This window comes from Stegostoma tigrinum, chromosome 13 (genome assembly GCF_030684315.1).
Source record: "Stegostoma tigrinum isolate sSteTig4 chromosome 13, sSteTig4.hap1, whole genome shotgun sequence".
NCBI classification, from domain to species: domain Eukaryota; kingdom Metazoa; phylum Chordata; class Chondrichthyes; order Orectolobiformes; family Stegostomatidae; genus Stegostoma; species Stegostoma tigrinum.
This window is the reverse complement of record NC_081366.1, coordinates 34,475,735-34,540,092: the sequence shown is the minus strand read 5'-3', so window position 1 is coordinate 34,540,092 and position 64,358 is coordinate 34,475,735. Positions and strand designations below refer to the sequence as shown.

The window sequence follows — 64,358 nt, the reverse complement described above, 5'->3', positions numbered from 1 at the left end:
TTCATTGTGGTATCGAAACATGAGAATTGGTAAAAGCACCCTGCGAGCTATGGCAAAACTTGTGAAACAATTGGGCACGCTACCAAATGATAATCATTTCAGAAATCATAGCCCAAATGAAGATTCAATCCCGGAACTTGTGGAGATTCATGTTCCTCCAATGGAGGTTCCTCAATCATCAGGTAATAGAAATCTTCAGAATATTAACAACTGCACGGAATTGTCTAATGGTAGAGAGCATATTCCACAAATTCAAACTCAACCCGGTCAGAATTTCAGCCTAAAAAATACAGTAAAGCCTAATGTGTCTTATTACGATAATGGTGGACATGTGACTGCAAATTCATGTGTAACCAACTTACAACACATTCTGAGTTCCAGCAGCATGTGTAAACAAGTCAAGGAAGAGTTGCAGAGCAATAATTTGCCTACTAAGCTGCAAGTGAGAAACCTTACAATGAAATCACAGATCCATAAAGGAGCAGATGGGCTTAATGCATACAACACATCTGGAATTATGTCATGTACAATCCAGAGTATCCTCGAGCTTCATAAATCACATGGTGACATTCATGTTCATATTCATGACAGTCCACCACAGAAGCGTTTTAAGTGTATCATGATCAGGTCTGAATGTGATGATGACTAAGATTTCTTCCACCAAAAATCTAAATCTTCCTAATGTAAATACAATAATATGTAACATCACATTTATAAATTGGAATTTAAATAATTCAGTTTGATATCTGTTATGTCATTCTATTTATTATGTTTTACTTTGTTGAGAGATTTAATCTCTACCATATTGCCAAATTGTATACTGTTTTGTACATGATAATGAATGAGATACTATGTTAGGTATTTAAACATTAGTTTGACTTGCTCTTGGCTAGATAAGACTCCTTTTAATTATTTAGACTGATGTGAAATCACAAAAGATAAGATCTTCACGGATCATTTGTACTATTCAATGTAGATTATTATTCTTGATTGTAAATGCTACCATGGAAAATTGCTGGTGGACACATCATGTAAACTGATGTAAATCATGCAAAATATTAAATACTGACTTAGTGTACAGTGCATGTATGCTGTTTCTGTTGTGAAGTTAAAGTTGTTCAATACATTTAGTTACAAAAACTGAATAGAGCCCACAGATTTAAAATTAATTGACTGACATTTAATCCTGATTTGAAATGACCTTATTGATTGAATGTAAGAGGGAAACATTTATATTAGAATGCAAGATTTAATGTATAACAGGATTGAAGCTTAAATTCATGGTAGCTTTAATATACTAATCAGTGCACTCAGCATTTTGAACTCAAATTTATTCAAGGTAAGATTGCAACTTATTTAATGGAAAAAAAAACAGATTATTTTACTTTTAGAACTTGGGTTTAGGTCCAGCCCTGAATTAAACTGCAAACTAATTGTCTTTTTGTAGTCATGAGTAAAAGGCTTGGATATTCTGAATATTCTGTTACAGCATCAGGAGTTCAGAACAAAAAAACTTTGTATTTTGACATCTTTCAGTTGTTTCACACCTACACCAAACATTATGCCAAAAGTATCAAAGATGATCAGATGTAGTCTTTAAGAGACCAAATCCACATCACTAATGCTATAAGATTTCATAAGAACTTTTTGGAATACATGTGTCTCAAACATATGTGATTAGTCATTAGACGAGGGAGTAGGAACTCCTCCCATGAGGAGCTTGAACTGTTCATGAACTTTACTAACACCTTTCACCCCAACCTCAAATTCACCTGGATCATCACCGACACCTCCCTCCTCTTCCTGGACCTCTCCATTGCCATCTCAGCACCGACATCTGTTTCAAACTCACCGACTCCCGCTGTTACCGTGACTACACCTCCTCTCACCCACCCTCCTGCAAGAATGCAATCTCATACTCCCAACTCCTCTGCCACCACTGCATCTACTCCCAAGATGGAGTGTTCCACTTTCGGACATCTCAGTTGTCCTCCTACTTCAAAGACAACATCCCCCCTCTGGTGATTGACAAAGCCATCAACCACATCTCTGGCATTTCACACACTTCTGCCCTCAAACCCCCTCCCCCAACATAAATAAGGTCACAGTTCCACCAGTTCTCACATACCACCCCACCAACCTCTGCATCCAGCACATCATCCTCTGCCACTTCTACCACCTGTAATCTGACCCCACAATCAAAGAGATATTTCTCTCCCATCCCTATCTGCCTTTTGTAGGGTCCACTCCACATACTCCACCACATCGGGCAGCTTTCCCTGAAACTGCAGGTGGTGCTACACCTGCCCCTATACCTCCCCCTGCACCTTGGTCCAAGATCCCAAACAATCTTTCCAAATCTGACAGGTATGGCCTCCAACCTGGTCTACCGTATCCATTGTTCCCAATGCAGTCTCCTCTACATTGGTGAGACTACACGCAGACTCAGTGACCGATTCGCAGAGCGCCTCCACTCTGTATGATATAATCAACAGTACCTTCTGGTTGCCAACCATTTTAACTCCCCCACCCACTCCCATGATATGTCCATCCTGGGCCTCCTTCAATGGCACAATGACGCCATACGTAAACTGGAAGAACAACACTTCACATTCCACCTTGGGAGCCTACAGCCCAATGGCCTCAATATACAATTCACCAGTTTCAAAATCTTCCCAATCCCAGCCTCATTCCATGTCCAACCCTCCCTCTCATCCCCACCTCCTTGACCTGAAACAACCTATGTATCATCTTTCTCCACTACCCCCTACCTGTATCCAACTATCACTAACCCACCTACCTTCCACCAAGCCCACCCACTCCTATTTATTTCCAAGCTCCCCCCTCCCCACTTCTGTTGAAGGGTTTAAACATAAAACATTGACTTTCCTGCTCCTCTGAAGCTGCCAGACCTGCTGTGTTTCTCCAGTTCTGCACTGTGTTGACTATTACTAGTCATTGTTGAATGCAAAATATTTTTAGATCACTAGCATGAACTGCTATCAATTGCTCAGCCATTGCAGCTACTTCATTATGATTGGCTTAACCAGAATTTCCTGTTTTTATTAAGTTTCTAATTTTAAATTGCAGGATCTAGTTAGTAAACATGACATTTGTCAGTCTGCCAACTGTGTCCCAGCACTTACTGTTAATAAACCTTTTGACTTATTTCTTTTAACTCATTCACTGCCATTTTGTTTATTGATTTTTTTTATTTCTAAACAATTTGGCAGGGTTGGACTTGGTACAGAAGATTAATGCACAATACGATCTGTTGACATAATTCATGATGTTTTGTTCCTGATTTACAGCATCCACAGATTTTTAAGAATTCATCATGTATTCTGTTCAGAATGGGATTCACTTTATATTAATTTTCAGCAGAAAGCTAATGATCAATAACGTTAAATAAAATGACCAGATGAATAACTTTGTTTCCCAGCTTCTGGTTGTATAAAAAATGTTGTCCAGTCACTTACACCACATGGAATGTGAAATGAGCATAGCTGAGGAGTTGAATTTGATTGGGGTATCACTTCCTTTGATGTCAAATGATTTGTAGGTTCAAGACCCATTCTGGAGAGCAGCGTAAAATCCAGACCGACACTGAAACTAAGGGAGAACTGCGATGTCAGCTTCTCGTATTTAAGGCAAGACATTAAACCAAGACTCTGTCCGCCTCTCAGGTGAACATAAATGAACACAGGAAACGTGAAGGGGAGCAGATGAGTCTTCCTTGATGCACTTAAAAATATTCATGCCTCGCCCCAATAACTGGAACAACAGCTTTTATTTAAATAGCACCTTTAACATAATAAAATGTCCTAAAGCACTTCACAAGAATATTTCTTAACTGCATAAGAAATATCAGGGTCCATACAAAAGTTCTTGGTCATATAGCAGCAACATTTTGGATTATTTAAAGTTCACATAGGGTAATATGTTAGAAACTAGCCAGAATTGCATTGATAAACTAAAGTCTAGATGTAACAGAGGGCTTCCATTGAAAATTAGCATAGGCAGGGAAAGTGGAGTCATAGTACTGAGGTGGAAACTGGTTGTCTTAGTAATGTTTTGCATATATGATCAAAAACCCATATTAGAATTAAATATATCAAAATTGTGAATGACCTGGTTCACTGTCAGGTAGTTTCCAGAGAGAGTTATAATGGCTACATAACATAGTTCATAGTAGGACCAAAGACCACAGTTTTGAGCCTTCCAACACTTAATTACTGTTCATCCAGTACTTGAAGTTGGCCATGCAGTCTAATCATTTAGACAACTGAGTAGTCAAAGGAGATGATGGCGAGGTGCAGCTGCATAATGTCAGCATTTGAATGGAAACACATGCTATTCTGTTGATGTCACCAAGGCAGATCATATCTTTGAGAAAGGGGAGGCAGTCAAGGATAGATCTTTTTTTTAAACCAGTGGCAACTAGGTAGAAGAAGGAAGAGAAGTAATTACAGGTGATCTATGGCTATAATTAAATAGATGTGCATAGAATCTACTGAGGACAGTTCCACATGATGGAGGAGACTCTTTGAAAGAACATGGTGTTGTCATTATTGGCCTTTATCACATAGGTTGTATTTGTGACCTTGATAAGAACATAAATAGTGTACTGGAAATTAAATAAGATTTTATAAAAAGGAATTACAACAACAGTAAGGCAACACCTTGCAAGAAAGGCACATTTTAGCAGGCATGAACTTTGAACACTCTAAGGGTCGACATCAGCAGAAATGACTGCAGACGAACCTTGTACACCCTAAGATCTGTATCAACCTTGACAGCAAACTAGAATATAAACAGATTCCTGTAGACAGTCCAAAAATGTGCAGGTTAGGCGATACTAAATCGTCCATAGTGTTCAGGGATGGGTAGATTAGGTGGCTGGGTCAGTGTCGGACTTGTTGGGCTGAAGGGCAATGAGAAATAGTTTGTTTTTTGTCCTTACTTTTTTTGAAGGTAGACTTAAAGAAAGCATTTTTGATACTTTTTTGATGGCAAAAAAGGTTTTTAAAATAAAAAGTTGTTTGAAATTATCAGACGTTTGAGAGTTTTTTTAAAAAAGCAGAGTACATGAAAGTATAACATTACATCACCTTGGTGACTTGGACCCTGCCCCTTCTCAGAACAGCAAAGAGTAAACTCTTCCCGCTAGCAGCTTTGAAATCTTATCACACACCTGTGTAGCAAGGTGAGAGATTTAGACACATCTGTAAGTTTAGAAATTCAAAATTTAGTCATGTCTCTGCATCAGTAATCCATTTGGTTTCTTCCAGAGCCACAGTGGATTTCATTTCCATGTTTCATACAGGTTTCAAGAACATAAAAGAGAACTGTGAACTGACTGTGATCACTTACGGGTTGAATAAAAAAAGCACTGGTTAAAACCACCAAGCCTGGACATAAATTGTTTCTGAAAAGGAGGCTGATAAAATTACTTGATACAATTTACAAGTGCATTTACACAATGGGAAATTTAATTAAGTTGGGATAAATGTAAATGAATTTAAATTTTTAAATTTTAAACAAGCGCAAAAGGAAACAGTCTAAGTGGTTTTAATTTCTATCAAAAATGAAAAAGATTGGTTAGAAAGAAAATTAATTGAAAGCTTAACAAAACCCATCAGCCCAACAACACTGCAGAGGCTATATACAAAAGAAACCCTCAAGTCTGTTGTCATATTTGATCTTGGATAATTTTAAAAGTTGAGTATAATTGAGCAAATTACTTTCGAGAATAAAGGTGCTCGTAAACAAACCAGCAGAATTTTGAAATGCTCGAACCCTCAGTGTATTTGATTTCTATTTTAAAGATAGTTTTTTAAAAAAACTGGATAATAAGGGTTTTCAAGGGTCTGAGATTGAGATATAACGCTAATTAGTGGGAATCCCCACTTTAGAGTAAAAGAATACTGACAGGGGAAAAAAATGGCAATATCAAATGGGAATGGGAATTACTCATCTGAGGTTTAGATGAATGTAACAGACTGAAAGTAAAAAGTGTAGATGAAATAAAATAATTCACACCTTTCTCCGAGATTCCGCTCTGACATTTTGTTTTTGAACACCACTGAATTGAATAATTTGACCACCAGCCACAGCACTGGGACCTTGTGGGGAGGATTCGCATGCCATGCACCACTTCTGACCTTTCCAACTTTTGGTTTTACAAAAAGATCACCTGAAAGTCAATAATGCATGACACGATCTTCAGATGCAGATGTAAGTATGATGTCTGAAGTAAGTAACGTGAGGGAACGCATGGTGAATATGTACTGAAAAGTGTCTCAGACATGTATACCTGTTTGCAAAATGGTTATTGTAACCTGAAGAGTGAGAAATCATTTTTAAAGATAACTGTTTAACATCTTTTGCAAAATAGCCTTGTGTAGTTGCCTTAAAGAGCAACAGCCTTCTGTGGTTATCTTTAGTAACGATCCACCATGGTAATCAACTGCAAACATTAAATTTGATCCATCAAGCCACATCTCATCCTGGGATTTGACTAGCTCAGTATTACCATCAGAATCATAACAGAACACAATATACAAATTTAAAATACTGAATAACTACACTTATGTAGTTTTGTTGAATTCCACTCTGGCTCCTCTTTTCAAATAAATACATCACCTTGTTTTGATTTTTTCCAAAGTCATCAGGTTATCTTTGTTACATGTATGTTTAAGTTGGTAGCTGACATTAACCGCTCAATTTACTCCACTTACAACCAGTACACAACTGATTTATTCCCTTATCCTCGATTATATGATAAATTCTACAACCAGTGACTTATTTTTGAGCCATGATGTGGAGGTGCCGGTGTTTGACTGGGGCAGACAAAGTCAGAAGTCACACGACACCAGGTTTAGTCCAACATGTTTGTTTGAAATCACAAGCTTTTGGAGCGCTGTTCCTTCATCTTACTTCACCTGACAAAGGTACAATGCTCTGAAAGCTTGTGACTTCAAATAAACCTATTGGACTATAACCTGGTGTCATGTGACTTCTGACATTATTTCTGAGCATTACTACTGCATATATGTTTAAAACTAATGATTTATGATTTATCAAATTTATCCTTTCCAACTACCAAAATTCTTTTAGTGACGTAAAAATATCCATTTAATAAGTTGAATATAAATAGGTAGATATTTTGACGTGAGTATTTTTTAAATTATGAAGAATGGATTCCCAAAATCATGAGAAAGTGGATAACATCCAATAAGTTATAATGTTTCCATTTTTTTCATAAATGAAACCACAAAGATATACATTACTAGGTATTACAGATTCTACATTAAAATGCAGAATATTCATAATAAAATGGATTAATTTCCCTACATTCATTGGTGACCAGCAACTTCCCGATATTAAAAGTAAGATTTGGTAAATACTATTTTCTCCAGGCACTGATGGACTCCGCAAAAGGAAGCAGCTGCTTTAATCTGTAACAGCTAATGAATGGGAACCCAAAGAACTAAGAATAATATACTCTCTGGTTGCTGGATGTATATATATTGCTGCTACTGCAGTTGAACAATTAAACTCAATTTAAGTAAATGTATTAAAAAGCAATGTATAACTAGGTATGTCAGCACAGGGGAAAAAAGAGAGAGAGTCAGGCTTTAAAACTTAAAAGCCTCTTTATTCCTTCACGGAAGACAAGCAAATGCCACAACTTGTGGCAGCTACAAATATACTTTACCCATAACTATGAGCTGAATCAACACAGATTATCGAGTTATCTTGACTGACAAAGAAACAGTTACAAAAAAAAAAGCATATTTTATCAAAAGGTCAATGGACCATTGCGTTTCACATGTATTGAATTACTTTGAACTGCATCTGCTTTAACACAAGACGAGGGACTGTGTTTTTTTTAAAGTTATGGTTGAAGTATGGATCAGATATGACACTGAGAGTTCCCCGCTGTTCACTGAATGGTGCCAGAATAACAAACTATGGAATTATACAGACTAGACCCCAGTAATGACACATCAACAATGCTCCCCTGGATCTCACACAGTATGAATTTTGGTCTATTTAGGGGTCAATTCCTAGTGTACTTCAAAATAATTCACTGAATTATTTCAAAAGTTTGAGGTACAAAATAAGAATGTCTAAATGCATCTAAAACTGCATTTAGTTGAATGATCATACTGGCACACAACATTAAAACGATAGTGAAATACTGCCACTAGTTTAATCACTTCTGTGCATTCTCCATTACCGTATTTACTTTTATAAAAGCTGATTTCATGTAAACTTGACTTCAAAATTTGTGGCCCAAAAATAGGAATTTTTCAGTTTTCTAAAAGTCACCCTAGATTTTGAAGGTTCAATGGTCAAAAATTTCAGAACAAAAATATAATGCTGGAGACATTAATGACTTGAGTTTATTGTAAATATATAAATACGAATGAAAATAAGAATCTGTAAATAAAACAGATTTCATTTTTACTTTTACACACGTGTGTAATATTATAAAAAATAGTTAGCTAATCAATATGAATTCTTTAGTGTTGTTTTTTGTTTTTTCTTACTCTATTCCATTGATAAATTTACTTTCATATTTCACTTGGGGCCCATTCAAGTATATACGTCCACACCTCATAAAAGATTACCAGTGTTAAAAGTTGATGCCATGATTTTAGGCCTGAAAGGTCGATCTCAAATTTGATTTTTACATAATTCCTTCATAATTGTATATAACAATATACTTACAAATAACATTTTGTATAAATGTAAGTAATAACTGAAAAATATGTACTATTTTATACTGGACACAGAAATTATTATTTGGAGGTGATTAATTACAATAAGCATGAAGCATTCTGTCACTTAAAGACAAAAACTTTAATTTCAAGAAGTCTGAGCTAACTCTCATCCTGACTTTAATATCAGAGTCCAATGATACACTCTTGCATAAATCAGACCAAAAAGAGAGAAAAAATGTTTCTTTTTTAAAAACAAACAAACTTATCAAATGTCTAGGTTTTATTCTGAGCAGGCATTTTTCTTTTTGCTTCACTCTGTTCAACTCCACCTCCCATCAGAATCTATGTCTAAAACAGCCTCCACTGCTCTTAAAATGCAACTTTAAATAACCTGCATTTGTTGATGAAGTTTTGGCAGAGAACTTGCATAAATATGTCATATATCAGGTAAAAAAAAATAAGTCAGTGTACAGCGATGTCCGAGCGAAACTCGATTTCAGAAATTTGGAGAACTGGAAGCAGGAGCTGAAAGGCATCTTGAATGTAGGTTGCACTATTGGAAGCCTGAAAGAGAAGTTTAAATAAAGTTACAAAGACTGCTGGTGAGATTTGATTTTGGACAAAAAAAATACTTACAGATATTCACTAGCATGACTGAAAAAGGATAAACTGCTGAGTTTTGCAGGTTTGCCTCTTCACTTCAATTAACGTATGACTCTTACAGGCATAATGCTGGTATCTCAAAATCTAAATGCTTCCAACCTTGATTTTCTTTCCCCCTGAGTTTTGTTTTATAATCAATTCGGGGTGAAAATTAATACTAATGATCAGACATCATAAACATTAAAGGAAATTGACTGAATACCAGATAAATTAGAAAATTATGTTCAAGCAAGATCAAGTTGAGATTTTAAAATGTTTTAGCTCATCACGGATGGCAAACACCAAACGAATGTGTACTCTAGGGATAGCATTTCATATGGCCTGCTCTGTTTTCAATATTTGGTCCTCTGATCAATTTGATGTTTTCTTTTATGCTCTTAATGGCCACCATACATAAAACACTTGTATAAATTAGTAGTTTTCTTTTGTGGTGGTCACAGAATCACAAAAATGATATGCATTGCAAAATTTTATAAGGTGAAATATTAAAAGTTAAATGCATATAAGCACAACATTTATTAATTGGAAAATGGTTACACTGGAAGAACAATGGGCCACTGGCAAACAACATGTGATAATTTTGATTAAGTAGCATTTCTGCACCATATTGCCAAAGGAAATTCTCTCCAACAGCAAATTGCTTAATTTCCCAATATACTTTATGGTAACCTATTCACATTGGCTCTTTACACTACACTTTCTATAGTCCAATATATTTATAGAGTTCTGCAAAATGTACTAATAATATTTGTGTGTGATGATGTGTTATGGCAACTTAAGTAAAACAAAAACTTGCCTATACACTACATACCTAGGGTGTTCTAAACCATTGCTGATGCAATGAGCTTTTGAAGTGTCACCGCTATTATTCAAGTAAGTTGAGCAACCATCTGGATAAATTCAATCGCTCAAACAATAATGTGAAATGACTGATCATGTTCTTTGTGATACTGTAAATAGAGATGTTGAGCTAAATTTGCTATTGAAGTGAGTTAGTTTATCTATTTTAAGGAAAACAGATCTTCAACAGTAGAAAAATAATTACATTGACTTTTAAATCGATGCTTTGGATTTCAACTAAATGATGCCACAGAAAACAAGAATCTTGCACTTAGCATGTGACAGATCCTGAGGTCTTTCCAAAATGTGTCACATTTAACTATTTTTGAAGTATAATTACTGTTATTATGCAAACATTGAACTTACATACATCAAGGACACATATCGTAATGAGATAAAAGTGATGAGTTACTTTAGTTCATTTTTGGTGCAGTTGGTTACACTAGGCCTCCTCTGTTTCAAGTAATGCTCTGGAATAATTTAACTCCACCTATGTGTGCCTTAATGTAAGATCTTTCCTCAAAGATGGTATCTCCAAGAATGCATCATTCCTCCAGTTCTACATTGATGTGTCACTCTTTAGTGTATGTCCAGATGCTGGAACTGAAAGTGTCATCATCACTGAGCCCATCTGATGTGTATGTCATGGAACTTTGGTTAATGTAGTGAATTCAACCAGATGCAGTGCATACATTGATCTCAATATAAATTACCTCCAAAAATACTCCAGTAATTAATGGATTAAGAACCTCTACCTTCTCTTTAGCCTGTGAAGAAAAGACAAGGTGAGTTGTGAGCATCAAAATTAAATATTGGAAGGAAAGCTGGGAAACACACATTTTTAATACGACAATGGAGAAAACCAAGTTATGGCCAAGAAACATTTACTTTTCAGTTGAATGAAAAACAGAGTGCAATCTTGATTACAGGCTTTGTTACTGCTGCTGAGGAGCAAATCAGAACGCTTGCAGCAGCAGGCAACTGTTTCTTCATCTCTTCAAGTTACAAGGCCCAATAACAAAGTTCATATTAAAACAAAAAACTTAGGATAAGCTGAATGAATTCTACTGGATGTAACCTACAGGCATTTATTTGACAGCATTGCAAGTTCTACACCACATCTCCACCCACTTCAAGAGATATTATAATTTGATTTTCAATTCTGTACGAGGGGAAAACAAAACTCAATTCCTTACCCCTATTGTTGTCAAACAGGTGGTAAATTGTTTAGAAAGAGCAGCCACTTCCTTACATAAGGCAATTGTCACTCTGTAAATGGAAACCAGAATTAGGAAAAAAAATGTTCAAGAATTCAAAAGACAATAAAATGCTCATTAAGACAGATGCAAGAATACCAAATTTCAAAGAAAAATAACAACTTATACTCCAATGAAAAAAGGGTTCTGACTGGATAGCAAATAGATTGTGATTGGTTGAATGCACCAGGAAACAGTTGTATCCCAAGTTTAATTGAAAAAAATCAATGCTTGGCCATGTTGTGTTTGCAAAGCACAAGGTCCAGCCTATGTACAGATGTAGCTTCTAGCAAGTGTGCATGAGCCACATTGTGAGACTGAACAATAGCCTTAAAAAGGTTGTTAGTGTAATTCTTAGCATAATTAATATTGTATGACTGCTGTTCAAGATGAAATATGCACATCATGCTCTGAATACATGAGCATCACCAGGTTGAGTAGAGTCACTATTCTAAATCGGTAGAACATCTTCTTAGCTTGATGGCAGCACATTGATACCAGAGTAAACCATTTGTGTAGCTATTTCATAACAGAATTAAATGATTGAGCAACAATTGAAACCAGATTTTCAGCAGTCTTTTCTTTATTTCCTGCAACTATCAAGTTCTCTGCTCCCAAAGCTCTGGTCTGCTTACAGACCAGTCAGTCTTACGTCAGTGGTCAGCAAGGTTTTGGAAAGAATTCTGAGGGATAGGATTTATGACTTTTTGGAAAAGCACAGCGTGATTAAAGGGAGTCAGCATGGCTTTGAGGGGGGCAGGTCATGCCTTACAAATCTTATTGAGTTCTTTGAGGAAGTCACGAGACAGGTTGACGAGGGTCGAGCAGTGGATGTGGTGTACATGGACTTCAGCAAGGCATTTGATAAGGTTTCCCATGGCAGGCTCATTCATAAAGTCAGGAGGTATGGGATACAGGGTGATTTGGCTGTCTGGATTCAGAATTGGTTGGCTGACAGGAGGCAGAGAGTGGCTGTAGATGGTAAGTATTCTGCCCAGAGGTCAGTGCTGAGTGGTGTCCCGCAGGGCTCTGTTCTTGGGCCTCTGCTCTTGGTAGTTTTTACAAATGACTTGGATGAGGAGGTTGAGGAGTGGGTTAGTATGTTTGCTGATGACACAAAGGTTGGAGGTGCCGTTGATAGTAGAGGGCTATTGCAGGCTTCAGCGAGACATTGACAGAATGCGAAGCTGGGCTGAGAAATGGCAGATGGAGTTCAACCTGGATAAATGCGTAGTGATGCATTTTGGAAGGTCGAACTTAAATGCTGAATATAGGATTAAAGGCAGGATTCTCGGCAGTGTGGAGGAACAGCGGGATCTTGGTGTTCAAGTGCATAGCTCCCTCAAAGTTGCCACCCAGGTGGATAAGGTTGTTAAGAAAGCATATGGTGTTTTGTCTTTCATTAACAGGGGGATCGAGTTTAAGAGCCGCGAGATTACGCTGCAGCTCTACAAAACCCTGGTGAGACCACACTTGGAATATTGTGTCCAGTTCTGGTCGTCCTATTATAGAAAAGATTTGGAGGCTTTGGAGAGGGTGCAAAGGAGGTTTACCAGGATGCTGCCTGGATTGGAGGGCTTGTCTTACGAGGAGAGGTTGACTGAGCTTGGACCTTTCTTTCTGGAAAGAAGGAGGAAGAGAGGTGACCTGATTGAGGTGTACAAGGTAATGAGAGGCATGGATAGAGTCGATAGCCAGAGATTTTTCCCCAGGGCAGGATTGACTGCCACGAGGGGTCATAGCTTTGTGTCATTAGGAGGAAGGTATGGAGGAGACATCAGAGGGAGGTTCTTCACCCAGACAGTTGTGAGCACATGGAATAGTTTACCAGTGGTAGTTGTGGAAACGGAGTCATTAGTGACATTTAAGTGACTGCTGGACATGCACATGGACAGCAGTGAATTGAGGGGAATGTAGGTTAGGTTATTTTATTTTTGGATTAGGATTATTCCACGGCACAACATCGTGGGCCAAAGGGCCTGTACTGTGCTGTACTTTTCTATGTTCAAATAACTATTTATCATATATTTGAGAAGGAGAGGAATGTCGATAATAAATGGAGAGAATCAGGGAAGAGAAAATAACAGCATCAGTTTGTTTCCACTTACAAGACAGAATGCTGTACTAATGTAATACATTCCATACTGTTTACTGGCAGCCCCAATATGGTGAAGTAGATAAACCAGTATCAGAGATAGTCTAAAAACGATTCATTCATGTTTTATACTATTTAATATGTAATTGTCTTTTCCTAAACAAGGTTGGTCAAACCTGGATACAGAATTCAAAAGTAACTTAACTATCACCTTGTAAAAAAGTTTTCCATTGCTTGTTTACAACTTATACTCTTCTCTATTAAACCTAAAACTTTAAGGAACTCTTTTCTGATATTATTTTCCTGATACTTAAGGATTTTTATGAGGTGAAGTCAGGACAAGATGACAGTGTCAAACTGGCAAAAGCAAGTCAACATCTCATTTCAGATTCAGTTTTTAACTGAAAGCAAAATCAGACTGATTATTCCTTAGTATCATCCAAGGCCAAGTTCACCAATTATGTATTGATTTCCCAACTCATTGCGTTTCTCTACATTCACTGAAGAGCCCAACATTACTGGGAACAAAGTTCACAAGATTCCATTGTAAAATATATGCACATTAATTTAAAAATGCAAAGCAACCATTTTCTTCTATTCCAGGAATGATTAAAATCTTGTATGAACTTTAATGCTAGATATAATCATCTGGCCAGGCAGCATTTGATGAAAGAAACAGTGTTAAAATGTCAATTTACTGTCCTTTTAATTAAAACATTAGAAATGTATAGATTTTAATTAAATGAACGTGAGGAGGTTTTGAAAAGAACAAGAAAGATTGAGGGTGAAAGAAAGGAGAGGTTAATGAAAGGGGGGGGGGAGAAAAGACCAAAAGCAAAATCTCCCACAAAAAAAAGGCAAACAGATGAAATTACAGTCTGAAATTGTTGAACTTAACATGGAGTCTGGCAGGTTGCAAAATGCTTAATTGAAAGATGAAGTACTGTTTCTCAAGTATGTAACATCAATTCTACGATGCAATGCTTTGGATCAGTCTTCCTTTACTCTCAACCAAAGACTCCCTGACAATGCCAACTGTGTTTATCCTGCTTTAAGCCATTCTGCATTAATTCCTTCTTCTCCTTCCCAGAACCTTGTCATCACCTAAGCCCCCAGCCTCCACATTCAGCAAACTAGCCTCCACTATTTTGATCATCTCCACCACGATGTTACTACCGAAATCAGCTTCCTTTCCCCTTTCAGCACTCCCAAGTGATTACTACCTCCAGGACATCTTGGACCACTTGTCAATCACCTCCAATACCCATCCTGTTCCAATGGCCCATTTCCAATGAAGTTCAGGAGGTGCAACACTTGCTGTTTCCCTTCCTCTCTCCTCACTGCCCAAGGTGCAAAGCACTCCTTCCAGGTGAAATAGTAATCTTCCTCAGTGGGATTTTAGTTTTACTTTTGCTTTTTGGATGCCAGCTGTTCAAACTATCATTCATACCTCCTCTAGATGCACCTTTTTTTTTGCTATTCCCTTTGGCATTGCACTGCACATACCCTTTCATAGTTTAAAATTTCTTGCCTTTCATTGTACCACAAGTAGAGTTTTCTTTTATTTTCCTCCCCAACAACTTCACCCACCATTTTGTTTGCTTAAACCTATTACACTTCTAACTTTTCCCAGCTTCAATGAAAAATCATCAACCTGAAATTTTAACTCTGCTTCTCTAGCCACTGATATTACTTAAGCTGCTGGGTAACATTTTCTTGATAATGTTTCAGAAGTCAGCATTTGCAGTGTTTTGCTTTTGTAATAGTATTAAAATATCATACTTTGACAGTGTTTTGGCACGATCCAGTGAAGCCACATCATGGTTCTGACCGTGAAGAATTAGTACTGCCACTTTATGGAACTGTTCAATAGATCGTGCAGTGAGTTCTGCCAGGCTTCTTATAGCAGATGTGTGGATGTTCTGTGAATTTCAGAAACAAATTATGCATTTTGAGTTTAGGTCAAGCAGGTTTTTTCCTCCTCAATCAATTTACCTATTTAAAACCATCATCCAACTTGCTTTTTGGGTGATTTAATACAATATATTGGAAACTTTGACGACGTTCAGACTCTGATCACAAACATTTATCATCCTCGTCGAATATGAAGTAGCAGGCAGTGAGCAAAATACATTCTCCAGCATCTGCAGTTCCCATCATCTATGAAAATTACAGTTTCTAAGGTGCATATTTGTTAACAGTACAATAATAACATTTGTGTGCAAAGAATCTGTGGACATTTAAAAGATCTGTTCCGCAAGTTTTATACAGTGCCAGATGCTTATTAAATAATCAATACCATCACATGACATAAGTTTGCTGAATATATTTCTAGGCAAACAAGACAACACATCACAGAGTTGCACAAACAGGCATCTCATAAACAACTATCACCAAGCAGTAATAGTGGTAACTGCCAATGCTGGAGAATCTGAGATAACAAGGTGCAGAGCTAGATGAACCCAGTAGGCCAAACTGCATCAGAGGAACAGGAAAGCTGACTTCTTCAGAAGTCATAGCCTTAACAAACCATATGGCTGTTCTCCCATTAGAGACAGACAATTAATTGTGGCTCAACCAGAGGGTCACCATGCCTCAGGCAGGGGGGAACAATACTTCATCGCAACCTCAGCCGGGACAGTGATTGAGCCCACATTATTGGTGTCACACGGCATCACAAACAGGTTATCTAGCCAACTGAGCTAAAGCTCTTTAACTTAAACTCTCAATTGTTACAAATATGTATGTGCTGCATTTGTTATATATTGATTTGAGCATGTAATTAGCTATAAGTAGCTCAAGCAAGTCAGACTTTTTTAGGTCATCGTGCAGCAAAATCACATTCTTGAACAGGAATACTCAGCCACGTATGTAAAGCTGTGAATGATGAATTTGAACCACACGGAAGACAGTTTTTTTGCATGGTGTTTCAATAATCTAAGATCTAAAAAATATAGCTTACTGGGGCAATGCTGCTGGAACAATTAACAGGATTGTGATTGAATATTATCTACTTGCCTCGTTAAGTGCAACTTCAACAATGCCCAAGAAACTTGACACCATCCAAGGCAAAGCTGTGTTTTTGGAACAGTGATAATGGGAATTGCAGATGCTGGAGAATCCAAGATAATAAAATGTGAGGCTGGATGAACACAGCAGGCCAAGCAGCATCTCAGGAGCACAAAAGCTGACATTTTGGGCCTAGACCCTTCATCAGAGAGGGGGATGGGGGTGAGGGTTCTGGAATAGATGGGGGAGAGGCGGACCGAAGATGGAGAGTAAAGAAGATAGGTGGAGAGGAGAGTATAGGTGGGGGAGGTAGGGAGGGGATAGGTCAGTCCAGGGAAGACGGACAGGTCAAGGAGGTGGGATGATGTTAACAGGTAGGAGATGGAGGTGCGGCTTGGGGTGGGAGGAAGAACAGGTTAGGGAGGCAGAGACAGGCTGGACTGGTTTTGGGATGCAGTGGGTGGAGGGGAAGAGCTGGGCTGGTTGTGTGGTGCAGTGGAGGGAGGGGACGAGCTGGGCTGGTTTTGGGATGCGGTGGGGGAAGGGGAGATTTTGAAGCTGGTGAAGTCCACATTGATACCATTGGGCTGCAGGGTTCCCAAGCGGAATATGAGTTGCTGTTCCTGCAACCTTCGGGTGGCATCATGTGGCACTGCAGGGAGGCCCATGATGGACATGTCATCTAAAGAATGGGAGGGGGAGTGGAAATGGTTTGTGACTGGGAGGTGCAGTTGTTTATTGCAAACTGAGCGGAGGTGTTCTGCAAAGCGGTCCCCAAGCCTCCAACTGGTTTCCCCAATGTAGAGGAAGCCGCACCGGGTACAGTGGATGCAGTATACCACATTGGCAGATGCGCAGGTGAACCTCTGCTTAATATGGAAAGTCATCTTGGGGCCTGGGATAGGGGTGAGGGAGGAGGTGTGGGGGCAAGTGTAGCATTTCCTGCGGTTGCAGGGGAAGGTGCCGGGTGTGGTGGGGTTGGAGGGCAGTGTGGAGCGAACAAGGGAGTCACGGAGAGAGTGGTCTCTCCGGAAAGCAGACAAGGGTGGGGATGGAAAAATGTCTTGGGTGGTGGGGTTGGATTGCAGATGGCGGAAGTGTCGGAGGATGATGCGTTGTATCCGGAGGTTGGTGGGGTGGTGTGCGAGAACGAGGAGGATCCTCTTTGGGCGATTGTGGCGGGGGCAGGGTGTGAGGGATGTGTTGTGGGAAATGCGGGAGACGCGGTCAAGGGCGTTCTTGACCACTGTGGGGGGAAGTTGCGGTCCTTGAAGAACTTGGACATCTAGGATGTGCGGGAGTGGAATGCCTCATCGTGGGAGCAGATGCGGCGGAGGCGGTGGAATTGGGAATAGGGGATGGAGTTTTTGCAGGGGTGTGGGTGGGAGGAGGTGTATTCTAGGTAGCTGTGGGAGTCGGTGGGCTTGAAATGGACATCAGTTACAAGCTGGTTGCCTGAGATGGAGACTGAGAGGTCCAGGAAGGTGAGCGATGTGCTGGAGAAGACCCAGGTGAACTGAAGGTTGGGGTGGAAGGTGTTGAAGTGGATGAACTGTTCGAGCTCCTCTGGGTATCAAGAGGCGGCTTGATTGGAACCCCTTTCACCACCAAGGCACAGCAACAGCAGTGTACCTACAAGGTGCACTGCAGCAGTTCAAACCTTCCACAGCATCTTCCAAATCCAAAACCCTCTACCGCCTAGAAGGACAAGGGCAGCAGATGCATGCAAACTGCACCACCTGCAAATTCTCCAAGTCATACACTATTTCAAATTGGAATGAAATTGTCATTCCTTCACTTTTGCTGAATCAAATCTCAGAACTCCCTCTCTGCCCAAAATGGACTGCAGTACTCACCAAGTCAGTTAGGTTTAGGCAATAAATATTGGCCTAGTCAACAATATCCACATCTCCTAAGAAAGTTTAAAAAAAACCCATTTTGTCTTCTTCATGGAAGTTAAATGACCTGGCCACTGAACTGAATAGCACATTACATCCAGTAATGACTGTTGGTAATTTGCAGGCTTGTCTCCTGTTCTCGCATTGACCGTTATTTGTGTAAATAAAATAGGCTAATATCAGTGCTAAACTGGGGATGTTGGCATGCTGTACGTGCAGGTAAAATGTGTTCCTGTATTATTATTATCCAGTTAACCATTATTGGAAATCCAGTTGTCTCAAAATTTTAAAACTGCTTTTATTACCTCAATTGAAAACTTATGACCTTTGCTCAAATCATCAGGTTTAGATTCTTCACTGTCCTCTTTCTTCTCAGGATCTTCTGACATACCTTCTATTTGTGGAGGTGATATTGCATTTATTTCACTTATGCGATCGTGAGCATACTTTCTGGCCTGAAACAGTTGTAAGTCTTTAATTATTCAACAAAACAATACAGAACAGAAAATTAGATTTGAGTTTGAAGATGGACCAAATCATTGAAGCATGGTAGAGGGATATGATAGGCTAATGTTCCTGCAAACCGCAGAATGCTTGGTACCTAAAACGAGAATGTATATTTTTTCCTCCTGAAACACATGTAAACAAAACTTACTGACTATTTTAAAAATGATTCAATGGTTTGAGTATTCTGTAATCTCGACAGCATAATCATATTATGGATTGGACTTTCTTGACTTAAAAGAAAAACAACTCTATCTTAATGCTTATTTTTTCAATGTTTAAGGGCAAGTGTCTAAAATCATAAACGCATCTGATGTTGCAAGGCTAATTCTAATTAAAAGGTCTCATGTTTGATTTAATTGTTCTTTGATGCGTTCACATTTTCTAACTTTATTTCTGTGATTTTTAATTTCTACTTGTGGTAGTAATATCTTCTTAGCAATTTTTTAAAAATTGCATAGTTACAGATTTATAGATTCACAGAATTTAACACTGCATAAATAGTCCATTTGGCCAGTCATGTTTGGCATCAGCTGTTGGAAATAGCTAGTTGTCTGATTGGTTTAAAAGATAAAGGCAAAACATTATTTTAAAATTTCACTCATGTTCTTTTTTAAAAAAATGGTTTCTCCTTCCATCTTTTTCCAACAGACAATTCAAGTCCAAACAATTCTCTGCAATAACAAAAAAAAGCTCCAAACCTCTTTTCATCCCACTATTAATATCAAGTGTTTAATGGCACAAGACTTTAAGACGTAGCAGAAGTAAGCCAATCAGCCTTCAAGTCTTCTTCCAAATTCAACAAAATTATAACTATTCTGATAATCTTCAGCTTCAAATTTCCTGCTTTATCCCCATAATCCTGGACTCTCTTACTGATTAAAAAAAAATCGGTCGATCTAAGCCTTGAATATGCTATTGTTCCAGCACTGACGGCGCCCTGCAGTAATGAATTCCACAGATCCACTACCCTCAGAAGAAATTCCTCCTCATTTGTCTTAAAAAGGTGACCCCTCATTCTAAGATTATGTCCTCTGGTCTTAGACAAGGGAACTTTTCCCAAATTTTAAGGTCTCCTGGAAGATTGCTACCAGTGCGTCCACTATATTTGTAGCTATTTTCTTTAATATGCTACAATGCAACCCGTCTGATCAGGGAGCTTATCAATTTTATATCAATTTACACTTACCTGGCCCAGTTTGTCAGGCGTAGTAGCAATTTTCATCTCCGATAACAACTCAGACAATTCTTTCACAAATCCAGACCCATCATCCCCTGCGAAGTCAATCACATTGTTAAGAGCAGTAAACCTTTAGTTTTTAAAGAAAAGTTTTTTAGACTAACAGTGGCAACATACAGCAAGGCATTAAACTATGGTATTAAAGAGCCGGCTTAAATACAGGGAAGGGGCTTCAAATCAAACATACACCAGACCAATTTTTTTTTGGTGGGGGCAATGAACGTGTTGCAGGATCTTCTTTGAAAGATAGTCATCAGATAGATTTTTTAAAAATAATTCAGCAGCATTTTAAAGTCATTTTAAAAAAAAAGGTAAAATTCTATGATTTTTGCTGCAGCCAGAGGACTATGTTATTTGTTTAATTTCAGTTTCACTACTTTCCGTGAGGTGATGCAAACCCAAATTCTGAGTTGCTATTTGAGTACCAAAACACCAAGTAAGTGCACATTAATACTAATTAACATTAACTTGACACTCAGTCCAAACAGAATAGAAATAAAGAAGACATCGAGTGGTCTCCTCTATCTTGTACAATTCTATGACTCTATGAAGAAACCAGGCTCTAAAGTCAGGGAACACGATGTTTAGTCATAGAAGTTGCAGGGTCTCCAAGTGAAAGATGAGGTGCGGTTTTCTGAGCTTGGCAACTAGGGAAAACAAAATTTCCTTCTTTGTCCTGTCAAAAATGTTCTTAATTTGGAACACCTCATTTAATCCTTTCTAGTCCAACAATAAGCCCAATTTCTCTAATCTGTCCTTGTTTTTGAAATCCTTCATTACTGTTATCATTCTAGTAAATTGCCTTTGCACCATCTCCAGGGCTTTAACAGCCTTAATGTCCTTCCATGTTTTACCCACTCCCACACTCTGGTCCTGTCATGGCAGAGATTGTTTTCACCACAGCCAACCCATTCTCACTCACTCTTAGTCCAATTATCAAATGATATGGGTTGCTTTCAGCATAGTCTACACGTTCACTCCAACTCTCGGCTCTTATTGTTACTTATTCAGCTTCTTTTCAGTCCTGGCTTACCATCTATAAAAGCCCTTCTACATCTCTCTTTGGATCCACCTCAACTTATCTGGTCACCTCTCCCAATCACCTCTACTCACACCTCCACCATAAATATCACTTTTTCCTAGCTGATATCAGGTCTGATGAAGAATCACCAAACTCAAAACATTAACTCTACTTTCACCCCACAAATGCTGCCAGACTTACCGAGTTGCTCTGGCAATTTTTGTTCCGGTTTTAGATCGCCAGCATTCATGGTTCTTGTTTTATTTCAATCTTATTGACCAATTCCGACCTCCTGCTAAGTTTATGTAGGTGTAGATCAGTAGTATATTTACGAATATTTGGTTGAACACAGAACAAAGTACATAGAAATGGAAAATGCTGGCTTTACTCAGTAAATCCAGCAGCATCCAGAGTACAGATGAGAAACAGAATAATATTTCAGGTTATGAACTCTCGGATGCTGCCTGAAAGGCTGAGTAGTTCCAGCATTTTGTGTTTATATTTCAGATTCCCAGCATCTGCAATGTTTTGTTTTTGATATAGGAATCATTCTCCTTTTCACCTTTGTTCTCTTCTTCATCCTCATCAAATTCAACCAAACAAAAAGCTTCTTTTATGGCTGTCAACTCCTCCTTCAACTTTTCCATATCTTCTCCAGATAAGGCATTCAGTACTGATCTAACCTGCAGAATATGATGAACAGCCAACACATGCATGGTGTGAGCAAAAATAAATAAAAGCTAAAGTGAGCATAACGTAACAAAAAAAACCACAAAATTTCCATACTCTCATGCAAAATCCAGAGAATTAACGTCATCTGTGCATGCAAAGTAACAAGTCTGTAGAGGAAATTAACATAGATATGAGGGTATGACAAATATCCCACGAAGATAATTCTCTACACGTAAATTAATACAAACAAAACTGGCATTTTTATCAAATAATCACAAAATAGATCATCGTACATCCCGATGATCCAGATTTCTAACCAGATAGAATTCCCCGTATTTGGGACTTGGAGTTATACCAAATTTCAGGCAGTAATACCAAAGAAACAGGCAATAAAACAAAAATCATATCCTTTATTTACCTTTACTTCGCTTTCATTTGACAAAATCTCCAAAGCTTCCAGATGGGACAGACCTTGAAACTCATCAAATAACATTCCATAATGAGCCTTCTTTTCTGTATCCATAGTAAAATCATTACCTGTTTGTTGCTGTTCTCTTTCTTTAGCCTCTCGCAGAACCTAGACAGAGAAAAATATGGCATTATCAACTTCAAGATCCCCTACTATTCAAGAAAATGGTTTAGGTTAAGGGTTTAACTATAATTTTCTCTGATTTATCCATGTTCCAGTTTGGTTAATGAGACATAAGGTAGAACTTTACTTTGGAAATTATCAAATGATGATTAGTGATAATTTCCCCATGTTCGTTGCAAGCCTAAAATTGGATGTGAAGTCTGCTACGAATTCAGTTGAGCACTCCAACAACTTAAGAACTTAATAGTAAGTTTATTTAAAGCACATGAAATTTAGTAACAACACGCAAATACAGACATATTTCTTGCCTCAGTGCCACTAGTTTCCAAGACAACTCCTCCAACACTCAATATCCTCACATTCATCAGCATCACATTAATTCTCGCAGACGTCAACACCACCTCTGCCTATTTCCATACAGGGTCCTAGTTCTCCCAACACGATCTTTATTCCAAAGACTGAGAATTCCCTTCCTTTTCTTTCAAAATTGCAAGGTCATCCTCCAACAGTCCAATATTTGTTCCTCTTAAGAAAGAAACTCTTCCCATTGCAGACAACCATTACTGAGTTAATGGGTTTCTTAAAAGGAGCTGGAAAAATAAAATCACTTCCCATGAGAAAACATAGAAGGGTGGATAATGTTCCTGTCTATAATTTTTAATTTTGGTACTTTGAGCAGAACTGCTCAAAATTGTCCTACTAGTTCTGAATAATTCAGGAGTCCTTTCTATTTAATGACTGCTTATCATATCACAGATTCTGTTCCCTGCAACCCATTATCTGCCTCGCAGAATTCTCCTGCTGGCATTGTCACTTGTTGATTCTCCTGCTCGTTACCTCTCTACTCCTGCCCTCAGGTCTCTACGCCCTGGGAGAGTTTCAGGAGAACAAAGAAACAAATGAGAAGTGGAAAGCAGTGAGTATGAAACTTGCAGAGTACAGCTGTAAAATATTCAGCATGTGAAGAAGTGCGCAGTAAGGGTAGGAAGCTCAAACAGTTATGATCATATTAGAAGGGGTCATGGTTCCCATTTTATTTAATCCCCTCTCAGTCTCAGTTGGTTTTTCATTTTTAGTTGGTAGTTATCACACTTCAACTAAACTTGGATAGCATGATCAAAAATTGAGGACAGCCAATTTAATGTTTTCTTCCGACCACCACCCTGAATAAAATAATAAAATGCGACATCAAACACAGGTACAGGAGCACAGAGCATGAGCTTACGAGAAATGGGAAAAAAGGGTGTCTAGACCAGATGGGAAGATAAATGTGGCTACAGATTCTAAGAATCCTTTGGGTTGAGACAATGAAATGATGCCATCCAACTGTTTAGCTGATGCCCTATTTCTTTGGTAGTAGCACAGTTCACAGATCTTGAATTCTCAATGAAATATTGATTTTGTCAGGCTTGTGTTTTTATCAGAGCTAGTTTAGTAACTGAGATTGAGACTGAGAAGACAATAACCTGGCTGTTATCAACCCCATATTGCTTTTTGCTCAAAAGCTGCATTGATATACTATTCTCTTGAAAATTCTGGAAAGTTGGAGAGAACCTTTCATCTCTCAGTATGTGCCGTAATCATGCAAATATGAGACAAACAAGAAACCTGTGTTGCCTCAGTGAGTTTCAGTGCCTCTTGATAAAAGTAATAATTCTGAGGCAGCTGCTTTTACACGATTTCTGGATTTGTCAGTGATCACACCAGCTATTTTAGACCAGCAGTGTCCCTTTTAAGCAAATTTTAATCTACAAAAGTCTCAGCTACTAAGTCAAATGTTTAAAGTTGCATATTGGTAATTCATTTTCAGTACAATTATAACAATAGGCTGAAATGGAGTCATACTTGGCAACACTCCTAACTTACAAACCATACTGAAGCAGAAACATTCCATTAGAGTATCTTTTTAATGAAGGAATGTATTCTCTTATGTAGTCTACCCTGACAACATGAAAAAATTATTTCAAAACACCACATAGCACCTACTAGCAACTTAGAATAACTCGTTTACCATCTCTCCTGAAAAAAAAGGTAGACTATAAATTTCAGGACACAATTATTTAGTACAGATGATGATTTCTACACAAAAGTAAGTAAAAAGACAATTTGAGCTCAAATACGTAGCCAGAACTTTCATGATACATAGTATTAATTTAATACATTCAATTGCTCCAATTGCCATACCTAATCAGGTCACTGAATTTATGGTACACTGCAAAGTATGAGAATCTCAGTCTCAACGATTCTCATAACAGGCCGAATATCTGCTCTTTATGGGCAAAATGGAGCTTTTGGGAGCTGACCGACAGGTTTAGTTCTTGCAACAGTCCAGGCTGAAAACCTAATTTTATAAATATATTATTCCTTAAACAATCATAGTACAGTAAACTCCCTCATTCAGTTTTGAATGGACTACAAAGATAATTAATAGCATTATAATAACATTGCAATATTCCAATCATTGCACAAGTGCTCATAACATAATCAAGAACTGTCAAGTAAGTGATGCTCCAGTACCAGATAATGAGCTTATTTAAGTCGTTGCCAAAGGTTGGAGAATACCTGAGACAATGTGGTTGTCCTGTACATTAGTCCTTTTGTCTTTTTGAATCCAGGATCTCCTTCTGCAATAACATCCATGGTCTTTTTACCAATAAATTCAAGTGCATCCAAACTGCCACTCAGTACAGATTTCCCCTGAAAATAACATTATTTATATTTATATTTATATTTTATCAGATAAATATACATAAGTTTGATTAAGTATTTTTAATGAACATAATGGCCCAGATTTTCTGGTTGCTGTGAAAACAGATCCGATGCACAGTAATGCTAATAAGGATTTCCCTTAACCTGTCAGCATTTTTTTGAGCTCCAGCATAGAAAACCAGTATGGAATCTAAGATAACAAAGTGTGGAGCTGGATGAACACAGCAGGCCAAGCAGCATCTCAGGAGCACAAAAGCCGACGTTTCGGGCCTAGACCCTTCATCAGAGAGGGGGAATCTAACTGTGCAGTATCAGTTTTCAAGGCCAAGATATGCCCATAGCAACAGCAGCCTGTATGAATAGCAACTTACATCAATAGCAGCAATGTTCCAGTGTAAAGTATTCAAAAGACTCAAAGCCACTTTAGCAGGTATTGAGAGGGGGGAAAATGCAAGTTAGGAGGGACAGTGAGTAGGGATAAGTGGTTGGGTGCAGCGGCAGGTGGTTGAGGGAGTGCCAGTGATAAGTAAACGAATTAGCGGGTTGTGTTGGGGTCTACAACAGGGGAATGTTTTGGGGAATGGTCAGTATAAGTGTTAACAAAAGCAAAGTACTGAAGATGTTGGAGATCTGAAATACAAACAGAAAATTGCTGGAGAAACTCAGGTCTGGCAGGATCTGTGGGCACAGAAACAGAGTTAAATGTTTCAAATTCAATATGACTCTTCTTGCAAAGAAGTTGAGTTTCTCCAGCACTTTTTGTCAGTATGAGTGACGTGGAGAATCAATGAGCATGAGTTAGACAGGAGGGTTTGTTTTTCAATTAGCCAAAATTTAGAGCTTGTTTTAATTCCTCTAATTGTTCCCCAGTAACCGTTCAGGTAAATGAGTCAGAACCTTATGAAGTCTCTGACTCCAACTTAAGACTTGGAAATTTCCTCAGAGGGTTCCAGAAGCCAAGTAATTACCCACTAGAAGTTGAAACTTCCCAAGCAATTACTCCGTAGTCAGTGTGCCAGGACTTTTTGGAACTTTCAGGGAATATTCTGCCTCCGAGTATCCGATGACCATAAAATCTAGGCCAAAGTGTCAGTGTGCTTGCAGTTTTTAAGCTCTGGATGCTTTATACTGCAAAATGTGAAGTTAATTTACCCACCTACTCCATACATAACAAAACAGTACTCTGAAATTTTAACATATATCCTTGATAGGTTCAGATCTTAAACTATTGTAAAATTAATTTTAAAAATACCAAAGCAAAGCTAAGATACATTAAAGACATACTCCATTTTGTTACTTGAAACTATTGTTAATAGATAAACCTGTAATCTAAATGGAAGGGTTCGGTGCTCAACAGTTTGTTGCAAATGATGTAACAATATAAGCTTTAGAATTGAAATAGCTGAAAAAAGCTCGTAAGTTTGCCAGCATCTGTGGAGAGAAATCAGAGTTAACGTTTTGCGTCTCGTGACATGAGGAAGGGTCACGTGACGCAAAACATTAACTCTGATTTCTCTCCACAGATGCTGCCAGACTATCTTTAGATATGACTGTTAAGATTGAATTCAAATGACCCATACATAAACTAACAGACTTTTACCAGCTATTTCTGTTTTTCTTTCTGATTTCCAGCATCCGCAGTTCTTTTGGTTTTTAATTAAGCTTTAAAATTGTTGGATGTATTAGATTATTAACATTTGCATCAATTAATAGTTTAATGACATCAGGAATTGTCCCCAACATATGGATAACACATTATGCATATATTTTGAACTTTACATTACAAGGAAGGAATTATCGTATACTGAAGTAGGCCTTTTATCATTAAAGCTGATCTGAAATTGAGGGAATAATTTAGTTTAAAAATCAGAGATCAAAGTAAAGCATAGTCACTAGTGAGATGCAGGAAGAAGGGAAGATGTTTTACTGGTTAAGTATTCCCAGATTTCTCTTGACAATTTTACATTAATCTAAGACAATACTAATTGGTGACAGTCATATAAAAGGCATTAACCATCAGGGAAATAAAATAAAATACATACTCACAGTGCTCCGAACTGCACTTGTGATGGTAGAAAACATCCCAAATGCTCCACTGCTTGAAGAGGAGGTTACGCTCTCTGCTTTTGGGCTTTTCTTGAATTCTGTTTTTAAAATCAGAATCAAGCATGCAGGTCTTAGATTTATTTATGTACATTGTGTAACTGCACTTATTCAAAGGACTGAATTCTTAACAACAACTTGTATTTCTAAAGAACTTTCTGCCTCTTCTTCACTTCCCTCCTATAACAGTTTCTTCAAAATCTGTGGTCAAGATTTTTGGCCACCCTACTGTGAGAACTAACATGTTAGTGTTCACCTGTAAGAGATTATTGTATGATAAATTTTCAAGAGATTTGTAATATTTAATACATTTCTTATGATTGTCAAGAAAATTTTCAGAGCTGCCTACTGTCCAAAAAACACAAGACCAGGGGTATTATCTCTTTTGAGGAACTATCTTTAGATATGGCTGTTAAGATTGAATTCAAATGACCCATACATAAACTAACTATCAGAGGAAAAGTCTCAACGGGCTCTTAAAACAGAAAAATAATACTTTGGATACAGGTTTTCAAATCATTCTTTCTCAGCAGACTTCTTTGTAGCATTTAGCAGGGGAAAAATGGGCAAAAGAGAAAAAAAAGCTGCAAACCGAATAGATCAGGATTGTTAGCCCCAGCTGCAGAGGTTGACTTCAAACGTCCAACTGGCTTCCAGATTTTAAAACTGTCCTTACTGTTCATTGTCTATTTAGCTTTTGCATCATAGTTAAGCCAATGCTTCTTAATAAACCATTCCTAAATCACTTGTACTTGAGCTCTTTCTCTGAGTAATCTGAGACTTCCAAATTTAAATCTTATTAACTGTCTCCATATTCACTGCTACTGGCACCACAAAATCCAAGCCATGAACTTATGGTGCTTTGGCAACATACCAAACCTCATAACGCATGGTACCACATCCCAAGAAGTCATTAATTTTAAACTGAACAGAAAAAAATATAAAATCTTCACTTTGTATAGCAAAAACGTTTTGTAAACCACAAAAAGCATTCTAAATAAACTGAATTTCAAGATGGACTATATTTGCAGATTCTATCTCAGCGTTCCTCACAGCATCTTCATCTTAAACCCAACCACAGGCTTGATCGTTGATAGAGGCTAACTGTTTAGAATTCAAAGGTAGCTCTTTTGCTAGCACCTCTGTCTTCACCATGCATGTTCACTTCTGATGAAACTTCTGTGGGGCTGGGAATCCCAAGAGAGGTCTCAGCTTTTTCAATCACATTTGAAATCCCATGACCTGTAGCAATAAAATAAAATAATCTATTAAAAAAGTAAGCTAACAAAGGAAGTATTCAGTTTTTAATAATCAATAGTGGAATTATCAAAGATGGGGATGGAGTTGGTGTTATTTATATACTTCTTTGCACTACAAACATTACAATGCATCTGGATTTTATTTATTCTGGATGAACAGAATATCCTTGATGTCAGTATGCTCCACTGTCAAATTTGAGATTGTAAATCAAAGGCTACCAGGGCATTTTTCCTCTACAGTGATTCACTTTTCCATTTACTTTCTATTCAGATTGTAAAATTTTAACAACTTCAAATAGACTTTCAAACTTCATGTAACCAGCTAAATATTCTAAAGACTGTACATTTTTATTTTTCTGTAGTTTGGATTGTGGATTGTCACAGGAAAAGCACTGTTTTAAACTAAGGATGGCGGCAAGGATCTGCACTTCTTAAAAGCAAATTACTCAACACTCATTGTAAGTGCTGTTTGTTCGAGAAGCAGGGGCAGTCTCCTTGCAGATAAGCTGAATCAAAGGGACTTGTACAAATGGAGAATCAGTTGGCAATTAGTTGATTGGTGACCGTTTCAACATCAAAGGCTTTCTGCTTGCCAACAACTATGTGATTGGCTCTCAGGTAACTGAACAGCTTGTGGGTGTGAACTGGAGCTCGAGAAAATAATGAGCTATCCTCCCCTTTGTCGTAAAAATACCTCAAGCCTGAAGAAAGTCAGTGGATCTTCCTTGAATCAATTGCTATCAGTTATGGCTCTTAACCAATAACTCAGGTAATTCATAAGCATGAACCAGTCACTCCATGCCTCTTGCATGCAAGCAAAAATACCTGCAGAAGGAAGGAAGATCAAGGAGCAGCAAGTCCTGACAAGCTAAAAGGATCATCATAGTGAACCCTATGCACAGGGGCAACGAATTGCCTTCCCAATGTTCCTCTTCACCTATGATACTTTTTTTTGGTTTCTGTGCTTGTGCGTGTCTGGGCGAGTGTAATATCTGGAACTGAGTTTTACCTAGAAGAGTTATATGTCGATGGCTTATATTAGTTATCTGTAGCTAGGATCCATTTATTTGGAATAAATAGTAATTCTTGTTATGTACCTAAATCTACTTCATGCTTTGTATCACCTAGGTCTGAAAGACAAATACATTGGGGAATTTTGGGTACTTTCATAAAATCTTTTAGTTTTATGATAAGTGCAAAAATAGCGGAGTTTGATTTTTAGCGCACTACCCCAGTAAGGTGTAACATTGTGCACAAATTAGATTACAAGATTAAACTTTGTTTAAGAATAACTCAACCTGAAACAAGAATTCTAATGCAAAGAAATTTTACAGACACTCAGTTAATTAACGTAATTTGTAAAATTCCCAGTATTCTGACTTTTGATCAATTGTTTTAAAAATAAAGGTTTGGAACTGTGAGGGGTATTAACAGTACAATTGGATAAAGCAACAAAGGCAATAAAACAGATGTTGCAGTATAGATTTAAAATTTAAGTTTTAAAAAAGTAATAAAATCGAAATTAAATGTTTATTTTTTACATAGCTGTCAAGTGTATGACAAGAGTATGAGCTATAGAACATGTTTCACAGAAACTGGAGGTTCACGCATTGAGTCATACATATGATAAAATCCTAATTTTTTTTCATGGGATATGTGAATGAGAGTTTGCTATCCTTCAGACCCTTGATGCTCCTGTGTCCATCAAATAGATTGTGTTTGATCTGTACAACAACTCAAGCTACCTGCCATAGTTCAACATGTTGAGCTTACTGAACAAAATTTAATATTCTGTAATTAGCTGGAGATTTTATACATTCTGTCTTTGATGCATTGCTTCATTTCATTCATCAAATGAAGTAGTACATTAGCTTTACAAGTAATCCATTGGAAAATATGTTTAAAAGCAACAGTTAGCTCACCCACGGATGTAACAGTGGTTGTTGCTGTTGTAAGCAATGACTTTCCCCAATTTCCCCAGTAGCCCCAACTTCCTGCTTCTTGATTCAGGAGATCTTGCGGCTGCAAAAGAAATTGAGTAATATTACTGCAGCTATTAGATAGTTAGCCATGTTTTTCAATCTTAGGCATGATTTAAATGGTGGAGTGGACTTGATGGGCCAAATGGCCTTACTTCCACTCCTATGTCTTATGGTCTCATAAATATATAAGTAAGTTTTGGAACTCAAGTAGGCAAAATTATCAAGCACAGAATGCATTCAGATTGAGGTTAAAATAATATTTTATGGGTCAAACCTCTAACATTGCTTACTTTGTCTGCAACTCCCAAAGGATGTTGCTCACATAACCCTGGCTGACTGGATCCTTTTGATTCAGGTCTCTTTCTTGTCCTGTTGGCAGACTCCTTCCCTTTACTTGTACTACTTTCATGTATGCTGCCAGCAGGCCCACAGTCCTCATTTCGTGCATTGCCTGTCGTGCACTTGCCAGTTTCAGTCTTAGAGTGCTGTTTTGAATCAACATCTTGTTTATGCTCTTTTTCCCTAAATGCTGAAACACTTCCTTCCTGAGCCACAGATTCTTTATTCATAGATTCTTCACTTGTCCCAGTTTCCTCCATTTTTGATTTACCTGTGAAGAAATAAATAAATCACTTCATAACAGCATAATTAACAGGGTCAGGAATAGGTTACCTGTCCCATCAAGCTGGCTCCTTTATTTAATCAGATCACAGCTGAATTCCTATCTCGATTCCACTTTCCCATCTACAAGATGTACTTTGGATCTTTGGACAGCACGTTCCAAACCCAAAACCACCTTGCAGGTAAGAGCAGCAGATGCATGGGAATACCACCATTGGCAAGCACCTCGCCAAGACACTCACCATCTCGACTTGTAAATATATTACCATTGCTTCGGTGTTGCTGAGTCAGAGTCCTGGAAATCCCTCCCTAACAGCTCTGGAGTTCTACCTACAGCCCACAGAATTCACTGGTTCAAGAGGGCAACTCACTACTATCTTCTCAAGTGCAACTAGGGACAGGCAAGAAATGCCTAGCCAATAACGCTCACATCCCATGAATTCAAAAATAAAGTTTTTGATTCCTTTAAAGCCCAAAATTTATCTCTCAAGCTTGAATATAATCATTGAATATGAGCATCCATTAATATTGAAAATTCCAAACATTCACAGCACTTCAGGAGGAAAGAAATGTCTCCTCTACATTCATAAATTGTAAGCCCTTTATCCTGTAGTAATGACTAGTTCCAACTCTTCAGCTAACAGAAATAACTGCTCAGCAATCATTCCTGGAAAGACTACTTAGATTTTTGCATGTGTCAATGAATTCACCCTTCACTCTTCTAGACTCCAGAGACTAGACCCATTCTAATCTCATGTGACAGCCTTTTCAGCCTGAAATCAATCCAGTAAAATACTGTGACAAAGCCTTAAGCACTCATACCTTGCCTCAGGTAAGGAGGCCAAAACTGTACATGGTAGTTCATGCATTACTTCTAATAAAGCCCATGTAATTACTGCAAAGCTTTCTTATGTAAATACTCTAGCTCCCTTGTATTTCTGATGAAGAGCCATTGGATCAAAACATTATAACTTTGCATTCTTCCCACAGATGCTGCCAGATCTGCTGAGTTTCACTAGCAATTTCTATTTTTGTCTTCTTAATTGCTCTCAGTAGGTTAACTTTCTGTGATGTATTTAGAAGAACACCCAAATCTAGCTGAAGGTTAACATTTAGCAATCTCCCACCTTTAAAAAAAAATTTGCTTCTCCATTATTCCAAGCAAACTGTATAATTTCATATTTTCCCATATTACTTTATATATGACCTATTTGCACAAATAACTAATTGATCTACATCCACTAGCAGTTTCTTTGCAATCTACTTGCAGCTTTCTTTCAAACCTACCTTTTTAAAGTCTGAAAATCTGAATATATTCATTAAATATGGTACCTTAGAGACAAATTGCAAATAGCAACAAATCCAGCTCTGATATTTCTGGCACCCAAATACAAAACACAAACTATTTATTCCAAACTGTTTTCTGTTGTCACAGGCACATTTCATAACTCCAGAATATCAATAAGCATATTGAACTTTAACTCAAACAAGTGTTCTTTTAAAAAAAATATAGAACCCAAAAGTTGATTGCATATGTAAATTCAGTGGCTGTCTAAAAAGACGGATTCTGAAATATCATATCTGACATGTTGTCAAGGAAGCCAAGAATGCACTATAAATTAAACGGTGATCTCCCAGAGGTCATCTCAAACCGTGAACATGATGGAACACAAGACAGCATTTAGGCGAGAGGTATGCATTATGCCTTCCTCTTTCAAGAGAACACAAGGATAGGTTTGTGTGCGCTCCTGGAAGAAGATGTGCCCATGAACTGAAGTCCTTATGTTCATTAGTGGGCTAGGGTAGAGATGTACTAGTCTAGGTTTGAGCACTAGTGTGCTGTGAAGGACACAACTGGAGAAGTACTACCCAAGCATCCTAATGTTATAGGTAAAGGAAGCTCTCACTCAGAGTACTAGAAGCTAGCTGACTGAAGGAAACAAGACAAGAGAAGAAACCTCTCGTTCTGAGTGCTGCTAGCCCAACCAGCATCAAAAAAAAGGAGAAAAGAATTTCTACAAAAATGTCAAGTATCCTGAAACTGACTGTTCAACTGTAAATATTCCACTATATACTCTTCACTAAAGACTCAGAGACTGATCTCTTTAGCTTATAACATCGATTTTTTTGGATAAACTTCTCATTTGTGGTATGCGTTGCATTATAATTTCTTGTGTTTAGCAACTAATCTCACTGTTTTGTTAACTATAAAAAGCCTGGTTAAATGGACTTCTTTTAAAAGATGAATTCATTAGGTCTGGAAGAATGTTATCTACAAGGAAGATGATCCTTTGTAAACTAACCTTGTTATGACCAACAAAGGGATTACTGAATAAAGAACAGTAGCCAGTTCATAAATCCTCACCCAATAGTTTGACAATTTGAGATAACCCAACTGAAATAATACTAAAATAGGGAACGTCACCTAGGATTTTGTTGTAAGAACGGTCCATGAATTAATTCTCCATGTGTGCTTCAGAATTGTTCTAGTGCAAAAGGAGGCCATTTTGCCCATTGTGCGCGCAGTGGCTTTGTGCTTCAGTGCCATTCACCTGCCTTTCCCCTTTCTGTATATGAGTCTGATAGACACAGTCAACCAATGGTCTTCTGAATACAAGATAGCAAAGCGTGGAGCTGGGTGAACACAGCAGGCCAAGCAGCATCTTAAGAGGACAAAAGCTGACGTTTCGAGCCTGGACCCTTCAGAATACCTCTGCCACACTTCCAGGCAGTGGATTCCAGACTCGAACTACTCCTTGTATAAAAGTATTTTCTTATTTCATTTCACTACATTTGTGAACCACTTTAAATCTTTGCCCTTCCATTCTTGATCCTTTTACGAGTAGGTTCAGTTTCTCATTTCCTATTCCATCCAGACCTCTCAAGGTTTTGAAAACTATTAGATTTCCTTTCAGCCACTGTCTCTTCAAGGAGAACAATCTAAACTTCTGTAATTTATACTCATAACTGAGGTTTTACTATCCCTGTTTTTATAACAAACATATTAAAGTTACTTGCATTTTTAAAACAACATTTCAGACGGTGGGTAGAGTCCTTCAACTTATTTAATTTGAATTAATAGAATGTGCAGATAACTGAAGCTTTGTGAAATGGGAATAATGTATGTTTGAGAGAGAAATCAAAATGAGACAGGGTTACAAAAACACTGAGAAAACCATTATACACTTTGAATCTATAACAAAAATTAACAAAAATCTGACTTGATAATATTAAGACTTAAAATTTTCTCATAAAAAACTCAACAACTAGTTTTGATGCAGTACATTTAACATAGTGTAACGTTTCGGCAGAATTATGAAGCACAGCAGTGTACAGAGGCAAAGAGAAGCCATGAGGGTCAGATGATCAATAATTTGATCAAAGAGGAAGATTTCAAGAAGGGTCTCAAAGAGAAAAAGCGGGTAAAGAGAGTACAGAGGGTATTTCAGAGTCGGATTTCTACAGTTGAAGGCAAGGCTGCCATTGATAGTGGGTTTGTTAAACCTGGGGATGGGCAACAGGGCAAAGTTAAAGAAACATGGATATTTGAGTGTTGAAGGAAATTAGAGAGATAGGAGGAGCAGGACCAGGGACTGAATATTACATGCCCCTTCCAGATGTGTTTTCAGCAGCCAAAGGTAAGGTACATAGAATAGTCTGGTTGCTCATTCCCACAACACAAAATGGGCAGGTACAAAGGATCAATTGAGCTTGTTAAAAACTTTGTGCATTAGAGAATCACCCAAATACCCTAACTCCCAAACTGAATGCAGTTTTCCCTTCCAAATTGGACTTTAAAACCCTCCCCCTCCCTAAGGAAACCACACACTCCCCACCCAATGTCCTTTACTCACCAAAGTCTAAAGATTATTTGGGCCTTCAACCTAGGCCTGCCTCCAGTCCCACCTGAGGAGCTCTAGAGCTAACAGGTCTATCGCTGTTGCCAGCCAACCACACAGGCCAATGGATCCATGGGGTAAAATTTGCTTCCATTGAGAAGTAGAAGTCTCATTATTCTTCAACTGAGTTAACATGCAAATGTATTAAGGCTGTGAGGCAGGCTTATTCTATGAGTTGGCTGGATGTTAGCTTTCCTTCCATCTGACCAATGTAGGGTTTTGAAGAAACGATTATAATATCAGCAACAACAGGGATGATTGGGAAAATAGGACCTGGTATGAATTAAAATACTACTATTGGATGATTTCAAGTTTACAGAAGGTAGAATGTAGGATACCAATCAAAAAGTACATTGAAACATAGAAGGTGAGGTAACAAGTGCTTTCAGTAACAAATAAACTGAGACAAAAGGTTGAAAAACTGTGGAATGGGAAAATGGACGACTGGAATAAGTGATTGAAGCAGAGACTAGGCCGCTAGATAGCTGAGGGAAAAAAAATCAGATAAAGGATTTGAAAGGAGGGGGAAGTGCTTGAAAGTAGGAACACTGTGTGTGAAGAATAAAGTTCAACACGATGAGAGTTAATGGTTCAGATGGATGTTTTTCATCATAAAAGTTCACTAACCTGAAATGTTAACTACTTTTTTTTGACACACATGTTGCTTAACATAAATAATTTCATTACTGTGTTTTTAAAAGGAAGTTTCCACATCCTTTTCTACTTCAATTGCTGTGTAATTACATGATCTCCATTTCTCTGCATTTATATTCTGCTTCGGTGAGCATCAAGTTTGCTTTTATTAAAAGTATCTTTTTCCTTTCAAATAATTTATTACCTGTTCCCAAATAACCTAAATCTTAATAACACCTATATTAAATAGCAGCCTTGAGGTGTTTGTGGAATTCTCAGTGTATCATATTCTGGACTTTACACAGTCTACTTAAGCTTCAGTATTTACTTGTGTCTCCCAAGATGCATTCAAAATGGTTCTACTGAGCTATCAGTCAAGATTCATTTGGTAGCACTTGAAGTAAGAAGGTTGAGAGTTTAAGTTCAAAACCAATCAGGAGTACATAATCTAGATAGGCACTCGTGTACCAAAGGAATGCTACAGTATTTAAATTGTCATCCGAGATTAGAAATCTAACCAACGTCATGTTGCTCTCTTAGACAGACAGGCAGGATGAATCCTATGGCATAACACAGGGGGTGAGTTATCCCTGGGGTTCTAGCCATGTCTCCTAAATTGCCTTTGTTTACTGAGCAGGTGACAAACTCCTATGCACTATATTTTATCCATGGGCAAGTTAGATTTTAACCATCATCATGGCTTACAGTAGGCTGAAAGTTCCTCACGAGGACCTGACAAGTCAGCTTATTTTAATACACAGTACATTTCAGATTATAACCTGGCCACACACATGCATCCTATGAGGGAACAGCGGCCCTGGTCAAACATTACTAAAATATACAGTCTGCTCATTGTCATTTTTTTAAAATGGGACATTGTTGTTAATAAATTGGCTGTTCTGTTTCCTAAACTAGCACACCGACAGCCTTGTTACGCATAAGTTGGCTGTAAAGTGCTTCAGAACATCGTGATTTTTTAATTGCAATACTTTGTTTTACAATTTCTATAGCTTAACCCAGATAATTGCAGAAGCAATTAATTGTGTTCCGGGGGGGGGGGGGGGGGGGGGGGAAGAAATCGCTTACAGAGATTAAGCAGAAATATGAGGCATTGGGGATGGACAAATGCTGGCCTAGCCTGTGATGCCCACATCTCATGAACACATGTTTAAAAAAAAGCAAAGGCTACACATATAGGTTTATGAGGTTAAAAATTAATTCGATTAAGAATAGTCCTTGCAAGAACTTTTCCTGTTTTTAGAAGAAGTGATATCCCAAGATATCACAGATGGACTTGCACCCTTTGTGTTTATAGAGCTGAGATATGGAATCATCCTTTTAGTTTCACAGCAAACCACTGATTCCAGATTAGTCTAAAAGAAACCAATGAGAAGAGACTGTGTGTATCAAGAATTATAGTCTGGACTCTTTGCAGGCTAAGAAACAACTGAAGTGATCTTTGGAGCACATCACATTCAGGAACAAACATAATAAAGACCTCTTTACTGGGTTCATTCAGCCAACTAGGGCTTAATCATAAAACATGAAAGGTTGTGGAAGGTTTTGTACGCATATAGCTGCACTGCAACAATATTCAGCATCATTTGTTCATTTCAAATCACGTACCAACTCGTTTCTCGCCATATATTCGAAAACCTCACGGACTTCAGTGCCACACCCACCATTAAATACTGAAGTTTTACTATCTTGGGAGTATCCTATCCATTAACACTATCTGGTTGTTAAAATCAATCTCATCGTTTGGTAGACTCATTTAGATTCTTTGGAAAGAGAATGATTTTGTCGCAGAGGAAAGATAAAAGTCTACTTGGCAGTGGTTTTTAACCACACTTATTTGTGGGTGTGCAAACTGGTCAACTTGTCAGCGTCACATAACGCAACTAAAAACATTGCAGCTTTGCTGTTGGAGATCTATTTGCAAAATCACGAGGTAGGAAAAACTTCTAAACACCAAGGTCTTGTGATGCTCTGCAATCCCGCATCAAAAGCATGTTCTTCGGAGCTCAGCTTCGCTGGCTCAGCCACTTGGTTCATGTGGTGGACTCCTGGACAGCAATGGCAGTATTCTGCAAGGAGCTGAGCGGGAGAACTCACATCATAAGATAGAATATCCTAAACTGACATACAAAGACAATCTAAATGCTACCCACTGAATTTGAAAGTTGTATCTAGTTAAATGGGGAGAGAAAACTTGGACTAAAGAGAAATCTGTCATCAAACGATTTTGACATTTGAAGAAAACAGAGCCAACTGTAGCGTACTGATCAAAATAAACTTACTTAAACTAGTAAGTAAGAAAAAGCGGATAATGTGCATCTTTAAATATGTTATTGAACTCAGAATGAGGAAAAAAAAACACTGACACCAGTTTGCTCCCTGCTCCCCTGACAGCTCAGCCTGGGTCAAGCAGACATTCACCCATAGTTTGCAGGGCTCTATTCCGCCCCAAGCCCTACCCACACCCGATGTCTCGGTGACCGAACCGAGGCGCCAATGACTGACAGACACATTGACAACCCGAATCCCCCTCTCACCTACCACTTACCGACCTCAATTTGTCTCGCCACGTCACTCACCCTTCACCCAGGAAGCGATAAGTTTTGTCAACACCGTCGGCTTTTGCGATAAGGTTCAGGGCGGGGCTTAGTTAGCCACCCTCATCGCGCAAGCGCTACTTCACCTTTCCCCCCTCCTCCCCGAGACCCGTTTAGCCGCGCGCCTAACTGTCAGCTTTTTCCACGAGAAGGGAATTGTAAATTTAACACGGCACACATGGTATTTTAAATCTGACATCACAGGAATAACAGTAGGCACACGCTGCAGATAGGTTTTCATTCAAATGTAAGGTAATAGCTGCGTTTCATCACCAAAAGAAAGTCCGTGAATGAGTCTCTCGTGGGGAAATATAGATGTTTAAAGGCATCGGCTTCCTAAAACGTTATCCGATGTGAAATATAACGCTGACAGAACTGCAGAGTTTTTCCAGCACGTTCTGCTTTTATTTCAAATTAGCAACACATCTTGTTTTTGGCTTGAGTGGCCCCTGTACAGTGCAGACGCTCTGCAGTTACTCCCCAAACAGCGCCATCTGTTGACAGTTGGAGGGAGGGGGAATGAGTGAACTCATAGCCGCGTTCAGAGCGCATGCGTGAGTTGTTGACTTCAGCGAAGAAGAAAAACAAAGGAAGCGAAGGTTAGTTGGCAGGAAGCTAAAACGATTCACAAATTCATTTTGCTTTGCGGTTGTCTGGATGTACTATAATAATAATTAATTCCTGTTAAGTAAAATAGAGTAAACATGTTTCACCGCCAGGGCTGTAGAATTCCTTGGTTTGGCCACCATTATTAGTGCAATACCTGGAATTGCCTACGGGAACTTCAGTTCACAAATCGTTGGTTTTGTTTAATATCAGACTTTTAGTCCCCATAATTTGCATTAAATTAATTTAAGGATTGGTCTTTTATTGCTACGTATATGTGATTGCATAAATGTTAATGTGATTAACAAACGCTTCTTGCAATTGCAATGGTTATATGGCTGCAGAAATAACCAGTTCAGCTTTTTAACAACATTTTGGCTAAGTAAGCCTTTCCTGATTGAAATTAAAATGGCGGTTTTGAGGTAAGAGTATTCATTACTTTAAGTATGCAAAGTTCCAGTGAAAGCTTATTAATACAGGAAGTTAGAATAATTTAGCTGAAAATAAAATCTGCCAATAAATGTTGTTATGACTTTGTTGGGATCGAACAGACTATGCTGATATTTCTAAATGGTTAGATTTTTGCATTGTTGATAAACCCAATCATCATCCAGATGAGTATACATGTGATCAAAAATGTGAAAGACTAAATGTGTGTATATATGTTTTTCAGTATACTGCTTGTTAAGGAATCAACCTTGTTTATTTCATTAATTGAGAAACATAATATAAAATGCCATCAACTTTGTAGTCCTGCCAAATCTGAATCTTGGAGTCTGTAGATTGTCATAGAATGTCAAGAAATCAGACATGTAGTGAGGACCTTTAGCAAACACAATGTCCTGGTGTGCATTACAACTTTTTAACTGCAACAGTTATTTTGCTCACTGCAAGGTCCCACAAACCCAGGAGTTAATAATTAGATAATCTGTCCCAGCCATAGCAGGAATAAATGTTGATTATAAACTGAGAATTCACTGGCTCTTTTTCAAATTAGGGCCATGGTTAGGAGTAACTTTGCTTAATATCTTAAGCAGAAGACAACTTCATCAGTGCTGCACTCCCTTAGTATTCCACTGAAAAATATTGTGACAGGTTTCTAAAGTGGCCTTTTACTCATGCAACTCAGTTGATAGATTTATTGTTGTTACATGTACAAAGATATGGTGAAAAGTGTTCTTTTACATGCTATATAGGCAGATCGTGCCATGTAAATTGCATCAGGGTAACAGAACATAGTGCAGAATACAGTGTAACAACAGTGTAACAGCCATAGAGAAGGTGCAGCGAGAGAGATCAGAATTAATGTTTGTGAGGTCTGTTCAAAAGTCTGATAACAGCAAGGAAGAACCTGCTCTTGGATCTATTTGTGCATGTATTCAAACTTTTATATCTTCTGCCTCACAAAAGAGGGTGGGAGAAGTCTTTAATTATATTGGTTGCTCTCCTGAGATAGTGGGAAATACAGATGGAGTCAGTAGACAGAACGCTGTTTTGCATGGTGGAGTGGGTTGCGTTCACGATTCTGTGGTTTCTTGCGGCCTTGGGAAGAGCAGTTGCCGTGCTATGCTGTGATGTGTCCAGATAGGATGTTTTCTCTGGTGCATCTATAAAAATTGGTAAGAGCGCCTGTGAACGTGTAAAATTTCATTAGCCACCTGAAGAATTGCAGACATTGTTACACTTTCTGGACCATTGTGTCAATGTGGGTGATCCAGGACAGATTGGTGATCATCTCCACCTCAGCACAACTGACGCAGGCAGGAGCATGACTTCCACTCTGCTTCCTGAAGTCAATGACAAACTAGCGAGCTTTGAGAAGATTTGTAGCTCAGGTTGAGGTTCTGGATGTGAGTTTGCTCGCTGAGCTGCAAGGTTAGTTTTCAGACATTTCGTCAATTTTTTATTTATTGAAAAAAATTACTTTATTCATAAGATGTACAAAAAATAAAACATATTTATACACTTACGTAGTCATGCAAGCCGCTCTGGGTTACCCAGGGGGTACGTACACCAACTAAAGGAAAAAAAAAGAAGAAAAAACAGCAAAGAAAATACCCCGGCAGTCGTCACCCTGCACAGTCCCCGTTGGTCCCCTGACCAGTTCGGGAAGGCGCCTGCTGGGCCCAGTTACCAGATAGGGCCCTTTTTTCCATTCTGGACGAGGGGTTTCACACGGTGGTCTTTCCCCACCGCGCCTTGGCGGCGGCTGCCCCAAGCTTTAGCGCGTCCCTCAGCACATAGTCCTGGACCTTGGAGTGCGCCAGTCTGCAACACTCGTTCGGGGTCAGTTCTTTCAGCTGGCAGACCAGCAAGTTGCGGGCAGACCAAAGAGCGTCTTTCACTGCATCGATGGTCCGCCAGGCGCAGTTGATGTTGGTCTCGGTGTGCGTCCCAGGAAACAGCCCGTAGAGCATGGAGTCCCGCATCACGGAGCTGCTCGGGACGAACCTCGACAAATACCACTGCATCCCCCTCCAGACCTCCTGCACATAGGCACACTCCAGAAGGAGGTGATCGACAGTCTCGTCCCCCCCGCAGCCGCCTTGAGGGCAGCGTGCGGTGGCGCAGAGATTCTGGGCGTGCATAAAGGATCTCACTGACAGAGCCCCTCTTACCGCCAGCCAAGCAATGTCCTTGTGCTTGGTTGAAAGTTCTGGCGATGAGGCATTCTGCCAAACGACTTTGGCAATCTGCGTGGGGAACCACACGATGGGATCCACCCTCTCCTTTTCCCGAAGGGTTGTGAGGATACTACGTGCTGACCACTGCCTGACGGCCTCGTGGTCAAAGGTGTTTCCTTTCAAAAATTTCTCCACGAAGGACAGGTGGTACGGGATGGTCCAACTACTCGGAGCGTTTTGTGGCAATGAGGCCAGGCCCATCCTTCGCAACACCGGGGACAGGTAGAACCTCAGTAAGTAGTGACACTTGGTGTTTGCGTACTGAGGATCCACGCACAGCTTGATGCAGCTGCACACAAAGGTAACCGTCAGGGTTTGGTATGCCCGTTCCCCCATTTTCCAGGTCTTTGTACATGGTGTTCCTGCGGATCCGGTCCATCCTTGACCCCCAAATGAAGTGCAAGATGGCCCGGGTGACCGCAGCGGCGCAGGTCCAGGGAATAGGCCAGGCCTGCGCCACATACAACAGTACCGGAAGCCCTTCGGACCTGACAACCAGGTTCTTACCCGTGATGGAGAGGGACCAGAGTGTCCACCTGCCCAACTTCTGCTTCAGTTTGGTGATATGCTCCTCCCAAGTCTTAGTGCACGCCTCAGCTCCACCGAACCAAACACCCAGCACCTTCAGGTAGTCTGTCCTGACGGTGAAGGGGACGAAGGAGCGGTCGTCCCAGTTCCCAAAGAACATGACCTCGCTTTTACCCCTATTGACTTTGGCACCCGAGGCCAGTTCAAACTGGCCGCAGATGTCCAACAGCCTACTGACCGACCGACGATCGGTGCAGAAGACGGTGACGTCGTCCATGTACAGGGAGGTCTTGACCTGAAGGCCTCCGCTGCCTGGGATAGTCACGCCCTTCAGGCTCACGTCCTTCCTGATGGATGCGGCGAAGGGCTCCACACAGCACACGAACAAGGCAGGAGAGAGTGGGCAACCCTGCCTGACTCCAGATCTGACGGGAAAACTGTCCGATCCCCACCCGTTGATCGAGACTGCGCTAACGATGTTGGTGTAGAGCAGCTGGATCCCATTGCGGATGCCGTCCCCGAACCCCAAATTGGAGAGGATGTCCCTCACGTAAGCATGAGAGACCCTGTCGAAGGCCTTCTCCTGGTCCAGGCTGACGAGGCAGGCGTCCACCCTCCTGTCCTGCACGTAGGCGATCGTATCCCTGATGAGCGCGAGGCTCTCAGCGATCTTCCTGCCCGGCACAGCACAGGTTTGGTCAGGGTGAATCACCAACTCCAGGACAGACCTGACCCGGTTGGCTATGACCTTGGCCAGGATTTTGTAGTCCACGTTCAATAGTGAAATGGGACGCCAATTCTTAATTTCTTCCCTCCACCCTCATTTACAAGAAGAAGGGGGAAATGTTGCCCTTCCTCATGGACTTGCACATTTCCCCTGCCCAAAGCGCACTATCGTATACCTCCAGTAGGTCATGGCCGACCAGGTCCCACAGAGTGGAATACAGCTCGACCGGTAAGCCGTCGCTCCTGGGAGTCTTATTCCTCTCCAAGGACTTGAGGGCTTTGGTCAGCTCATCCAGGGATATCGGCCGGTCCAGCCACACCCTCGCGCCGTCGTCTAAGACCTCCGTGATAGATGACAGGAACAACTCGGAGGCTGTGCTGTCCGTGGGCTTCGTGTCGTACAGTCTGTCGTAGAAGGATCTACTGATCCTCAGAATGTCGGGCTGAGACGACGTCACCGAGCCGTCGTCCTCCTTCAGCCGGCTAAGCACAGAGCTCTCTTTGTGCACCTTCTGAAAGAAGAAATGCACCTTCTGAAAGAAGAAATGCGAGCACGTCTCGTCCTGCTCCACGGAGCGGACCTTGGACCGGAAGATTATTCTGGAGGCCTCCGCGGCGAAGAACGATGCTTGCTGGCCCCTCACCTCGCGGAGGTCCTCCGTGACATCGACCCTCGTCAACTGCAGAAGGAGCAGGTTCTGCATCCTTTTCTGGAGTCGCAACAGCTTTCCCCGCCTCTCTCTCACCTTCCGAACACCCTTGAGGACAAAGAACCTCTTGATGTTCTCCTTCACCGTCTCCCACCGGTTGCCCGGAGACTCAAAGAGGGGTTTCACGGTTCTCCAACTGGCGTACTCCCTCTTAAGCTCCTCGACGTTCTCTGGGGTCAACAGAGTCGTGTTGAGCTTCCACGTCCCCTTGCCGGCCAGCTGGTCATCCTGTAAGTGACAGTTGGCCAGCAGGAGGCAGTGGTCAGAGAAGAACACCGGCTCGACGTGGGTAGACCTGACCGAGAACGCCCGTGACACAAACAGGAAGTCTATCCTTGAGCAAATAGACCCATCTGGCCGCGACCAGGTGTACCTCCGCTGCGCTCCGTCTGCAAAGGTGCTGAATATGTCAAGTGGCTTGGTGTCCTTCACCGTGCCCATCAGGAATCTGGACGTGACGTCCAGTTGACTCCCCCCACCCGCTGTCCCCACGCTGGATCTTCCATCTGCATCGATGATGCAGTTGAAGTCTCTGCCTAGGATGACCGGCCTGGACGTAGCCAGCAGGGGTGGAAGCCGCTGCAGGACGGCCAACCGCTCACTCCGTACCACTGGGGCGTACACGTTGATCAGCCTCAGGGGAGCATTCCTGTAGGTGACGTCAGCCACTAGGAGGCGCCCCCACCACCTCCTGAACTTGAGAGATGGTGAAGTTGCGCCCCCGCAGCAGAATAGCCAGGCCCGAGGAGCGACAGTCGTTACCCCCCGACCAGATCGAAGGCCCACAGGTCCAGGTGCCGGACCATTTCCCGTACCTGCTGAGGTGGAGTATCCCGCACTCCTGCAGAAACAGGAGGTCCGCCTTGATGGTGGTCAGGTAGGCCAACATGGACACACATCTTGCAGTGGACTTGACGCTGCGCACGTTAATGCTCGCAACTCGTACCCCCATTGTGGGCAGTGACCGCAGTCCCCTCCCCAAGTCCAAAGTCCAGCCCCCCCATCTGTCCCTTCATGCCCATTGCCCGGGCTAACAGCTGGACGCTCTCCAGGCTCAGGAAACCATCCGTGCTGCCTTCCGGGTGGCATCCCTTTGTCGGGGGTATGGAGGCAGGAGAGTCCGGCTCTGGGTCAGGCTGGGGACGCGCTGTTTCCTCCTTCCCGCCTGGAAGTTCCAGGGGGCCTGCATGTGACTGGGTGTCGGAGGGAGCCTGTTCTTTTTCTCAGAGGATGGTAGGTTGATTTGGAGCCAATGTGTTTGTTGATGGAGTCCCGGTTGGAATGCCATGCTTCTAGGAATTCTCATGCGTGTCTCTGTTTGGCTTGTCCTAGGATGTGCCCACAAACCCACCAACACACTAAAACAGCAGCTAATGAACTTAAAAGACCCTATACAGACAACAAGCAAAACGAACGTCAACTACAAAATACCTTGCAAGAACTGTGACAAACACTACGTTGGACAAACAGGCAGAAAGCTAGCCACCAGGATACATGAACATAAACTAGCCCAAAACAACATGACCCACTATCACTCGTATCCTTACATACAGATGAGGAAGGACACCACTTTGATTGGGACAACACATCCATCCTAGGACAAGCCAAACAGAGACATGCATGAGAATTCCTAGAAGCATGGCATTCCAACCGGAGCTCCATCAACAAACACATTGATTTGGAGCCAATCTACCATCCTCTGAGAAAAAGAAAATGACATCACCAACGCAGGAAATGACATCACCAACCCAAGGAAACCTAACCAGACAAATAGAAAGCAGGACATAACACCAGCGCTTTGTCGGAGGCTCACTGATGATGTTACCTAGAATGGTGACGAAACGTCTGAAAACTAACCTTCCAGCTCAGCGAGCAAACTCACATCAATGACAAACTCCTCCATTTTGCTGACATTGGAGAGATTGTTGTTTTTTATACCATAAGCTAAGCAGTCAATCTCTTTCCTGTACTCTGACTGATCGTTGTTTGAGATCTGACCTATGATAGTGGTGTCATCAGCAAACTTGTAAATGGAGTTGGATGGAATTTGGTCACACAGTTGTGAATGTATAAGGAATATTAGGGGGCTGAGTACGCGGCCTTTTGGGCATTGGTGCTGAGGATCGTGGTGGAGGAGGTGATGTCACCTGTTCTTCCTCATTGTGGGCTCTCAGTCAGGAAGTCGAGGATCTAGTTACAGAGGGAGAAGCAGAGATCTAGGTCTTGAAGTTTAGAGATGAATTTGTTTGGAATTATGGTGTTCTATACAGAACTGTAGCCAATAAATAGGAGCCTGATATAGGCATCCTTGTTATCTAGATAATTCCAGGGATGGGTGAAGTGCCAGGGAGATAATTCCTGCTGTGGTCATGTGCCAGTAGGTGAATTGCAAGGGATCAGGGCAATTTGAGAGGCTGGTAATTAAACCATTGTTGAAAGAAGACCAAAACTGTAATAACTACTTAATTGGCGTTCATATTGGGATGTGCAGATAAGTGATCTTTATAGTGCAGGTGGAAAATATCAAGTTATTATATGGTAAAGGAAGTACATGGAAAATCCTTAAATTGATGAAAAGAGTGGAGGGTCTTCAACATGCAGATTTGCAGATCACAACTGATGTCAGCACAGATGGCCAGCACAAAAAGTAGAAATGTATTTTTTGCTTTTATATTTGAAATTGTGGTTGTGAAACAAAATTGATGTTTCACTAGTGCAACATTTTAAGGCTGTCATTTGAACCTTGTTTATATCCCTAGGTGCCCTGGTAATAAAGTATCACATCAATTCGTTAACATTTTGCCAGTATGGTTCCTGGGTTGTTGTTATTGGAAAGAAAGATTTTAGAAGTTAGTGTTTTTTTTTCAGTAGAACATGTAGTTGTTATATGGATGATGTGATATAAATCATTAAAAAAGGAGATAAATGATAGCTCCACTGACCGTGGAAAAAGCACAAAATTAAGGCATTCAATGGTAAAGTAAAGCAGAACTTTGCAAATATTTTATTGCCATGTTGTTCACCTAAAATATTAAGTCCAGGCCTCATTTGGCTTTGGGTAGGGACTATGGTGCATGAGAACACAGAGTTCTTTTGGGGTGCCGATGTTTGTCACTGCCATTGTTAGTTTCCAAGCTTGCTTGTAAAACAGCAGTGACTGTTTTTCAGGGTGAAATACTGGAGTATCATGATGTAAAAGACACTGCATATCCTTTGTGTTTGTTCACTAGAAAAAAAAATTTTAAAAAGACTGGTAAAAGAATGAGAGGAAAGTCAGAATGAACAGATGATAGAGAAAGATACCTGCACGGATTTGATGAACTAGTTAGTCTGTTTCTGTGTTGTATTTAATCCAAATGCATAAAAAAAAACTGGATTTGGCTCAAATTAATTGAAATTTAAAGAAACTGTCATAACTGTTAATCAACATGATAGTGTCATGCAACGTGTTAGAATGCTATATTTATAGTTTATTGGGAATTTAGTTCACTTATTTGCGTACCCGCCAACTTTGCCCTGAAGCTTTGCTGTAAATCCAAAGTTGATGTGTAACCCAGCCATAGTATTACAGAATGAATAAAAATTTAATTTATAGCATCAAGGGAAATTATTTCTTTGTATTAATTCGTGGGATATGGGTATCCCTGTAAAGGCCACCATGTACAGTAAAATCCCAATAAATCTGAATTACTGGAAGTCCACCCACAAATTTGGAGTTTGAGATAGCCAAGGAAGCCCTTATTTAATCCAATATGTCTACGTGCATGCTTTATATCAAGCAAACTGGAATGAAAATGTGACGTAGTACATAAGCAAAAAAGCCTTTATTCTTCAATTTGTTGACATTTTAGAATGAGCTTATACAGTAAAAGGTGTTGAAAAACATTCAATGTTTGCTGTGGGAAACCTTTGTAATAGTTTTCTGCTAAGTGCACAGTCTTCAGTCAAGTGCAATGGAGTCCACTGTGTTACCAATGCAGTGAAACATCTTTTCTCTGTTTCGTGTTGCAGCACAAAATCCTGGAGCATCTCTGCAGTGTTTGCAGCTTCCTCTAGGAAAACAGGCTGGTGAGCGAACTGGTATTCATCACACTCTTCAAGGTCATCAAGGTGATGATCTTTCTTTTATGTATAGTATATTTTATGCATTTTTCTGATCCTTGAATCAAAAATGCTGACGGTCATTTAAATGGTTTTGTTAGCCTTATTTTCCCTGGCTAGTGTCTTGACATTTGGAAAGCAATACGGCTTTTTGGTGCCATCTGTGTTGGCACAGACCACACTTTGCTTCACTTGTTAACACTACACATTCACCTTTAAACATTGAAGAGCAATCTGGTAAAAGGTAGTAAAATAATCTTGTTCCAACCATTTTGCAGCCATTGCTGAAGGCTTGCCTGTGTTTTCATGTGCTGGCCGGGCCTAACTGCTGTAATTTTCTTAATGATCATTTGCCAGTGATCAGCCAACCTGTAATTACCTGTAGTCAAGAACTTTGGCCTATCTCAGGCATACTCATTTTGGATTTCCCATTCTGCCATTGTGATTAGCTGACAACTTTGACACAACTGGATTTTCTACTTATCCAGAATTGGCTTATTGTGATTTTGCTGTGTTATCTTTCAGAAGGTGGTGGTGAGCTACCTCCTTGAACTTTTGCAGTCGATGTGGTGAATGCATTCTGATATTGTTGTTAAAAAGGAGTTTCCAGAATATTTTCCCAACATCGACGGAACAGCCATATAATTCCGAGCCAGGATTGTGTGTGACTTGGAGATAAATATGCACCTCTCTGCTCTTGTCATTATCGGTGGTAGAGTTCATGGAAACCAAAAGAACTGCAGATGCTGTAAATCAGGAACAAAACCAGAAGTTGCTGGAAAAACTCAGCAGGTCTGGCAGCATCTGTGAGGACAAATTAGAAGTAACGTCTAATGTCAAGTGACCCTTGCTCTGAGGAAGACCCAAAACGTTAACTCTAATCTTTCTTCACAGATGCTGCCAGACCTGCTGAGCTTTTTCAGCAACTTCTGTTTTTGTAGAGTTCATGGGTTTGACATGTTCCTGCAGTGCAATGTTTAAGTGATACAGACTGAGTAATGATGCACAGGTAGTGGAGGGAGTGAATGTTTTAAGTTTAGTGCTGGCTCGCCTGCCAATCAAGGAGGCTGTATTATCCTTAAGGGTGAATGAGCTTCTTGAATGTTACTGGAGCTACATCATCTGGACTTAGAGAGTAACCCATCACACTGATGACTTGTGTCTTGTAGATGTTGGACAGACTTTGGGAAGGACAGCTGGTAAGTCACTTGCCACAGAATATCCAGCTTCATTTTGTAGTCACAATAAATGAATGGATGGTTGACATTAAACTTCTGGCAGCTGTAAATCCCAGGATGATGATGCAAGGTCAATGCCTGAAATTTGTTGGGCATAAATATTTCTAACCAGCTATCTGCACAGCCTGAATGTTGTCCAGGTATTACTATATATTGTCATGGAATGCTTTATTATCTGAAGAGCAGTGGATGAGACTGAATGGTGTACATCCGTCAATGACCAATCCACTTCCGAATTTGCGACAGAGGGAATGTCACAGAAGCAGCTGAAGATGGTTGAACCCAGGATACGGCTCTGCGTAACTCCTTCAGACTCTAACGAGCACAACCTTCCTCTTTTGCTCTCACTCCTGTTTGTAGTGTGAAAAGAAATTTTTTAGGATATTGTTATCAGTTAAATACTAACCTGTCTGTATTATTGAAACTAGTATTATTGAGATCATAAGTCTCTCTAACGCTATGTAATTGTAATTGCTTTTTCTTCAGATTTTAATTTATTATTTATGTAGCTGCTACTTTATATTGTCTTATAGCATCAGGTAGTGTTTTGCTCATCTTTTTTTAAAAAAAAGTAAACTGGCAAAACGCAAGCATGAATGCAAATACTTTAAAAAATTTAGTTTTAAATTTTCCTTGCGAACTTTCCTTAACATACTTTGTGAGCGATTCATCCATCCTCATTTGTAACAGAAAGCAATTTTACAGTGATTGTCCTTTATTATTTTGACCTGATTTGTAAAAGATTGTCATGTTATTGAACTTGAGTAAATTACTTTATGATTAGCTAATGAAAAGACTCTGTCATGAATTTGTGTTCATGGATTTCTGTTTTTATAATTCCAGGTTTTTGTTGAGCTTGGACCGACATGTGAGAACCTGATCAGGACTCGACGTGAATACCACAGAACTGGACAGCTTAATGAATTGATTTTTGGAAAGCTGTATTTACACTTGAAGCTTAAATTACATTGCATTGGATTTGCTTGAGATTTCCACAGTACTTAGACTTGCCCATTGTAAATGCTGAAAATTTCATTCTTTTCCATGAAGCACTCAGGTTTAACACTAAGTTTGGTTTTCAACTGCTGTACACTTGTTAGCGCATTATATAATAGTACAAATCACAGTTATGTCAGTACGGAAAGGACCATTTCTACAGCAAATGCAGGATCACATCATCTTTCAAGCCTACCAGCACATCATGACATAATAGTGAAAGAAGGAACCAGTGTATTAATTGACTGCAATGTGAACAGCAGCCAGTTGCGCAGTGTACTGTGGTACAACTCAAAGGGAGATCTCTTGGAGGAAACAGGAGAACTAGGTAATGTGAAGTTTAGATTTCTCAACAACAAATGATTAAGCACTTTTTTTCCTGAACAATTACATAATATGCTCAGTTTAAAAATGTACAAATTGGATAATAATAAGAACTTCTGTTATTTGAAAAATGATATCTTAAAATGAGTTTTGTCCTTAAAGTGTAGATGTCAGTTTTTATAATGGTAACATAATTTCAGTTGTAGATGCATCGGCAGTATTGGTGTTTATGTCAGTTTTGCAACTACTGGTGAAGCTGCATCTGTACTAATAAAGGTAGAAAATCCTTTTTGGATAAGTTTCAAATTGGAATTGAGTTTGGGAAGATTGGCTTAAGGTCTTTTGTGAATGGAATGTGGATGTAGTAGGCTAGGTCAATGTTTATTGCTCGCTCCTAATTGCTCTGGAGCGGGTAGTCATGATGAGTTGCCTTCTTGAGCTGTTCTTGTCCTAGGGGATTTTAGAATGTGAGTCCAAGGTTTTTGACCCAGTAACAGTGAAGGAGAAAAGACACACTTTCAAGTCAAGGTGGAATGAAACTTGCAGGTGATAGTGTTTCCATCCATCTGCTGCCCTTATGCTTCTAGGTGGTGGAGGTTGCATGTTTGGAAGGTGCTGTCAGAGGAGCCTTACTGAGTTACTGCAGCACAACTTGTACATTGCTATCACTGTGCATCGGTGGGAAAGGAAGTGAATGTCGAAATTAGTGCATGGGTTGCTAATCTAATGGGCTGATTTGCCCCGAATGAGTTGAGGTTATTGTAGTTGGAGTTAACTCTATCTTGGCAAATGAAGAGTATTCCATTATGCTCTTTATGTGCCTTGTAAATAATGGACAGACATTTGGGAGGCAGGGGGTGAATTACTCTTTGCAGAATCCCAAGCTTCTGCCCTGCTTTTGTATTCACTGGTATTTAGGTGGCTCATCTAGTTCAGTTTCTGGTCAGTGGTGCCCTCAGAATTAAAATAGTGAGGGATTCAGTGATAATGATGACATTGAATGTCTCAGGGCAATGGATTCCTACTCTCTCTTGTTGAAATGGACTTTTCCTGGCATTTGTATGGTGCAAATGTTCTGGATTGGCAGAATAAACTTTATCTTAACAGTGTCATTTTCTGCCACTGAAGGGCGAAAGAATATTTTCATAAATTCATATTTTGCAGAGAGCATCAAGTGACAAAATTTAATTGTGGGCAAGTTATTGCATAATATTATAGTGATACATTAGTGGATGATCCTTTGGGAAATATTTGAGGACATAAGTATTTTAAGATGCATCACCTCATGAATGCAGTACAAAATGTGCAGAGGAGAATGAAAGACAGAATATGAGGGCAAAAAGAAAGTATGAGCATAGACTAACAACAGTTAGATTCAGTGTCTGTTGAGATTAAGTTGGTAACACTCTCGTCTCTGTGTCAAGCTTCTGGGTTCCAGTTTAGGACCTGACTATAAAAGCTGACAGTCCAGTGCAGTACTGAGAGGGGTGTACACCTCCAGATGTCTCCCTTTACAGATAACAGGCTAGAGTGCAATTTTAGCTGTTTGTTGGAGCTTGCTATGCTCAATATATATCCTACATTATAGCAGTGACTATGCTTCAAGGAGCCTTATTGCTGTCCAATACTTTGGGATTTCTTGTTGTGGAAAGTTACATATAAGTACATGTTTCATTTTAATGGGTGATGTAAAAGGGAATCCAAATATTGTCTATAAGCAGTAAATGGATAATTGAAGGAAATGTGAAGCTGATAACAAGGAAAAAGAAGAGACATTATTCATTGTGGTACAATCATCTGCACTATCTTTGGCAAATCCATAGTTAAATGTTTTGACAAATAGAATTCCAGAGCCAGTGTTTCAATAGCCAAAATACATTAGCGTCCTTATAATTTTCTTAGTTTCCTAAGCTAAAAGATAAATTTCTCATTCTTACTCAAGAAATATAATGAATCCAACTTCAGTTGAAGACCAGTCAAGAAGATTAGAACATAGAACACTACAGCACAGTCCAGGCCCTTCGGCCCTCGATGTTGCATCGAACTGTGAAACCAAACTGAAGCCCATCTAAGCTACACTATTCCGTTATTTTGTTTATCCAGTGACCATTTGAATGCCCTTAAACTTGGTGAGTCTACTACTGTTGCAAGCAGGGCATTCCACGCCCTTACTACTCTCTGAGTAAAGAACCTACCTCTGAGATCTGTCCTATATCTATCACCCCTCAATTTAAAGCCAAGTCCCCTCATGCTAGCCATCTCCATCCGAGGAAAAAGGCTCTCACTGTCCACCCTATCTAATCCCCTGATCATCTTTTATGTCTCTATTAGGTCACCCCTTAGCCGCCTTCTCTCTAATGAAAACAGCCCCGAGTCCCTCAGCCTTTCCTCATAAGACCTTACCTCCATACCAGGCAACATCCTGGTAAATGTCCTCTGCACCCTTTCCAGCGCTTCCACATCCTTCCGATAATGCGGCGACCAGAGTTGTACGCAATACTCCAAGTGTGGCCGCACCAGAGTTTTGACAGCTGCAACATGACCTCATGGCTCCGAAACTTGATCCCTCTGTGAATAAAACCTAACAACCATACGCCTTCTTAACAACCCTATCAACCTGGGTGGCAACTTTCAGGGATCTATGCTCATGTACATGGACACCGAGATCTCTCTGCTCATCCACACTACCAAGAATCTTACCATTAGCCCAGTACTCTGTATTCCTGTTACTCCTTCCAAAGTGAATCACCTCACACTTTTCCGCATTAAACTCCATTTACCACCTCTCAGCCCATCTCTGCAGCTTACCTATATCCCTCTGTAACCTGCAACATTCTTCCACACTATCCACAACTTTAGTGTCATCTGCAAACTTACTAACCCATCCTTCTATGCCCTCATCCAGGTCATTTATAAAAATGACAAACAGCAGTGGCCCCAAAATAGATCCTTGCGGTACACCACTAGTGACTGAACTCCAGGATGAACATTTCCCATCAACCACCACCCTCTGACTTCTTCCAACTAGCTAATTTTTGATCCAAACCGCTAAATCACCCTCAATCCCATGACTGTATTTTATGCAATAGCCTACCTTGGGGAACCTTATCAAACACTTTACTAAAATCCATATACACCACATCAACCGCTTTACCCACATCTACCTGTTGGTCACCTTCTCAAAGAACTCAGTAAGGTTTGTGAGGCACAACCTACCCTTCACAAAAACGTGTTGACTATCCCTAATCAAATTATTCTTTTCTAGATGATTACAAAACCTATCATTTATAATACTTTCCAACACTTTACCCACAACCGAAGTAAGGCTCACTGGTCTGTAATTACCAGGGTTGCCCCTCCTGCCCTTCTTGAACAAGGAGACAACATTTGCTACCCTCCAGTCTTCTGACACTGTTCCTGAACATAATGACAACATAAAGATCAAAGCCAAAAGGTCTGCAATCTCCTCCCTAGCTTCCCAGAGAATCCTAGGATATATCTCATCCGGCCCAGGAGTCTTATCTATTTTCACACCTTCAAGAATTGCTAACACCTCGTCCTTGTGGACCTCAATCCCATCTAGTCAATTAGCCTGTATCTCAGTATTCTCCTCAACAATATTGTCTTTTTCCTGTGTGAATACTGACAAAAAATATTCATTTAGTGTCCCTCCTATCTCTTCGGACTCCACGCACAACTTCCCAGCACTGTCTTTGACTGGCCGTAATCTTACTCTAGTCATTCTTTTAGTCCTGACATATGTGTAGAAAGCTTTAGGGTTTTCCTTGATCCTACTTGCCAAAGACTTCTCATGTCCCCTCCTGGCTCTTCTTAGCTCTCTCTTTAGGTCCTTACTGGGTAACTTGTAATTCTCAAGCGCCCGAACTGAGCCTTCACGCCTCATCTTTACGTAAGCCTCCCTCTTCCTCTTGACAAGAGTTTCAATTTCTTTAGTAAACCACGGTTCCCTGGCTTGACCACTTCCCCCTCCCTGCCTGAAAGATACATCCTTATCAAGGACACACATTAGCTCTTCCTTGAACAAGCTCCACACTTCAATTGCGCCCAACCCCTGCAGTTTCCTTCTCCCTCCTATGCATCCTAATTCTTGCCTAATCGCCTCATAATTGCCTTTCTCCCAGCTATAACTGTTGCCCTGCAGTATATACCAATCCCTTTCCATCGCTAAAGTAAACGTAACTGAACTGTGGTCACTTTCACCGAAGTGCACACCTCCCTCCAAATTTAACACCTGGCCTGGTCCATTACCCAGAACCAAATCCAAAGTGGCCTCACCTCTTGTTGGCTTATCCACATACTGTGTCAGGAAACTCTCCTGCACACATTGGACAAAAACTAAACCATCTAACGTACTTGACCTATTGCATTTCCAGTCAATATTTGGAAAGTTAAGGTCTCCCATAACAACATCATCGCTCCTATCCAGAATCATCTTAGCAATCCTTTCGTCTACATCTCTGGAACTTCTCGGAGGCCTATAGAAAACTCCCAACACGGTGACCTCTCCTCTCCTGTTTCTCACCTCAGCCCGTTGCTACCTCAGTAGACGAGTCTTCATCAAACATGCTTTCTGCCACCGTAATACTGTCCTTGACTAATAATGCCACACCTCCCCCTCTTTTACCATCTTCTCTGGTCTTACTGAAACATCTAAACCCTGGAACCTACAACAACCATTCCTATCCTTGCTCTATCCATGTCTCCGAGATGGCCACAACATCGAAGTCCCAGGTACCAATCCATGCTGCAAGATTAGTTTGTCACGTATCGATTTTTAAAAACAAAAACTCCTAACAATCCACAACCTGCATCTGGTGTAGCCCGAGTACCCAGATACTTGATTGACTGCCCAGGCTTTGTGCTTGCTTTGTACCTTCTTTTGTTATACTGTCATTTTCCAATGATGATCTAGTACCTTACCAACACTTTTCCACTCCTTATGATCTTTTTTTTAAATACATTATGCATTTTCATGAATTTTGCAAGAGCTCAGCCTGTCTCCCTGCAAGTAAAGCATTTAAAGTGTTTGAAATTGAATTGATTCTAAAGTAGGAGGATTATCACACATAACAGAAGGCAATTCATTGGCCATAGTCTAATTGACTGGGATTATAACCTCCAGCCATGTAGAATAAATTCAATGCGTGAACCACCCATTCTTCAGTGGTTGTCTTCTTGCAGTCTGGTTGATCAGTGAAAATGTTTTATTTCATAAATGCAGACATCTTTCACCGAGTACTTGCTGAAAAGACTTTCAGCAATGTTATTCATAACCATGATGTTTTTGTTTGCTTCCATGTTTCTGAACCGCTCATTGGCAAACTCTCGTCCATTATCAGTAAGAAACATTGCTGGTATCCCAAGTGCAGTCTCTATATATTTTTCTGTGAATTTGTCAATAATCACTCTCTTTAACCCTTAATAAATATTGTCGAAAAATTAAATCTTATTGCTAGGTCTATAAAATGTGGAATGAAATTATTTCTGTTATTGTCTTAATCCTTCGATAAATGTACCCCTACAAATTCTGATTTCCTTCTCTTTATTGTACAGATGGAAAATGGCTTATTTTGGACAGTGGAGAGCTAAACATCACCAGAATTACGTTTGCCGATCGAGGTCGTTATACATGCGTCTCAACAAACTCTCATGGAACCTTAAATTATACAGTCACCCTGCGTGTTGTCTTCACCACCGGTGACATGGGTGTTTATTATATGATCGTTTGCCTCATTGCTTTCACAATTGTTATGATATTGAACATCACTCGCCTCTGCATGATGAGCAGTCATCTGAGGAAAACTGAAAAAGCTATCAATGATTTCTTTAAGATGGAAGGAGCAGAAAAATTGCAAAAGGCATTTGAAATTGCAAAGCGCATTCCTATCATTACATCTGCAAAGACGCTTGAACTAGCCAAAGTAACTCAGTTCAAGACCATGGAGTTTGCCAGGTACATTGAAGAACTTGCTCGAAGTGTTCCTCTACCACCTCTTATCTTGAACTGTAGAGCATTTGTAGAGGATATTATTGAAGCTGTATGGATGGAAGATGCAGAACAGGCCACGAATGAAGAAAATAAAGAAGGACAGACAGTTAGGGGCACTGACGATATTTACACTATTGATACTGAAATACAACGCAGCAGTTCACCTGCAGGTGAATCAGATGACTCATATGCACATGAGGAATGCCAAGAGATTGCAGTTCAAGTTTCAGTACATTCTCAATCGGAAAAACAGAGCATTGACACACTATCTCAAGGAAGCAGTCAACTTGAAAGTAGTGAAGAGAACTTACCCAAGATACAAAAAAGCAAACCAGATGGTGTAGTGTATGAAAGCCATATATAGATTGTGTAAGGTATCTTTCATATCGATTATGAAGGAAATGTTCAGTGTGCAGAGGCAAACCTAAAACTGGTTTGCTGACATGTTATAAATGGACCAGAAGGCAATTATATTCAACCCACAGCAGAATTGTATGTAATTGTCAACGTAATGTTACTTTTAATAGAAATATGTGTGTAGTTTGTCACTTGTAGACTGCTGCTGAAGAGGTTAATAGCTGTTTGTATCTAGAAGATGCAAGGTATGAGTAAACCTTTTTATCATCGTTAAGTAGTTGTTGTTTGAGAATCGTGCTCTTATTTAATAGATGTAAAGATGATTTGACTGCATTTATGAAAATGAGAGGGTTGTTGTGTAGTGGTAAGTCACCAATACATTGCAATCTCATTGAAATTAACATACTTGGTGCATATGTTATTGATAAGCATCATAATAAACTTAAAGTTTTAATCGTAAGGAAAATACCTAAAATCTCATGATTTTCTAGCCACTTTTGCAGTCCTCTGAGATTCAGACCAGCCTTGAGGACAGGACCTGCCCAGTGTAGTTTAAACCAAGTATTTATGCTGTGGTTCATTATTTCCCTAGCAATCCCAACCCACCAAATCATACGCTGCAGACTTGAAAAAAGTAATGTAAGCCCATGATTGTCCAGAAGATCCACATGGTAAGGTTTACCCTTCCTGGTTACAGTTGCACACTATTGTTTTTGAAATACCAAAAAAGATTAGCAGCGCTGTTTCTTTTCGGTCTTCAAAAGTATATTTTAACATGCATTTCACAATGTCTGTTTTGCTACAGTGAGGTTTGGAAGGATTTTTGCCTGAATTTATTGTATGTTCAAGTGCATGGTTCTCTTCTGATGTGTCCTTAAGTAATTGGTATATTGAATTAATTATTTTCTACATAGTACATGCAACTGTTTCTGCACACTTTATTCCTCTTGCTCGCATTTGTCTGCCAATCCAAACACTTTAGTCTAGCAGCTCCTGAATCAAATCTTTGATGAAATAATAAGTCTTACTTTACCACTTATACACTTTCTCAATTGTACTTCGGAGTGATTTGTTACAAAGTTGGAGAAATCTTGTACAAATGCAGTGGTGCTTTAAATTGAATATTCAGTAAACTGCATAAATAGATTGACTCAATACCTCCATCCATTTTCACTTTACCTTTTTGACAGGTAAACATTATTATTTTTATTTCTTCAGTCAGCTTAGTTATATTTCATGTTCTTCCATGTATGTAAATGATGTTTAAATTCATAGTAGCACAGATTAATTCAACAACCAGCAGCAGTCTTCAAGACTGCTCACAGCATTTCACATTTTATTTCCCTTCATTTCACTGAAATGTTCTTTTAATCTTTAAATGATGGCTAATATAACTTAAATTTCATGGATCTATTTTTCCATCTTCAGCAGTTTGGAAATGTTAGTCATGTATACACTTTTGTAGCTAAAATAAATATTCTTTAAAGTTGCAATTTCAACTGTCATTCTGTGATACAGCTTTCTATGAAGTAAAAGTTGTTCATAACTGATGCTGAAATTGTTTTGCAGTTTGGTACATTAAATAATTTCTCCCATATACATTCCATTTTGCCAATGTGAATTTATCTAGTTAGTTAAACACATCCGCTATCAAAGGTGAAGCATCTAATGGAGTTTATATGTCAATTTGTGCAAAATTGTATTTATTTTCATACTTTACTGGCGTGTAACCCTATTTACATATGGTTTATTCAGTTACTCTTTGCTGCATTTGTAATAATTTTGACTTTATTTAGCACATGCAACAATGAATATAATAAAGTTTTAAACTAGTAGTTTACAAAATAAAATTGAAAATTATGTTAGAGGGTTTGTTAAATAGCAGAGTCAGCTGAACAGCTAGTTTGCAGTTTAGAGTGGTGTCAACTTCGTGGTTTAAATTCCCACACCAGCTGAGGTTACACTGAAGGATCCTTCTTGTGAAACCTCTCTTCTCACTGAGGCATGATGACCCCTAACATTAACCCCACTGACCCCTCTCTAATGAAAGACCAGACTATAGTCCAGGAGGTCTATGGTGATTCTTCCTTTTACTCATTGCCCTTTGGGTAGAAAATATGACTTTGTTCCATTGACCCTCTGCTGTTTGTGCTTGTTCAGTCTTCTACCTGGAATTACTTGAGAGTTACCAATTATTCCCTTGAGATTCCTGCACAGCTGTTGTCATACTATACCCGTTACTGCTATTACAATTTCTCCTTTCCCTTTTCCCTTGGGCCACGATAATCAAGAATAGCTCTTGATGAAAGTCTGCACACTTGGCTATGACAGGTCAGTACATGAATATGTCAGTGGCATAAGGAATGTATCATTATTAACAGTTGTATATACTTCAAGGTCTGATTTCTGACCCATAATACTTGCGTAACAGACTACACCATAGATATGAGACAATTGTTCTTCCCTAATTTTGGAAGATACGTAGGCCCAGTCAGATTTGTCTGTGTGAGTAAATATGTCCTGTAAACTTTCAGACTAATGACAATTCCAATAATTATACCTGAGATGTCCTTACCATAACATTTTTTGCTTCATAATGTTAGTAAAGCAATTATAAGTCAATAGCTTGACATAATTTTCCAATACATTCTATAGGAATTTAACATTTAAAAATAATAAAAAGGGAGTTATTATTCCTCCGAATAGTTTATGATCATTGCCGGGGGAGTGAAAGACAAGTATGTTCCTTCCAAATGTGAAAAACTGCAGGTGTAGGAAATCTGAAACTAAAGCAGAAAATGCCAGAAATACCCACCATTCAAGGAAACACCAGTGGAGAGAGAAATAGAATTAACATTTCAGTTTGATCGCCTTCTAACTGAAGATACTTAGAAATATAATCAAGCAAATGAAGGGAGAAAGAACAAAAAGCAAGGTCTGAGATAATGTGTGTGAGATTAAATGACAAAAAACATGGTGGTGCCAGTTGAAAGGGTGTGGCAATCGGTGATGTAAATAAACAAAAGATGTCAATGATGTGACCATCCAAAAGCAAAATTTGGGAGAAAAAAAACTAAGCCTGCATTGTAGAAGGAAATAAAATGGAGTAGAAGTTAAAGTCTGAAGGTTTTGAACTTAAATATTCAGCCCACATAGTTGTAAAGTGCTTAAATAAAGGTGAGTAAAAATTAGATTCTTGTGTGACTTGACAGAATACATATGGAGAGTTTTGTTTCCCTTTGTGGGAGGGTCCAGAACCAGAGGGCATAATTTCAGAATAAGGGGTTGTATTTAAGTTTGAGGTGAAGAGGAATTTCTTCTCAGGGTAGTGAATCTGCAAGACTCTCTTTCACCAAGTGCAGTCGAGGATGGGTGGTTATATATATTCAAGGTCGACATAGATTTTTAATCAGTAGAGGAATGAAGGGCTAAAAGGAAAAGCCGGGAAATTGGAAATAAGGATAATCAAATCAGCCATGATCTCATTGAATGGCAGAGCAGGTTCAACGGGCTGAATGGCCTACCTCTGCTTCTCTGTGTCATGAACTCTTATGAACTCTTAAAGTATGCTCAAGATTGAGTTTTATTGAAATTCTACTGTGGGCTGAAGATGGGTCAGTACTTCAGCAAAGTGAAGAATTGAAATGACAAATGACCAGAAACTTGGAGCCACCTTGCACATTGAATGGAGGTTTTGCAGAGAGGAGTCACCAATCTTTGTGTTTCCCCAGCATAGACTTGTCTGCATTTTGAGCCAAAAAAAATCATGTTTTGATTTGAAGAGAACTTCCCACATCATTACAACTTGGCATTAGTTGCATTTCTTCTTTAATGGTTCTATCAGTGTTCTAGGCTATCATTGCAGCAGCATGTTCAACCGTGGACAGTAGTGCTTTTTGAAAAGCCCACCACCATCACATCACAGCAACTAATGATGTATTTAAACCATTGGCTGCATTCTAATCTTGTTTTTCAGCAAAATAAAATGCGCCAATAGAAATGTAATTCATTTTAATATTCAGAAGGTGCACATATATTGAACAAATACAAATTTAGGACATCGAATCCTTAATGACTAACTTGCTTTGACTGTGTGCAGTAGTCTTGTTCTAAATACATTTGGTTCGGTGTTAAATTTATAATATTGGACAATGAATAATTAATTGGATAGCAATTAACCACATAAGATGACCTTCAGGTCTTTTTGTTTTACAGTCCAATTTCTTTGTATTGTTAATGATCAATTTCAAATCTACTGTTGTAAAAGTGTGCTAATGATAGAGAGACTGTCTTAGACCATAAAACTCTCAAAATAGGAGAAGGCATTTTGCAAGAATGAACATTTAAAATTATGTCTTCAAGCATTATATGGTTTTCACCTTGTATCAGACATGAGCTTAAAATTCTCACCTTTATTTGCCTTTTATTTATCATTTTGCATACCTAATCCTGGAAGACGAGATTCAGAGCTGTCCTATGCACATACTGAACCATAAATGTGCCAAGGCATTATCTTTGATCTTTAAAAATGGCTTCTTTTGGGAGCTTTTATGGTAAATAAGTGCCTGAACGTCAGGCCCCCAGTGTAACATGGACACTTTTGCTTTGCAATACACATCTGGATATGGTTACATAGTTTAGACTGGCATGGCAAAAGCATAAAATGACCTCCTTATAAAGTCTCCATAGCACACGCAGGTACTAAATTGACACTTCATAGCAAATGATGTAAGGACTCAGTATGACTGTTCCTGAAATGCAGTTCTATTTGTGATACCCCACAAATTATTGGCTCCTATATCTGTAATGGAACTCTTGTCAGATGGTTCCATGTGGCTTTGTGGCAACTGTGATGACTGCATTGAAGGGTAAAGCAACTTCTACACCCAATGAGAACCATAACCTCTGGTGGCTTCAGCAAGAATGCCAAAAGAAGAAGCAACAGGAAGATCTGTCAAGGAGGCAAAGGGAAATGACTGTACCCTGAGTCTATGAACCTTACTATGATTATTTAATTGGTTGCTGACAGTTGTACATAATGTCCTAGGTCATGATAACTGAATCATGTCACCTGTTGGACTCAGACATACTCATCCCATTCTGGTGCATGTCAAAGTTATATCAGGTCTGAAATTTTATGCCAGCAGCTAGTTCTAAGGGGCAACTAGGATTCTATGTGACATTTGCCAATCCTTACCCCACAAATGCAACCATGTCACTGATTCCATTTTCTCCAGACTACACCAGTTTATATCCTTGCCCTACGATGAGAAATAGTCTATGTGGTGGGATTCTCCACCATTACCAGATTTCCAAGTGTGGGGCACTGTAAACTGCACCCACTTTGTTTTGAGAACACCATATTAACAAACTGCAAAGTTCATCAAAAGAAAGACATTCTCCCCATCAATATTCACCTGTGATCATCACTTACAAAAATTGGGGATGGTCATGATGCATATGGAGTAGAGAACTCTAGGTTTCCTGCCTCCTTCCTAAACCCTTGGGCCAGACAGGGATGACTGCTAGGAGACAGGTCTATCTCATCCAAAGATGGCTTGCAAGCCCTCAGACTGATCCAGGACAGAGGCACAATGCTGCCTAAGCTTCTACAAGGGAATTTCTTTTGGGAATCACCTGCACCAGGTGATGAGCCAGGGAGGGTTCCAGAGGAATGGAAAATGGCTGAAGTGACACCACTTTAAGAAGGGAAGATGATGTAATAAAGGAAACTATACACTGGCCTCAGTCGTAGGTAAGATTTTAGACTGTATTAGTAAAGATGAGATTGTGGAGTACTTGGAAGTGCATGGTAAAATAAGGCTGAGTCAGCACAACTTTATCAAGGGGTGGTTATGTCTGAAAAATCTTAAAATTCTTAGAGGAGGTAGCAAGTAAGTTAAACAAAGAAGAGTCGGTGAGTGCGATCCATTTGGATTTCCAGAAGGCCTTCGTCAATGGGCTAGGCAGGAGGCTCTACATGAGACCAGAGCCCATGGTGTTAGGGGGCAAGGTACTGGCATGGATAGAGAATTTGCTGACTGGTAGAAGGCAAAGAGTTGGGAAAGAGATCATTTTCAGGATGGCAGGGAGAAACTAGTGGAATTCTGCAGGGGTCAGTGCTGGGATTACAGTTATTCACTTCATATGTAAACAATCTGGAGGGACAACTAAGGGCAATGTTGCTAAATTTGGAGCTAACACACAAATTGAGGGACAAGTAGTGTAAAGGAAATGAGGAGGCTGCAGATCGATTTTTTACAGGCAAGGAGTGTGGTCAAAGAAGTGACATGTGGAGTACAATGCAGGAGAGGCAGACAGGTTATTGAATATTCAGGGGATCAAGGGTTGCAGGGAGAAGGCAGGAGAATGGGGTTGAGAAATATAGCAGCTATTAACAAAGGGCTGAGCAGACTCAATAGGCCAAATAGCCTAATTCGTTTCTGATATCCTATGGTCTTATGGTCAGGGCTATACTGGAACAGACCATAGACTTCCTTACGATGATATTTTAATACCTGTACAACTCCAGTAAGCCTCACAGTATAGCCCAGAAAGAGTCTGCCACATCTCTGTGGTATGCTGTGATATCGGATGAATGAGCTGGATTTGGGCTTCCTATTTTTGTGTAACTTTTTGTCAGTTATATGGCAAGCAATCTTTAGTGAGTCTGAAGAATATGTTGTTATTATCCAAGTAATCTTACTACTGGCAATTTCGATTTTAGAATTAAATATTTCTGATAATATTTTTAATTAAACAGCAACTTTTCATTGGAACATAGGGTCAAAGAGCTGTACAGCATGGAAACAGACCCTTTGGTCCAACTCATCCATGCCGACCAGGTATCCGAAATAAATGCAGTCCCATTTTCCAGCATTTGGCCCATATCACTCTAAACCCTTCCTATTCATATACCCATGCAGATGCCTTTTAAATGTTGTAATTGTACCAGCCTCCACCACTTCTTCTGACAGCTCATTCCGTACACGCGCCATTCTCTGTGAGGAAAAGTTGCCCTTTAGGTCCCTTTTAAATCTTTCTCCTCTCAGCATAAACTTATGCTGTCTATTTTTGGACTCCGCCACCCTAAGGAAAAAACCTTGTCAATTTACCCTATTCATGCCCCTCATGATTTTATAAACCTTAGCATCCGATCCCCTAGGGAAACTAGCCCCAGCCTATTCAGCCATTCCCTACATCTCAAACCCTCCAGCCCTGGCAACAACCTTGGAAATCGTTTCAGAATACCCTTCCTATAGCAGGGAGACCAGAAATGCATGTAGTATTCCAGTAGTGGCCTAACCAATGTCCTATGCACCCATAACATGACCTCCCAAATCCTACACTCAGTGCACTGCCCAATACGGGCAAGCATACGAAACACCTTCCTCACTAGGTAACAAGGTGTTGAGCTGGATGAACACAGCAGTCCAAGCAGCATCTTAGGAGCAGGAAAGCTGACGTTTCGGAACTAGACCATTTATCAGAAATGGGGGAGGGGAAGAGGGTTCTGAAACAAATAGGGAGATGGGAGAGGTGGATCGAAGATGGATAGAGGCGAAGATCGATGTAGAGGAGACAGACAAGTTAAAGAGGTGAGGATGGAGCAGTAAAGATGAGTGTTGATGGGGAGGTAGGGAGGAGATTGTTCTTTCTGTGACTCCCTTGTCCGCTCCACAACCCCTCCAGCCCCACCACATCCAGGGAGGACAGACAGGTCGAGAGGGCGGAA

General features: G+C 39.7%; 2 protein-coding genes across 11 annotated transcripts; one reads left to right on the top strand and one right to left on the bottom strand.

The window, feature by feature from the left end:
- Nucleotides 1-7,640: 7,640 nt before the first annotated feature.
- Nucleotides 7,641-38,730, bottom strand: fam114a2 (family with sequence similarity 114 member A2). 6 transcript variants are annotated; one of them, XM_048543250.2, is made up of 14 exons: nt 38,617-38,730; nt 30,866-31,185; nt 30,516-30,615; nt 28,475-28,576; nt 27,278-27,375; nt 25,085-25,219; nt 22,349-22,507; nt 21,821-21,941; nt 20,187-20,272; nt 18,799-18,948; nt 15,369-15,508; nt 11,432-11,504; nt 10,949-11,002; nt 7,641-9,296 (listed from the first exon to the last, which is right to left on the bottom strand). In XM_048543250.2, exons 2-14 carry the CDS (start codon nt 31,172-31,174, stop codon nt 9,195-9,197), a joined length of 1,629 nt encoding a protein of 542 aa, XP_048399207.2. In that variant the 5' UTR covers nt 31,175-31,185; nt 38,617-38,730; the 3' UTR covers nt 7,641-9,194. The 6 variants fall into 6 exon arrangements, with proteins under 6 accessions (XP_048399207.2, XP_048399205.2, XP_048399206.2 ...); XM_048543248.2 differs by lacking the exon at nt 38,617-38,730 and adding an exon at nt 38,299-38,402; XM_048543249.2 differs by lacking the exon at nt 38,617-38,730 and adding an exon at nt 38,326-38,402.
- On the top strand, nt 38,431-58,224 carry LOC125458212 (microfibrillar-associated protein 3-like). Of its 5 annotated transcripts, none has more exons than XM_048543255.2 (5): nt 38,431-38,942; nt 47,609-47,665; nt 48,868-48,897; nt 49,780-50,260; nt 55,831-58,224. In XM_048543255.2, exons 4-5 carry the CDS (start codon nt 49,957-49,959, stop codon nt 56,628-56,630), a joined length of 1,104 nt encoding a protein of 367 aa, XP_048399212.1. In that variant the 5' UTR covers nt 38,431-38,942; nt 47,609-47,665; nt 48,868-48,897; nt 49,780-49,956; the 3' UTR covers nt 56,631-58,224. The 5 variants fall into 5 exon arrangements, with proteins under 5 accessions (XP_048399212.1, XP_048399210.1, XP_048399215.1 ...); XM_048543253.2 differs by having other exon boundaries at nt 47,609-47,707; XM_048543258.2 differs by lacking the exon at nt 48,868-48,897.
- The last annotated feature ends 6,134 nt before the right edge of the window (nt 58,225-64,358 follow it).

Coding starts and splice junctions, on each gene's coding strand:
- fam114a2 (XM_048543250.2), bottom strand. CDS start 31,174: ATGGAGGAAACTGGGACAAGTGAAGAATCTATGAATAAAGAATCTGTG. Junction 28,577..30,515: donor AACCACTGTTACATCCGTGG/GTGAGCTAACTG, acceptor TTATTGCTACAG/GTCATGGGATTTCAAATGTG. Junction 27,376..28,474: donor CATGCATGGTGAAGACAGAG/GTGCTAGCAAAA, acceptor TTTTAAAAACAG/AATTCAAGAAAAGCCCAAAA.
- LOC125458212 (XM_048543256.2), top strand. CDS start 49,957: ATGCTGAAAATTTCATTCTTTTCCATGAAGCACTCAGGTTTAACACTA. Junction 50,261..55,830: donor GGAGGAAACAGGAGAACTAG/GTAATGTGAAGT, acceptor TTTATTGTACAG/ATGGAAAATGGCTTATTTTG.